This window comes from Ostrea edulis, chromosome 8 (assembly GCF_947568905.1).
Source record: "Ostrea edulis chromosome 8, xbOstEdul1.1, whole genome shotgun sequence".
NCBI lineage: Eukaryota > Metazoa > Mollusca > Bivalvia > Ostreida > Ostreidae > Ostrea > Ostrea edulis.
The window spans coordinates 16,101,925-16,174,013 of NC_079171.1; the positions used below are offsets into that span (position 1 = coordinate 16,101,925).

A 72,089-nucleotide genomic window follows, 5' to 3' on the forward strand; every position below is an offset into this window, starting at 1 on the left:
TTGTTTCAAACTGATTGTTTGGCCGTTCCTAGCACACTGATTTTGACTACAGATGGATGGAAACCATCGCAATCAGCTTGAGGTTATCGAGTCCCGTAACGACATTAACAGGGCTCTCTTTCTCTCTTTTTAATCCGAGCATTACCTATAAATTCTATGAAAAGTAATCTCAACTCATTTCGTGCCATAGAAAGTAGCATTATTATCTTAATAATAATGAAACAATTTCTAAGTCCCATAACTCTTTAACGACGAATTGGAAAATTGGAAGGGGAATTTAGTATCAATAGCACTGAAGAAGATGTTATTTAACTGTTTTAAACATAAACACTTTATAACAAGTTTGACCCCACCATGGGGTCAAAATCCCTACCCCGGAAACTATGCAATTTACAATTCTGGTAGGGGCCTTCCTGCTCTACATCACTATACATTTAGTATTTCTTACACGTGTGCGGTTCTTCTTCAGAAGGTTTTTGAAAATTGATCAATTTTGGACCGTTTAAGGCCCACCCCTTAGACCCAGGGGTGCAGGAATCCTGAAATTTACAATTGATGTCCCCATTGTCCCAAAGATGCTTCAAGCCAAATTTGAAAAAAAAATTGGACTGTTAGTTATCAAGAAGAAGTTTAGAATGTTCAATGTTAACGCACGTCGCACGACGACGGACGACAACCAATTGCAATGCAATTTTCCTCAAGAGCCACTGGGCTAGGAAAGAACAAATTTACACGAAAGGTTCCTGACATAGTACATATTCAAGTTTGTTAAAATCATGGTCCCCTGGGGTAGGAGTGGCCCACAATAGGGGATTAAAGTTTTACATACAAATATATAGAGAAAATATTTAAACATCTTCTCCTCAAGAATCATTGGGCCACAGAAGTTTAGATTTACATGAAAGGTTCCTAACATGGTGCAGATGCGAATTTGTAAAAATTCTGCCCCCCAGGGATTGGTTAGGGCAACAATAGGGATAAAAGTTTTACATTCGAATATATACGCAAAATCTTTAAATATGTGCTAAGGTGACTCAGGTGAGCGATGCGGCCCATGGGCCTCTTGTTAATGGTGTCTGGGTAAAACTATATTTCATACGCTTAACGCTATTTGTTACTTTCATGCAGTTCTTAATTTTCGCAAACGTTTTTAATCAATTGGATTAATGGTATATGAAAACGTAGCTTCTTTTTAATAATTTCCATGTTTCTTATGACAAATGATATACAAAAACTCTTTTGATGTGTTAATGTGCAGCACACAGCATTTTATTGCAAATATCTACAGTAAACAATATCTATAACAAAAGTAACTATTCCAAATTCTAAGTGAAAAATTCACTGTGTGAACTTTAAAATCATGAAGCAGAGTTTCAAAATGTCATGATCGAAATAGATTTAAGAAATATCTAACTAAGTGTAGACTGTCTATTTTCTTCTGAAGGTCCTTGATTTTCAGTCTATCCTGTGGAGTCTTAATCTCGCTCTCTACTACCCGCCATGCCTCGAGAAGCATCTCATTTGTGTACAGAGCCCCTATATCTTTACACAAATCGTCCACCATTTTACAAAAACTATTAACACGTTCTTGTTTGTTATAGTCTGCACAGTCGCGAAAAATTGCAAACACACGACCTTTGACCTCTTCAAGCAACTTTTTAAAGTCGGGATCTGTTGTTTTTGTTAATTTACTCAAATCATCATCACTTGTACATCGAGTGAAAACTAGTATCATGTGATCCATGACGTCATTACCAAAAACCTTCTTAACATCATCGATTATTTCTTTGTCTTCACGACTGAAGCGCTCGTCAGCATTTAACATCAAAACTATGCAGTGAAAACCTGGCGATATACGAAGAAAATGTTCACAGATGTGGTCGGCCATTTCCACAATTTCTTGATCGCTCGTTTTCTCGCCATCTCTAAAACCAGGGGTATCAATAACAAATATGTTTCTATTGCCTCTGTCCACACAACCTGCTTGAACATTTGTTGTCACAGGACTCCAAGAATCCTGGGACCTAAATCTGGCTGAGCCAAGAAGAATGTTACAGAAAGCGCTTTTACCGACGCCCATTTTCCCAACTACAATCATCCTGATTTCCTTCAGACTGCCGTCTTAAAATAAAACAATACCAAGGATTTAGATCAGATTCACTTTCACTTTGAACAAACATTTAACAAAGCCCAACTTATGTAATCTAAAAGCAAACAGAACATTATAGAGCACCTACCAACTTTAATTTTCATTTTCTGTGCCTTGTTCCATCCTGTCACAAATACATGATAACGAAATTGTATTATCTGTATCAAAACATTTACATTGAAGTTTCATACAATTTTTGGTAAAAATGCTAGACTACAAAATCACTTAATCAATGAAACATATATTTTGTTTGCAAAAGAACAAAGTGAAACTTTCAACATCATAGCTATAGAGATAGATGAAACGCATTTCTTCAAAATATAGTGTTTACAAAATTTATTAAACCGAGAGAATTCTTCATTTTTTTTTTTTTTTTTTTTTACAAAAAAAAAAAAAGGAATCTCAGAACAAAAACCGAAACAAACTAACCAGATCGGTTTCCCTGGAACTCCCTATCAGCAGGACTTAATGTACCCCCGGTGTTACCCATATTTCTGATCTGTGGGAGCGTAGTCTACAGAGTAACGGTGTAAAAACTGCGCAAAAGGTAATGGCACATATCCAAGATGTCTTTGTATATGTCAATAACCAATTCTATTGACAAACATTTAACAGCGGAATTTTAAATGCATTATTACGATATAGTTTGAAATGGCATTGCAGTATGCGTTTTGTAATTTATCTTATGAAATTCATCAATTGCCATATCCATATCCCAAAAAACATTGAAATTTATTCTTTGTTTCAACTGTATACCATTAGCATGTAATATGCCGACATTTATTATTAATCATTTGTTTTTGTGTCAGTGCCTTTTCAGTCGCTGAAATATTCCGTTTGCTGTTGTGAATGCAGGAAAGATCAATGGTGGACATGTAATTGAATACTTTTATTCGTCATAACAGGAGGCGTTTAAACATCGTTCAATAAAGATAGCACAATGAGATTAAAAAGATCTTTAAAGATTTATGGAAATTCCACATGAAAGGTATAGACGTATTTTAAAGAGAAAATTATCATGGTACAGACTCCTTATTTTTAGCACAATGATTAAATATTTCAGCATTCATATGTAGTCTAGTTGTACATTCGAGTTTGCACTATGTTGCACCTCGTCTGTTTTAGTTTCTACAGCTGTTAACGCTACATTATTTCCTTAAGCAAAGGCCCATGGACCTTAACGTTCATATGAATATGCAATTTTTGTAGCTTAAAGGACATATCTCATGTTTTCAAAGTATACAACATTACATACATTTCGCTTTCTTTATGCTTACAGTAATTAATTCTAGTAGTTCGTTCGCCGAAATTTTGCGATGATGAACCACAATACAGACTAAAATCTAAGCCCCGATTTCAAAAAGTCAAGTTAAATAGGTAGGTAATCACGTGGTACAGTGACGTCACATGCACCCTTCGGATTGTGAAAGTACTGCAAAATATGATTAAAAATTCAACTTTTAAGTGCCTAATTTATCTACCATGGGCAACATTTAAATCGATGTTGACAAGTTGTCCAAGTTTTATATGTGTTTGCCACCAGTGCACACATATAACGATGTAAATACTCAAATATAGCGAGTAAAGCGTGTATGAAATCGGCAATATTGTGAGTAAATAATGTTTATATGAGTTGCTGTCTACAAACTGTTTGGTGATGTTATTCCTTTATACATCTGTAATTGGCGCTGTTTTTCTAAAATAAACAGTGCAATCATTATTTATTTTTTGTATTAGACAAATTCTGATACGTTAAATTATTGACAACTAGGCCATCTGCCAAGCTATTGTCACGCGTGCATTTCGGAGGGAAAGAAAAAGACAAAACACACAAGTCAATAGAAAATTAAACAAACATTAGGTCTTTATGAAACTGAAAACAAACTTATCAAGTAAGACATCAAGCTGGTGAATTGATAACTCTTTAACATATTGGAAAGGTATTTTGATAGATATGTATGTGGTGTTCATGTCCTTCAAGAACTTGTTCTGCGTATGACCATTTTTTTAATGGAAACAGGCTTCTGCCAAACAAGTTGATGTTACAGGGATTTCAATAGTCTCACGATTTCTATGGTCGTTCTAACAACCTATTTTGCCAATACAAGCCGTCATTGGGTCAAATGTTGTACCGAGTATTAGGTCATTCTTTACACACTGGTTTTTATTGATTGATTATATATTGTTTTACGTTCCGCTCGAGAATTTGTCACTCACATGGATACATGACCATTGCTAGTGAAGGGCTGCGATATTAGGTCTATGTTCGGCTCTTACGGCCTTTGAACAGGGAGGGATTTCTTTTTCGTTTTAACTACAGATTTACCTGATGAAGATACAATGCTTACCTGTAGGATGATGCGGGAAGAGCTAATAGTATGTTTTATCGGTATTGTAACGAACGCTGCAATACCCTGGAACACTATTTGTACCGAGCACCATATCGTTTGTGCGATCGCAAATATCCGTAAAATGGGAAATTTCAAATCGTAAAGAGATTTATTTTTCTTTTCAAGGCACACGGCCTGGTTACGCCATTGACCCCGTGCTCGGATGTATCAAGACCTACATATCCATGTTACCACCAGTAACTCACAGCCAAATGACAGCTCAATGTGCAAGTGATGGCGGGGAACTCCTCCTCGTTAACTCAGCGGCGGAAAATACTGCACTTGTCAATCTAATGAGTGAGTTCTTTTCTACAGTGTAAATCAAATTAATTATAATTAACACACACACACACACAGAGAAAGAGAGAGAGAGAGAGATGTGGCATACCTATTAAGGATAGTATTTTCTTATTATTGATTTTATTCAGCAATTCATTTATATAGTTTTTACGATACAGTAACAAGCTTAATTTCATATTATTTGAATCATTTCGTCTTATGTAGGAATTTCTTTCTCTAATAATTACAGTTTTTGATCGATAATGTATTTTTTTATCTAATGGTTTAGTTTCTAATGTAATATGTCCCCTTGTCCTGTGACAATATATATATATATATAAGGTTAAATGTCAGTTGACTGCAAATAATACCCTTTTTGCACTTAATTTACAACAAAAACTCGTAAGGAATTTGATAGGTTAAAAGACTTAAACTGACTAATGAGTTGCAACTTTGGGGTGTTACAGATGAATTTCTGGAATTATTGACCAAAACACTAAATGTTTATATAAAATTGCGGGTAAATTGATACATGTATATACGTCTTTCATATCAATAAAATTATTAATCTAATTTCATTCGGACAGTGCATACTACCCATAATCCTCTGCGTCTCCACACACACAGTAACTACCAGGTACCACATAACACATACCAATTTGGGATAATGTACGTCAGCGATCGCAATGCAGTTTAATTACAGGGCGCAATATGTGAGCACTTATCATCATAGGCTTCATTTGGTAAAAGTATAGAGTTTTATAGATAAATTGGAGTGTATAGAAAAAATAAAGAGAATTTCAGTAAACCATTGGGAAATAAATGTTATATAAGAAAAGGTGGGATCAGGAGCCTAGGCAGAGTAAGCATCCCCTGTCGACAGAAGCATGTATATAGCTTGAATATCGCAATAACTAATGGTAATGCGACCGATCCCACAAAGAAACCGAGACACACCTTCCAGCGAAAATATCGGCGTTGTGTCCCACGGGAGGTAAAAGAAGTGTGATCGAACGTGGGTTTTGGACGATGACTGTAATGTAGAGCAGGGAGTCTTCTACCAAACATGTAAATTTCATGATCCCCGGGTTGAATGTTCTGACGTCAGGGTTGGTTCAAAACTTAGTTTTATATTGTATATGTGTAAAACATTTAATTAATTTAATGCTATTAATACTAAATTGTAACTAAACAGATATTTAGAAGAAGTAAGTCGACCTTTACCAAAATTGTACATTTCTGATCTCAGGGGGTAACGGTTTTGATTCCAGAGTGGGACTACAGTTAATGTGGTGTGGTTATTGCCCTTATTACTTGAAAGACTACTATATGTTTTTCGTCTACACGATAAAAACTAATTGCATGTTTAGGAAAAGCAGCATTATCAGTTAAAAGTACTAACTAATCATGAATTTTGCAACCTCGGGGTTCTGAGTCTAGGACAGGTACAAATTAGTCATATCGTGTTAATCTTACATATGTCATTTAATGTAAAACCTTTCATCAAAACCTTTCGATGGTATTTAAGTTTTAAGAACACATCTTGTTTTATACTATTGCTAAATATTGAATTTAGCTTAGATATGCAGAACAGGATTTAATGGCCCTTGGCACTAGTCACGTGATACTTTTAACTGATAATCAAGTGACCGATATAACGCCTGCGGGCCTCTTGTTACATCCTAGGTCAATTTCATGGAGAATTAAGGTCAGTGAGTATTGGTTATAAAGGTTCAATTTTTAGGTGAATTTCAGTGGTCATTTTCTGGCACAGGCTCTGTCTGCGCAAGTCGAGTTCTACAGTTCATAATCTGTATATTTTACATCATTGCTAAAGTGAAGTTCCGTCGCTCATTTTATTTTATTTCTATATTTTGTCGACATATACATACTTTCCACTTTCTGGAGTTGAACTTTGTTCAGGTCCTCAACAGCACACATTGTGTGAATATATTGTAAAGGTGTGAGCCCCTTCACATCGTCGCTTCACTTGAAATAACACATGTCCGAGGAAATGTTTTCCAAACAATCTCATCCTAGCTCAAAACCTACAATTTAAAATAAAGACAGATTATTTCAAATATGAGCATCATACAAAAAGATATGCGAGTTTTACAAAATGATCAAAAATATACTTTCATGTGGATTTTGTCTTTTATATTTGTAATTGAGCAATAGAAGCATTATAGGGATGAGTTGATTAAAGGCGGTGAAGGTTCTGACATTCCATAACATGCCTGGATTTGCATATAGTAAATGAATGAATATTATAGGGTTATTAAACTTATATTGGTGAATGTTGGCACGAGTTGGCTGTGAAAATGCACGAGCTTGCGAGTGCCAATATTCACCTATCTCAGTTCAATAACCCTTTTATTATAGTATTTAGTTGTTTAATCATATCCCTTTTCACTCAAAATACACCAAAATAGACGAGAATTCATCACAATTGACATCTAAGGTGTAAGTGTGCAAAATCAGCATGCATTTCTTAACTGTTCAATATTAAACCCGTCACTGATGCATGAAGCAACTGATTTTGTGAATAGGGATATCATAATTTAGGTGCAGTAAAACATTTTGTTTAAGGAAATGAAATGAATATTTGTTTTTAGTGCAATAAATCCTTAATTTATTCACAATTTCACACTCTACCATCCTGAATTAAGTAACACAAACCATAGTAGTTTTTTTCTTCAATTTTATCTAATATATCAAATAACAAGATAACAATAAAACAAATATAATTGGACAATTTTAATTAACAAGTTTAACATTTGATATGCAACACAAACAGAGAAATTATTTATAATGAAACATTAAGTGTCACAATTGTGACAGAGGTCACAGTTTATGGCCATGGATTATAACACAGAGATATCACAGTTTCACTTCTGAAATCCTTGTGCCATGTTGACATTGATATTGAATGTGCAATTGTGAACAACAGTCCCACTACCAAACAAATTCGAAAGTGTCCCTGTTCCGAGACAAGAACTGTGAGTAGATTGAGGGCATTGAGCATCATTCTCTGTAATTGTGGTAGAAACTGTATCCAAGGAATATTGTCCTGGACAGGTGTTCGGAGAGCATATGGCTTAGCTTCATCCTTTCCTGTCAGAATATCAGACATCATAATTTGTTCGTCGTCTGACAAGCCATCGTCATACGACTCCAATGTGTGTGTACTTTTGTGGCCTGTAATATGTTTGATTTTATCTCGTGCATCTCCGCCTTTCCTAAGTGTTTTAACACAAGTTTTCCGCACACTATGGTTTGTCTTGTGTTCTATGCCACATTCCTTAGCGGTCATTGACATAAGTTTTCCTAAGTAATTGTCCCCCATTGGTTTAGGATAAAACCAAATGTCAGCACCAGGAGGTATTCGGGATTCAGGAATGCATGCCAAGTAAAATGGACTGTTGGGCGAATTTACCTGCATCGGACGTTGCTTTATGAATGTTTTGTAGAGTTCAGCTGGATCTCGATCTGTTTCAGTTGCATATAGTTTTGATTTGACTTTGACTTTTCTCGTGTTTACTTTACCAGTATCACCCCTTGTTTTCGTCAAACGTTCATTAAATTCAAGGTACTCTCTACTAGTGACTGGGTCACTTCCAAGTTCAACATCACCAAAGCACAGTTGTCTGTGTTCATGTCGACCTCGTAGTCCAAAGAATTTGATAAAAAAGAACCATAATGAAAACTAAAGAACCATAATGAAAACTGAAGAACTCGAGGTGATTTGTCTCCCAGCTGCCCCTTCTCCCACATCATGTTTTTTCCTTTTTTGTCACAGCTCGTGAAACATTTGGCTTTTGTCCTTTTCCCTCTTTCTTTATAAAGACTTTCTTAGCGTTCAAAGTACGGTTAGCCAACAAAAAAATCCGATCCCTCACAGTATAATCCCGGTCATGGTCACGGAGATATCTATCTAAACTGCACTTAATGGACTATAAGGATCCTGGTTCGTATTCATCACCGTCCTTCTTTCGCGCATCGATGTAAAAAATTGATAATAAAACGTCCAATTCTTTTGGCGGATTATTTTCAATCAATCTGAATTTCCCTTGTCCGAATAGATACTCTGTGAAAATTTTTTATATCCCAAGGTGTTTTCTTTTTTCTGTTCATCTATAAACATGTGGATTCTGTCCACAGATGCAAAAGTGTCAGCTAACGGCAAATCACTATGAAATAAGTCGGCAAGTTCTTCTGGCATGATATAAAAAACCGCCTCTGTCAGATTCGGTCGGTCGTCTGCCATTTTGGCTTGGGTTTGTTTACGTCGTAAGGTGGCAGGGAACAGTTTCGTTGGTTTTGAAGCATGTGGAAAGGGGTATACACCAAAGTCAGATTATGACAAACTAATGAAAAATCATATTTCCCTTTTATGTCAATACTTGTATTTCATATTAGTATAATTAATAAATTATGACTCTAAATTACATGTAATCTATAAATACTGGTGCTGATGCACAAAACATGATCTGAGCAGGTGCCCCTTTTTTGCTTTGATTTTCTCTCATTTAGGCTAATCCGCACCACCCCACACCATCACAGTACCAAACATGGGGATTTAGACAATGTGCACAATCAAGAACCCTATCTGCCCTTCTCAAAAATCTACCTCTCATATGGGGTCATCCACTTTCCCTCACAGCTACAGACCTTTTGCTGGACCCTGCGTGTTTTCACCGGAATTTCAACTGACCATGTGTCTTAGTTTCGTATTTGCACCTATCTATATGCTAGGAATCGTGGTGACACCTACATGTATATCAACATTTGTATTAAGCACTCTGACAGCTACATTTGACATGCATCGTAAAATTATTGTATACATTTTTACACATGTAATATCACTTCAAATATAGGGTATTTCCATTTTTTGAAAAAGTTGACCGGGCCTATAGTACGAAACTGTCCCCTGCTACCTTACGGTAATGTCAATATTGAACGCTCATACTCGGAATGTTTCGGGCGCACACAATTTACGCAATGAAAAGTTAGCGTTCAATAAATTCTCAGGATATTGAACGCTAACATTCTCTAGATTTTACGCACATTTTATTATAGAGTTATAGAGTATTTATTAGCTATATAATAAATGAATTTATTGAACCAGAATATATGAACGTGAACTGCAAATTTATGGAAAATATATCAATATCATTATAGAACAGAGGAATTACTTTGATATACACAGTAATTTGTTTTCTTGAAAATTTGAGAAAGTTCAAGTCCATAGAATACATTCTGTATTTTGATGATCCATGGCTTTTTTTTAATGGTGTGTTGTGATTTGCAGCTTTTAATTACTGTAATAAATCATAAGATGAAGTGAAGCTGGGGTGTTATTTGTTTCCCAGATCTACACTAATTTCCTTAAAATATATACACTGTATGTATCCGCTTATGTTGATTTGGTATTTCTTAAACTTTGTAATTAATATTTTTCAGACTCTAACGGAGTGAGTTATTTCCTCATACAAGGGTCAAGGGTCACTGCTACAGACCCCTGGCTCACCAATTCTGGACAGCCCCCCCCCCCCCTTACATCGCCAGTATCCAAGGAACACCGAACTTAGCTGGTCAAACTAAACTTTTGGCATTGGACAGCGGGTTGTGGCAGACCTATTTTTCTACGAGTGTGCTTGAACATGCTGTTTGTGAAATATTGTAATCAAATTATGTAAAAGTTCTCTGTGACTCTACGTGTCTTTCTATTCATAGTTCGATTTGAAAGAAGAATTAGATAGGATGGTATTACACGGAAGAGTGATGTCTCTAAGCAATGTAATTTTAAAGACATTGTTATTGGTTTGACGTACCTTTAAATATGTATTTGAATGGGAAAAACGTCGTATACTATCCGTGTTCCAATTTTCAAACGTTTCCTTAGTTGGAGTTTTAGGAAGAATGTTCCAGAACTAACGTACATGGTAGAAAAGTAGTTGTGTATATTATTGTACATATGAAAAAGTAACAAGTGTCTGGCCCTAGGTTTGAAAGCAGCATTAATACTTCAATGACAGAGGTTGTTGCACTCATAAATTCATCTATGCCGCCATGTAGTAACATTGATTGGTTTCAACCTTGTAAATAATTAAGAACACTTATTTAATCTCGGATAGTTTGTTGACAATATACAATTATTAACACTATTTCACATTGATAACTCACACATTGACGGGCTCAAGTAGGGTCGACATAACATCGTTTACGCCAACTTGGGAGTACGTGCATATCAAACCGGATATTGTAAGTTTAATTCTAAATTACAAATAACACGAATGGATTGTAAAATCCCGTAACGTACAAAGGTGATCATAGGTCATATCAGTCACCTAGGATACTACATTTTCCCATGTTAAACATCAAATCCCAATGACACTCTCTTTTGTGACGCCACCTTGAATCTAAATGTAAAGCAATAAATCCCAACGACACTTTCTTGCTTTTCTCTCCCTTTTACATTAGTTGTCATGAAGTAGCCATTAGAACTGACAGGTGAAATGATTTAAGGGGATGAATATCCTGCTCACGGCACTAAATGTAACATGGGAAAATACCATGGACCAGACCGGGATTCGAACCCTGTTTAGTGCTCTAGCAACTGAGCTATCTGGATATCGCCGATCAAACCCGTCTGACCACTTGGTAGATAATAGCCACTTAATGATAACGTTGATATGACTAACAACAATTCTTGATAATATATCACATTTCAAAGTATATTTTGGGGTTCCATGTTAGAATAGGTCCTCGGTAACCCCTTGCTTGTCGTAAAAGGTGACTAAATTGGGCGATCCTTCGGATGAGACCACAGAATCCGAAGTCCCGTGTTACAGCAGGTGTGGCACGATAAAGATTCCTCCATGCTCAAAGGCCATAAGCGCCGAACAAAGGCCTAAATTTTACAGCCCTTCACGTGCAATTGTGACATCTCCATATGAGTAAAATATTCTCGAGAGGGACGTTGAACAATATTCAATCAATCAAAGTATATTTTGAAAATTAGAAAATAATTGTGGGATGAGAATAGCTTTGATTTTGCTGTTGAGGTGCAGTAGGAATGTTTGTATGTCCGAACCACATTTAAAAGTGAATCGGGAGAAATGCAAATGCTGAATCCAAATCACATGACTATTAAACCAGACACATGTGTAAATTGCTTCATTTAATCTAACCATGGATACAGAAGCACCTTTTTCTTCTGATATGTTCAGCATTTACTCGAAAGCATGATAAAAGGTGAAGATAGCGAACATTGTTGTACTTCCTATAAAGATTACAAGAGTAGCAAGCAGGGATCCCTGGGCACACCAGAGGCGGTTTCACACACCTAAGAGGATTAAGCATTTCCTGTCTACCGGTCACACAAACCCTATATCTTGATTGAAGTAATCCGTATCCGAAATAAGTATGTAAAGAACGGCCTAACGGTTGGTATGTAACACTTCTGTCAACATTTCACCAAATGAGAGGTTGTATTGGCAAACTATATAGTTATAACGATCATAGAATTTGCGAAACCTTGATTCTAAACGAGAATAACATCACCTTGTTTGTCTCGATTTAAAAAAAATTATCATACGCATAACAACCTCTTGTGTATCGACTTAGTTGAGAAATATAATGCCATATACTGGTGATAATGGAATATTTCTACATAAATGTGGCAGTTGGCGGTGGAAAAAAACTGTCTTTCTATCAATCAGCATACACAGGTTAGAACCCAGATCGTCTTCTGTACAACAAAGGAATGAAAACTGACACAATCATTCCAAAAACAAAGACTATAGCAGTACCCCAGCAAATAGTAAATGCCCTAATAGCTGTCTGCTGAACGCCTACAGGGGGTTCATAACGAGATACGTATGACTCATTGTAGTTTACTCTCTAGCATCTATTGTAAAAAATCTTACCACTGCAAAATGGTGAAATGAGTTGTTTATTGACAATTCAATGCATGTCATTGAAGATTGACTCTAATTAGTCAAATATTCCTTATCTATACAATGACATGCCTTTAAAACAACGACTTTCTGCCACACAAACGTTTAATTCATATTTTTAAATCTACAAATAAGAGATTGGTTGATTGCTTGAACTCGCCTGACAGTCAAGAGATTGGTTGATTGCTTGAACTCGCCTGGCAGTCAAGAGATTGGTTGATTGCTTGAACTCGCCTGGCAGTCAAGAGATTGGTTGATTGCTTGAACTCACCTGGCAGTCTGATGCTCCCGAGAGACAGTTTCAAACCGTAGACCTTTCAGATAGGTTGTAACAGTTCCTTCAAGAATCCGGTATCAAGACACGACAAAACAGACATTGAGGCTTAACGTCATATGTATTATATAATACAAAAATATGATTTAAAATTAAGGCTTATACATTTGTAGGAGACATTGACTTCACATCAGCAAAAACAATGAAAAAGAAGTTAGACATAAGATTAGAAACTGCAGCTACAGCAGTAACACCTAAAGTCAGTAAGTTTGTAGTATTTTGAACCGTCTGGTGATGAATTTTTGTCTCTCTTTAAATCAATGAATGGTAATAATTGAAAATCTGGTATACTAGAATTCTTACCTGAATACCCCGAAAATATAATCCGCAATCAAACTTTTTATTACAGTTGTGTTAACTGAATTGCGTGATGATAAAGCAATTGAAATGAATTACATGCGGATTTCAACATGAAAAGTTTTCAAGTTGTGGTCAATTTGTTGTTGAAATTAAATGTTCGTATATTTATTTTGTACAGAACAACAGTCCTCACTTCATTTTGCAGTTGATGACAGCAGTTTTTTCTTAGTCAGGGATAATATCGGTGATATAAAATTCGACAACAATCGCATGTATTGTCATCAAGCTCAGACTAAATTAGGAGCATATTAAATGGAAATTGCCTAATTTCGTGTTTTTACTGAAAAAGACCTTCACAAGGAACAAATAAGTTTTGATATGTCACTGTAACAGGACATTTGTGACAAGTTAAAACATATATTTATCACTCCTGTTTTCCCTGATCTCATAGGTAAATTATATTCACGTTTACTAATCTCAAATGCCAAAACAGTAGACAACAAGATCAAGTCCATTTATGCTACATGTGCTCAATGTGACAAAATCTGGTGCTTCAGTACTCTGGTGAAATGATTTATTGTGACAATTAACAATGCTCGATTCAGTGGTTTCGTTATTTGTGTCTTAGTATCAATTGTGTACCTAGGGGGGAATGGTACTACCCACACTGCAGAAAACTACCTCAGATTAAATCTAGACGAGTGGATATAGGTTAAGTTCAATTAAAGATGTCCATTTGTGCACATGTAGTGTTGTCCTATATTTAACCATCAGGCGTGGAGGAAGTTGGATTCTATTTCATTGTTTTTAGTTATCTATAGCTATAATTCTACCACCGTTGCCAAAGAGATTTAAGACTCGGGTATGTCTGTCCTGTTCTAAGAGTCTGGTTAGTCAAATTTCATATAATTTCTCTAAACATTTATTTGTTCTCCAAAAAAACGTTTTCTCTAGTCAATTCTAATTTTAGTATTGCATCAAACCCTTCACAAAAGTCAAGCTGTCATGGTAATATTAGTGAATAGGGATGCTTGGGTATGATTTAAAGTATACCCACAGGTATAGGTACCGTCAGTATGCCACAGATATTACGGAAGTTTTCTGTTGCTTCGTTTCTGTGGTATTTATGTATACAGCCAGCATTGGTAATATGAGTTCGATTTTGTTGAAGGGGATTTAAGTAGTCTTTTTCTTGCACAGGCTCTCTGGCGAAAGTCGAGTTTTACATTTTATAATCTATATCTTTCAAATCTTTGCTTGACTGAGGTTCGTCGCTCGTTTTGCTTTTTTAGATTTTGGCGGCGGATAAAAAAGTTCCCATTTTGGGGAGTTGAACTCTGTCATCGCACACTGTGTGCATGGATATATTGTAAAAGTATGAGCCTCTTTACATCCTCGTTTCACTTGAAATAACACATGTACCAGGAAACGTTATATTCAAACGCTAGAATTTAAAACAAAGAGAAAAAAATCCAGATATGAGCACCATATAATCATATATGAATGTTTTACAAAATGATAGAAAAACAATTTAGTCTTCTAAATTTGTAAACGAACATGCAATTTACGTGAATTTCACGAGAGCAGTAATTCACTTGAAATTCACATGACGCACATTTGCCTGCGTAACAATATAGACATATGGATGAGTTCATTGTTGATGAGAGAGGTTGAAGGTTAACATTCCTTAACACCCAGAGTCTCTGCATATAAATATTCATTGAACCCAAATTGAATGTGAATGTTTACTTCAATGAATGGACCAATATTATATTTTTTTTGAAGCAGCGGATTTCTTTGATATACACGGTGATTCTTTCTGTAAATTTGAAAACGTTGAAGTCTCAGCCATGAATTCTGTATTTTCTGGATCTATGGCTTTTTATGGTGGTTTGTAATGCAATTTACAGCATGAAATCACTGTAATGAATCAGAAAATGATGTGAAGCGTGGGCCTTATTTGTTTCCTAGATCTACACTAATTTCTTTTTAAAAACAATATCTATCCATATCCCTCAATTTTGGTGATATTTCTTAAATTTTGTAATGGATATTTTTCAGACTCTAACGAAATGGGTTATTTCCTCATACAAGGGTCACTATAAATGACCCCTGGCTCACGGATTCTGGACAGCCCCTCCCTTACATCGCCACACTGCAATCTTAGCAAGTTGAAAGAAGAATTACTGAGGAGGAGGTTTCACAGAAGCCTGATGTTTCTATACGATGTTACTTTAATTAGATTGTGTTTAACTTGACTAACCTTTAACGCTGCATTTGAATGGTGAGGGGAGTCGTAAACTACCCGAGTTCCAATTTTTCAAAATTAATTCTGATTTGAACTTTTCAATTGGATATTTAGAAGAATATCCCAGAACGACCATACATGTTAGAAAAGTAGTTGTACATATCATTGTGCATACACGAATGTAACAAGACTATGACCCTAGGTTTAAACCAGGTATTAACACTTCAATGACAATGGTGACCATATGTCATATCAGTCACCTGGAATTTCCCAATGTAAAACATTTAATCCCAATTACGCTTTCTTGTGTGACCCCATCTTGAACCTAAATGTAAAGCATTAGATTCCACTGACAATATCTCCTACCCAGGTAAATGTCACAGTTCAACAAACTTGACTTTATCCTAAACTTGTACAACGATGTTTTCAAAGTAATGTTATCAAAAGATATTTTCCTATATAAAAATTTGAACTCCCTACCTTATATGACCTTAAATTCAATTTTGTCTAGGTTAAATAAATTGAATACTCGATGTTTTGATAGCGTTCTTAAAATGAATGTAGAATGTAGAAAGACTAAAAAAAGCTTGATAAATGTTTCAACAAAGATAAGGTAGAAAGAAATATTGTCATAGTTTCAAATACATTGACATTTTTTTTAATTCTGCAAACAGTATTAAATTTCCCTTAAATGATTTTCCCCATTATGATTTCAAATTACCGATGTACACATGTTGGCATTGTAACTTGGGAGGACTATTGATAACTGACCACTGCTTGGTCAGTGCAAGTATTGGATGACCTATTGAATGGTGAATATGGACCTTGGCTAGTTAGAAAAACGATTCATATATCCATACGTTGACATGGTGAACAATAAATACAAACACTATCAAACATTTTGAACGACAAAATGCAGACATTGAATGGTCACATGATTAGTCAATAGATAAATAGACCTTATAAGCATGTATAGCATACATTGGGTAACATGAAGGAGGACGAGTGCAGGTCATAGAATTAATTCAATGCAAACATCAATGGACCTTATTCATGGAGAGTTTGGGTAACCTGAAGAACGACGAATCGCGCATTGGACGACCCTGCAAAAATCCAATCAAGGTTGATATTCCCAATTCCAAGACGTATCACCTGTTCCAGTAGTGTAGTCACGTGGTTAAAGAAATTCCAAACTCGCCTGGTAGTTTGATGCTCCCGTGAACGATCGCAAAAGACAGTGTCAAACCTGAGACGTCTCCGATAGCTACTTAAGGTTCCTTCAATAGTCTGATATGTAACAAGTCACTTGTCAAATAGGAAGTATATGATAAAACAAATATTGAAGTTGAGCGTCATATGTATTGCATGATGCGAATGATAATACATGATTTAAAAGTAAGTCACGTACCACACATGATACATTTAATACATTTTGTCTTCTTTTATGTGTTTCCACGCATGTCTTCAGCAGATACATTGAAAGTAACCCAGATGGACGACAATATTGGAGAGTAAAAAGGGAGAAGCAGGAATAGTTTTGTGACGTGTAACCGAGCGGATTTACCAAAAATATCAACAACAACAAATTAATACGCTAAAGTAAAACTATTTCCCACAATTTAAACTAAGCTAACTGCTCAAAAATGATTTCTTTTGATTCGTGGGATAAACCGAGATGATAGAACCGTTAAAGAGAAAAACATTAAACAATTAATTACAACTTAGAGACGGAGCAATGATTCTCAGCTAATAAAACTGTAAAAGGAAAACTTCTTGAATCAGATGTTGACTCACTTAACTAAGTATGTATCTTTTATTTAAAAGATTGTCCTTCTTATTAGTGACACAGGGAAGAAAAAGCTTGTTCGACCACGTCTAATCCCTGCCTTACCTAAAATGTTTACAACTCCACTTCTACCATCAAGGTGAGGAGCTACAGTGATTCCACTCTTTACATACTGCCTAGATTTATTTTGAGTGGATGATAACTTTCTTTGCTTTCATTGCATAAACGTTCTAACATTTTTAATCTGAATTTTCTCTGATCATCACAGTTTCATGATACATGATCAATAAGAAATTATTGTCACCGCAAGCTACTTTTTATACCTACAATACTTAAAATGTATTAAGGTACTTTCATCCTCATCCTCTTGTAACTTATCAATTTTAATTGTTGACAGTAAAAAAAACTTAACTCATTTCCACTCAATATAATTAATTAATTAATTACCTAATTAATAACCAAAGAAAATATGTATGTTGCCACCTCTTTTAATATGCCAGACATATAAAAACAATATTATGTGTTAACATTTAAAATAAAATAAAAACCACACACATTGTCGTTATACAGAATAATAAAAATCAATAAAAACTTGTTCAAACTACAGATTTAAAATGTCAAACATTAAAAAAAAAAGAAGAAATAAATCTTAATTCCTATATATGTATCAATCAATTGTGGATATTAGGGAAATCATTGTATGATATATATATATATATATATATATATATATATATATATATATATATATATATATATATATATATAACCAGAAGTGATAAAAGAATTATAAATAGGTTACATGAGGAATATGGTTTGGTTCAGCTGACAAAGCTGGTAACAACATTGTCCATTGATATAAATACCGTCAGTATATCACGGCTATACGTACCATCAGTTTACACACACACATAAGTACAGTCAGTATACCACACGTATACATTTATGTAAATACCGTCAATATACACACACGTATAAGTACTGTCAGTATACATACACGTATAAGTATTGTCAGTATAAACACAAGTATAAATACAGTCAGTATACCACACATATAAATACCATCAGTATACACATACGTATAAGTACCGTCAGTATACACATACGTATAAGTACCATCAGTATACACACACGTATAAGAACCGCCAGTATACACACACGTATAAGTACCGCCAGTATACACACACGTATAAGTACAGTCAGTATACCACACATATAAATACCATCAGTATACACACACATATAAATACCATCAGTATACACACACATATTAATACCATCAGTATACCACACATATAAATACCATCAGTATATCACCCATATAAATATCATCAGTATACCACACATATAAATACCATCAGTATACCACATGTATAAGTACCGTCAGTATACACACACGTATAAGTACCGTCAGTATACACACATATCAGTACTGTCAGTATACACACACGTATAAGTACCATCAGTATACACACACGTATAAGTACCGTCAGTATACACACACATATAAGTACCATCAGTATACACACACGTATAAGTACCGCCAGTATACACACACGTATAAGTACCGCCAGTATACACACACGTATAAGTACTGTCAGTATACACACACGCATAAGTACTGTCAGTATACACACACGTATAAGTACCATCAGTATACACACACATATAAGTACTGTCATTATACACATACATATAAATACCATCAGTATACACACACGTATAAGTACCGTCAGTATACACACACATATAAGTACCATCAGTATACACACGCGTATAAGTACCGCCAGTATACACACACGTATTAGTACCGTCAGTATACACACACGTATAAATACCGTCAGTATACACACATATCAGTACTGTCAGTATACACACACGTATAAGTACCATCAGTATACACACACGTATAAGTACCGTCAGTATACACACACATATAAGTACCATCAGTATACACACACGTATAAGTACCGCCAGTATACACACACGTATAAGTACCGCCAGTATACACACACGTATAAGTACTGTCAGTATACACACACGCATAAGTACTGTCAGTATACACACACGTATAAGTACCATCAGTATACACACACATATAAGTACTGTCATTATACACATACATATAAATACCATCAGTATACACACACGTATAAGTACCGTCAGTATACACACACATATAAGTACCATCAGTATACACACGCGTATAAGTACCGCCAGTATACACACACGTATTAGTACCGTCAGTATACACACACGTATAAGTACCGCCAGTATACACGCACGTATAAGTACTGTCAGTATACTACACGTATAAGTACTGTCAGTATACACACACGTATAAGTACTGTCAGCATACACACACGTATAAGTACTGTCAGTATACATACATGTATAAGTATCGTCAGTATACAGACACGTATAAGTACCGTCAGTATACACACATATAAGTACTGTCAGTATACACACATATATAAGTACTGTCAGTATACACACACGTATAAGTACAGTCAGTATAAACACACGTATAAGTACAGTCAGTATACACACGTATAAGTACCGTCAGTATACAGACACGTATAAGTAACGTCAGTATACACACACGTATAAGTAATGTCATTATACATACACGTATAAGTACTGTCAGTATACACATGTATAAGTATAGTCACTATACACACACGTATAAGTAGAGTCACTATACCACACGTATAAGTACTATCATTGTACACATACGTATAAGTACCATCTGTATACATGAATGTATAAGTACCGTCAGTATACACACATATAAGTATAGTCAGTATACCATATGTATAGTACTGTCAGTATACACACACGTATAAGTATCGTCAGTTAAACACGAATAGGTACTGTCTGTATACCTAGTGGAGAAGAGATGAGGATTTATACGGTCCAAGATTTATCATGTAGTGAACATGCATGGTTTTGAACAGAGTTTGATAAGTATGATTATGCGTATTAGTACAATTTAGGTCAAAGTACAAAAATTTACTACCCTTACTGATAGTGATATTAAAAAGTTAAAATGCTTCAAGTGGAAGTTTTGGTGTATCTCGCAGGTCAAGGTTCACTGCTTTCACAAACTTGTAAGTTGAATGATACGGGAGTTTTCATGCTACGATTCCAAATTACGATTTTTCTATAAAAAACAAAACAACAACAACCAATGCATTGGTTTGACCGATAAACCATCCCTGGAAGCGATAATACACTTAGCTGATTATTTCATCGTGTTATTTTTTATGACTGATGTTTATCCGCAAGGAAAAACAAGAGTGACGTCAACATTGTCGGTCTCTTCTGTTACAGAAAGTTAAGAAACTACTAACATACATATGGAATGACATAAGATATCGGGTCTTTTGGTTGTATGCAGGTATAAAAGCACATGCAGCCTCTAAATAAAGAAATAAACGGTACGCCAAAAACAGTGAAGATAGTCAACGTAGTAATATAGAACATGCCATTCTTTAAAATATGTAATGCATTTTTCACTACTTGTGTACTATTAATATACATTTTTAAAAACCACTAAATGCACCAAGAAATAATGCATTAAACAATGGATTGAATTATGAGTTCGATAGTAGAATTACTTCGTTGAAAGTAGAAAAAAATCTTAATTCCTTTTCCGTGCAAAAATTCTGACCAGGAGTTAGGTAACACGACTATGTTATAGGTTTTCCTTATTGATTTCGGAAAGTTGGTTAATGATAACGACACGGAACAGTTCGTGAGATGTCTCCACTCTAGTGGGATGATACACGCTGTATGGTCAGTATTCACAATATTTAGAGAAAATTTTAATTCTTGAGAAAAATCAAAGGGTTTCATGTTTATATTACTCATCGACAGCGAAATAATTAAGAACCATTTTATAATTAAGAATTATTTTATGATTAAGAATCATTTTATACTTTCCAGTGCGAACATTTTCGCTCTTAAAAAGAGATCTTCATCTTATTATAGATTTACTATATCCGCATGTTAGTATAAAATGAATAAGTCTTTTATAGATTTACTATATCCACATGTTAGTATAAAATGACTAAGTCTTTTTGTGATAATTGAATGATATAGATTTTATCAATTAGTCATCCATCATGTCATTTATCTACAGACGATGTAAATACATGTATAGCTATATCTATTAACTTATCTATTTATACATTTATTTACAGGTAATGTAAATATGACTACATCTATTAACTTATCTATTTATACATTTATTTACAGGTAATGTAAATATGGCTATATCTATTAACTTATCTATTTAAACATTTATTTACAAGTAATGTAAATATGGCTATATCTATTAACTTATCTATTTATACATGTATTTACAGGTAATGTAAATATGGTTATATCTATTAACTTATCTATTTATACATTTATTTACAGGTAATGTAAATATGGCTATATATATTAACTTATCTATTTATACATGTATTTACAGGTAATGTAAATATGGCTATATATATTAACTTATCTATCTATACATTTATTTACAGGTAATGTAAATATGGCTATATATATTAACTTATCTATTTATACATGTATTTACAGGTAATGTAAATATGGCTATATATATTAACTTATCTATCTATACATTTATTTACAGGTAATGTAAATATGGCTATATATATTAACTTATCTATCTATACATTTATTTACAGGTAATGTAAATATGGCTATATATATTAACTTATCTATCTATACATTTATTTACAGGTAATGTAAATATGGCTATATCTATTAACTTATCTATTTATACATGTATTTACAGGTAATGTAAATATGGCTATATCTATTAACTTATCTATTTATACATGTATTTACAGGTAATGTAAATATGGCTATATATATTAACTTATCTATTTATACATGTATTTACAGGTAATGTAAATATGGCTATATCTATTAACTTATCTATTTATACATGTATTTACAGGTAATGTAAATATGGCTATATCTATTAACTTATCTATTTATACATTTATTTACAGATGATGTAAATATGGCTATATCTATTAACTTATCTATTTATACATTTATTTACAGATGATGTAAATATGGCTATATCTATTAACTTATCTATTTATACATGTATTTACAGGTAATGTAAATATGGCTATATCTATTAACTTATCTATTTATACATTTATTTACAGATGATGTAAATATGGCTATATCTATTAACTTATCTATTTATACATTTATTTACAGATGATGTAAATATGGCTATATCTATTAACTTATCTATTTATACATGTATTTACAGGTAATGTAAATATGGCTATATCTATTAACTTATCTATTTATACATTTATTTACAGATGATGTAAATATGGCTATATCTATTAACTTATTTATTTATACATTTATTTACAGGTAATGTAAATATGGCTATATATATTAACTTATCTATTTATACATGTATTTACAGGTAATGTAAATATGGCTATATCTATTAACTTATCTATTTATACATGTATTTACAGGTAATGTAAATATGGCTATATCTATTAACTTATCTATTTATACATGTATTTACAGGTAATGTAAATATGGCTATATATATTAACTTATCTATCTATACATTTATTTACAGGTAATGTAAATATGGCTATATCTATTAACTTATCTATTTATACATTTATTTACAGATGATGTAAATATGGCTATATCTATTAACTTATCTATCTATACATTTATTTACAGGTAATGTAAATATGGCTATATATATTAACTTATCTATCTATACATTTATTTACAGGTATATTTTGTCTTTAATGTAGCTAGATATATACAATACATAAACATGATATGAAAAGCGCATGAAGAAAATGTTTTGGTCACATCCAATGTTTCATAAAATCAAATATATTTACAAGTTACAGCTGCTTAAAATCTAACAAAACAAGCTAGATTTTACAACTCCTAAAGATTCCCATAACAATTATCATTTATATCGGGAAATTTATGGACAAGATACATTCAAGAAATAACGTATTTCCATTATAATTACATTAGAATTAAGAGTTACAATATATACCTCGAATTGTTCTGAAAGTACATCCTCTAATGCGCTGGTACAAGGTATTTAAATGCGATTCTGCTGCACTTGTAATACGCTAAAAAGGGGACAAATACTCGCGTGAAAACCAGCAAATACATGTATTTTTGTCATTTATCCGTATTTTTCAGGGAACAGGGGGATATGACACCATTATTCAATAGAAACCTTTCGTAGGTCAGCTAACTAGCTAGGTGTTGATATATTTCAGATATTATCTTTAGATATTTAGAAATTTTCTTTACGATCAAGACGTCCATGTTTTCCTGTCACAACCTAATAAAGGTCATGGAAGTGACATCACTTCCAGGGAAATTCAATCAGTTAATATTGACTAGAAACAAATACCAAGTTTCATTTGACACAGCCTTTAACTTCGACTTACCGAACTCTAGAAAAAATAGAAGTCACTTTTATATTTCATTTGGTCTTTACATTCATCAGCGTAGTCTACTTCTTATCTGCTATTAGTACGGAGACCATCATTATAATCGTATCTGCTATTAGTACGGAGACCATCATTATAATCTTATCTGCTATTAGTACGGAAACCATCATTATAATCTTATCTGCTATTAGTACGGAGACCATCATTATAATCTTATCTGCTATTAGTACAGAAACCATCATTATAATCTTATCTGCTATTAGTACGGAGACCATCATTATAATCTTATCTGCTATTAGTACAGAAACCATCATTATAATCTTATCTGCTATTAGTACGGAGACCATCATTATAATCTTATCTGCTATTAGTACGGAAACCATCATTATAATCTTATCTGCTTTTAGTACGGAAACCATCATTATAATCTTCACAAACAGATCAACAGACAGACGGACAGAGAATAGTGGACAGACATTTATAATGAATAGCGCTATAGCATGTAAAAGCAATAGAAGCTATACACAATGTAACTGACGGTATTTTGTCCAATTATGCACCAAATAACATATATACCGGCGTACCTAATGCAATCCCCAACATCTGGAAAATAATTCAGCACTATAAACAAGGGAATATTCATTGAGAGCATACACACAATGAGCGTTTCGTATATATCGCCATTGCGTCCTATACACCGCCATAGGAATGATGATTGCTAAACATAATCGGTTGCTGAGACCGAAATCATACACAGATTGAGGCTGGCGTGAATAAATGCGCGTACACATTTCGTTTGTTCATTTAAGATATACACATGTCATGAATGACTTAAAGTATCATAAGTGTAAGAAGTAATTAAATCACACAACTGTTTCCCTCAAATGAAATCTTGATAATGAATTTGGTGCAAACTTTACAAATCTGAAACGTGCACAGTGCCTCTCTTGCATTTTCCGGAACTGGTGACCTCCGAGGTCAATGCACATCGATGATTACGATCTGGAATACCTGACAAGAGGACAATGATTCAGGAATCCAAATTTTCTGCTGATTTGACAGGTTTATTGCTTCAGATTCACTTTTACTCTATGAAGTTATATATATTCAATCGCTAATGTTATTATATTTACTCTTTTATTTTTTAATTTATTTACTGTCAGTTACAGTTTGCATTGCTGTAAGTCTGGCATCCACGTGAAATGCCAGGATGATTTTACTTTAGAAAAATTAACAATTTGTAACGCTCTTACTTTTCATCTAAATGTGTAATCCATCACGCAGTTGATAAAAAGTAGAATTAGATACTGTGTCATATGTTTATCCGGATGTAGTTTTCTTTGCATCGGCAGATTGGGTCTAGTCTATTCTACATATATATGTATATAGATCAGCTAAATGGTCACACGAAAAGGCAATGACTGCAAAATCGAACTAGCATGCAACACCGTCGACATCAGTTTAAACTGGTCCCCTGTCTGATCTATCATCGAAATATACCACACCGGTAAACTAGTTTTCAAACTCAGCTCAGGGTCACGTGTCATAAAGAGGCCTACGACCAGGAGTAAACTTAGTTTGATCGCAACTATTGAACTAAGTCCAGAAACGACACCTAACTGTTTCATTAAAAGGCCTAAATATACGGCGGTCTAAGTTCTTCCTCGGGCCAATTCCGTTTTTACCATAAATTTACTTTGTTTGATGTTTCTGCCATGATGTACACAATGAATGATACAACCGCAGACGATAGTGTTTTGACATCTCGGAAATGTATTTTTTTTACATTGATCATATTGAGAATCTCTAACACAACATACGCTTATGGTTCTTCGAAGCCCATTACTTTTTCACATTAAACTGTTTCTATACAGTGTTGATTTTGGCTATTCTAATCGGTCATTATGAGAGTTCATTATTTTTGGTACATGTTCATGTGTAGAAAGAACAAGGAGCTGTACCTAGATAAATATTTGCATTTCCAATGTTTATGCCTTTGAAAGCTCTACAAATTTTAATTATTATAGTAATTTCCTTGTAAATACGTTACAGTTGTAAACAATGCGCGTATGACTCTATTTCAATGGCTGAGAGATCCGACAGAACTGAACGTAGAATGTAAATATAAGAAATTAACTCTTATTTAGATATACATGTACATGAGGGTATGAGCAGCGACGTTTCACACCTGCATATTTAATGAAGCGATGTGAACTACGATGACTCGTTAACGAACTTCCTGAAGTATGCCGGCGTACAACATCACGTATTTTCAAAAAGGAAATTCATTTCTTGAAGATCATCAATATTAGATATCATTTAAAACATGCATAGTCCCTGTTTTAAAAACTAGATTAAGATTTCGCACCGACAAACTGGCTCTGAAATAGGATTTCCCTCACGGAAAATTCATTTCCGGTCAGTTGTTAGTGGAAGAAATTCCACTCTAGTTACAATTACACATATAGAGCTGATGGTATCCTTTGTCAATGTTACCCTATTTTCAAATTCCATTCTGCGTTTCCACTTTGGCTGATATAAGTACATATGTAAATTGAAAGTTCCTTTGAGCTATATAGATCACATTGTTTAATTGTCTATAGGTGTCATGATAGATGTGACCGGTCGACAGGGAATGCAATTTACAAATGTACCTTATATTTTTATCTATCAAATCCACGCTTCATCTATGATATACATTATATACCATCTTTCCTATAACAGCGTGTCACTTTCCTTTATGGAGCATGTATTTCACTCACTGATTGGCCGTGTTGTGTGGATAAAAGTGAGTATGGATGACCACGCTGTGCTAGTCTTTCAATGTGAGAAGAAACGTTGAACCTGTTTCATTGAAATCTGTGTTAACCCTCTTCCACACATCTGTGTTAACCCTCGCCCACACATCTGTGTTAACCCTCGCCCACACATCTGTGTTAACCCTCGCCCACACATCTGTGTTAACCCTCGCCCACACATCTGCACGCTCGATCAAGCGAAGTGACACGTTGTTATTGAAACCTTGTTTTGTTCTAACATTATATATACAGCGCTCCGTTTTTATGTATCATTTTTAACCTTGTGTATTTGCATTATGTAGGTTTCAGCAGCATGGGACCCATACGGTTGAAATATATTTTACTTATGTTCATTTTCTCCCATCATATTGACTTGACAATCTCTGCCACAACCAATGACAAGCTTCTGGTGGCTGCTGGGATTGTGACAGCTGCACTGATGTCATCATCCTGTAAGTTTCTACTTATCTCCCTTAAGATAAAATTGACTGTATGTTTATATTGTAACTAGCATTTGCTACATCTGAAATAACCACAACGTTTTACAATTTTATAATTCATTAGTGTAACTGCAGCGTAAACACAGTAGAAGGCTTTGTTGCCGATGTTTAGAAATGAAATTGGTTGCCTAGATACCTTGTCCTGGCTCACTGTAGCATTGGAACGACAAAGAACCCTGTTACAACTTTGAGTGCCATGCGTACATATGTACCTGTAGGTCGAAGTTCGTGGTACTTTAAATTACCTAAAGCGGAAGTCCCTGTGTGATTCAAAAAATCTCGAATGACCATTAAACAACAATGAAATAGTACATTGTATAGTATGGTATGGAATGGTGAAAATACATATGGTATAGCTTGGTATCATATTTTTATACAGTATTTGAAGGCATACAAGCAATACTAAGCTATACGGCGAATGGAATCGTGGACTTAATATACGATTTGTACCCTATATATGACATTGGATATGGATGGTATGATATGCGTTGTACATGTAATATAAAATATGAACTTGAACTGTACCTACATGTAAGAAATGCATATCTTGTTATTATTAGCTTGCATAAATATTTTTCAATCATTTTTATTTCCTAATCTACTACATTAATTGATATTCCAACTTTAATCAGCAGAGAAAGGTACACAAAATGATTAGGGGTGAAACAGTTCATCAGGTGACGAAATGTTTCCCGTTCACGTGACGAACTGTTTCCCGGTCACGTGAGAAACTATATCCCGACTAGCAGATTAGATAATAAAACAATTATTTCATGCTTAGTTAGGGAAACAGCCAAAACTATTGCCCCCCCCCCCCCCGGTAATGGCCAAGAATCGGCCTACGGCCTCTGACAACAGTTTCCGGGGTCTTCGCCACTACATCGGGTTTCAAGAATACGCATGAAATAATTGTATGATGTGTACATCCGATACACTTGCTATTTATTTGTAGACGGATATTATTCTTGGACACCCAGTGTAATAGCTCTTTTAACCGCAATCCTCCTCCTCACACTGATACCAACCCAATCCGACGCAGGTAATTAGGTTTGCTATATATACATAAAATATTTATGCCTCTCAAATGATTGGACACACACGAGTTGGATCTGCTTATGACCAGTTTTTAAATCGAGACAAGCTACTGACAAACAAGTTAATATTATAGGGTTACAATAGTTTTGTTTAAAGCAACATTTCTCAATTTCTTTGGTCGTTATAACGATCTAGTTTGCCAATACAATCTGCCATCAGGTCAAATGCTATCTGACTTATTTCATGCCAATATTGTTAGACCGTTCTTTACACACTGATATTTAGTTTTTGACTATGGATTACTCCGTTTACCTGATCAAGATATAGTGCTATCATGTATACGTAAGATGGGTTGGGTAGAACTAAGAGTATGTTCTATCGGTCTTGTAAGGAACGTGACAATGCCCAAATTTGCACCTAGTATTTATATTGAGCACCATATCGTTCGTGCGTGAAATACGTACTCAGAATAGGTTAAAAAAATCGTAAAATGGGAAATCTCAAAACGTAAAGAATTTTTCTTTTCTTTTTTAAGGGAGCACATGCACAGCGTCTGGTTACGCCATTGATCTGGTATGTCCAGGGGTTCGTGTTTGTTCAACTCTCTATTTTGCAATGCTTATAGGAGTTATGAGATTGATCACTGTTCGTTATCTTCATCTTCCAGCCTTCGGCTGAGGTGAGCTAAAAACCTGTCATTTGATGAATATCAAAAAATATAAACAAAAACAGACAAACCTGAGTTAAACAGACGGCATAGCTCTTAGTGTTAACGAACTTTTCAATAAAATAAAATGTCAAACTTGTACATGTAAATTAAGGTATTAATGAACGTGTTGGGGCATTGCAAATTACATAATTTGAATTTAATGTTTTACTAAACCATCGGAGGCCATATGTCATAGCTAAAATTGGGATGTCCATTAGTGAAAATAAATCAATATCATATTTTACAAAAATAGCGAAATTACTAATCTTCGCCTCTCATATATACAGTTTGTTTTGAAATGTTTGAAAAAAAAGTCCCAGGATTGCATTCTGTATTTTGATGATCTATGGTGTAAAACTTATACGGTACCGATTTTGATGCACCAGATGCGCATTTCGACAAATAATGTCTCTTTAGTGATGCTCAACCGAAATGTTTGAAATCCGAAATAACAATGAAGTTTTAAAGCTATTATAGCCAAAAACAGCGTGCCAAAAAAAAAAAAAAAAGAAAAGTAGAGTCAAATTCGTTTAATGATAAGAGCTATGCATGAGGGAGATAATCCTTAATTTTGAAATGAATTTCTAAATTTTATAACAGCAATTAAATATGCATCCGTATTTTCAAGCTAGTAACGAAGTACTTAGCTACTGGGCTGTAGAGACCCTCGGGGACTAACAGTCCACCAGCAGAGGCCTCGACCCAGGGGTCATAATGTAAAACTTATGCAGTACCAATTTTGATGCACCAGATGCGCATTTCGACAGATAACGTCTCTTCAGTGATGCAATTTACAGCATGATATTACAGATATGAATCATAAGATGAAGTGAAGAGCGAACCTTATTTGTTTCCTAGATCTACCAGCACACTGATTCTGACTACCAACAACTCCGTTTACCTAATCAAGATATAGTGCTCACGATTGGTGTACCCGGTCGACAGGGGATGCTATCTCTTCTTAGGCAACTGATCCCACCTTTGGTATATCCAGGGGTCCGTATTTGCCCAACTCTCTATTTTGAATTGCTTATGGGAATTATGAGATTGGTCATTGTTCGTAATCTTCACCTTTCATCTAAACACATTTCCATAAAGAGAAATTTATATTTACACTGTTGAATTGGCCATCTCTCTTAAATTTTGTACTTAACATTTTTCAGACGCTAACGGAGTGGTCGGTGCCGTCATACAAGGGTCAAGGGTCACTTCTTCAGACCCCTGGCTCACGGATTCTGGACAGCCTCTCCCATACATCACCAGCATCCAAGGCATAGCGAACGTTGCAGGTCAAACTAAACTTTTGGCATTGAATACCGGGTTGTGGCAGCCTTTTAATCCCGCAGGCACTTCGTTTCAAAATGCTGTTTGTGAAATATAGTAATCAAATTATGTAATTACCACTCTATGAATATTCGATTTATACGGAACACATGATCGCATTTTAGCAAAAACAAAATTTGATAAAATTTCAAACACTATGTGTACCTTGTCTTTCTATCCATAGTATGTTATACTGGATAATACACGGGAAGCATTTTGTGTCTATAGTATGTTATATTGGATAATACACGGGAAGCATTATGTATATATAGTATGTTATACTGGATAATACACGGGAAGCATGATGTCTCTATAGTATGTTATACATTATGTCTCTATAGTATGTTATATTGGATAATACACGGGAAGCATTATGTATATATAGTATGTTATACATTATGTCTCTATAGTATGTTATACTGGATAATACACGGGAAGCATTATGTCTCTATAGTATGTTATACTGGATAATACACGGGAAGCATGATGTCTCTATAGTATGTTATACATGATGTCTCTATAGTATGTTATATTGGATAATACACGGGAAGCATGATGTCTCTATAGTATGTTATACATTATGTCTCTATAGTATGTTATACTGGATAATACACGGAAGCATTATGTCTCTGTAGTATGTTATACTGGATAATACACGGGAAGCATGATGTCTCTATAGTATGTTACACTGGATAATACACGGGATCATTATGCCTCTATAGTATGTTATACTGGATAATACACGGGAAGCATTATGTCTCTATAGTATATGATACTGGATAATACACGGGAAGCATTATGTCTCTATAGTATGTTATACATTATGTCTCTATAGTATGTTATACTGGATAATACACGGGAAGAATTATGTCTCTATAGTATGTTATACATGATGTATCTATAGTATGTTATACTGTATAATACACGGGAAGCATTATGTCTCTATAGTATGTTATACTGGATAATACACGGGGAGCATTATGTCTCTATAATATGTTATACATTACGTCTCTATAGTATGTTATACTGGATAATACACGGGAAGCATTATGTCTCTATAGTATGTTATACATTATGTCTCTATAGTATGTTATACATTATGTCTCTATAGTATGTTATACTGGATAATACACGGGAAGCATTATGTCTCTATAGTATTTTATACTGGATAATACACGGGAAGCATGATGTCTCAATAGTATGTTATACATTACGTCTCTATAGTATGTTATACTGGATAATACACGGGGAGCATTATGTCTCTATAGTATGTTATACATTACGTCTCTATAGTATGTTATACTGGATAATACACGGGAAGCATGATGTCTCTATAGTATGTTATACATTATGTCTCTGTAGTATGTTATACTGGATAATACACGGGATCATTATGTCTCTATAGTATGTTATACTGGATAATACACGGGGAGCATTATGTCTCTATAGTATGTTATACATTACGTCTCTATAGTATGTTATACTGGATAATACACGGAAGCATTATGTCTCTATAATATGTTATACTGGATAATACACGGGAAGCATGATGTCTCTATAGTATGTTACACTGGATAATACACGGGATCATTATGCCTCTATAGTATGTTATACTGGATAATACACGGGAAGCATTATGTCTCTATAGTATATGATACTGGATAATACACGGGAAGCATTATGTCTCTATAGTATGTTATACATTATGTCTCTATAGTATGTTATACTGGATAATACACAGGAAGCATGATGTCTCTATAGTATGTTATACATTATGTCTCTATAGTATGTTATACTGTATAATACACGGGAAGCATTATGTCTCTATAGTATGTTATACTGGATAATACACGGGAAGCATTATGTCTCTATAGTATGTTATACATTACGTCTCTATAGTATGTTATACTGTATAATACACGGGAAGCATTATGTCTCTATAGTATGTTATACTGATAATACACGGGAAGCATGATGTCTCTATAGTATGTTATACATTACGTCTCTATAGTATGTTATACTGTATAATACACGGGAAGCATTATGTCTCTATAGTATGTTATACTGATAATACACGGGAAGCATGATGTCTCTATAGTATGTTATACATTATGTCTCTATAGTATGTTATATTGGAGAATACACGTAAGCTTGGTATATTGGGATGGATTTGACTACCTTTTGGATGTAAAACAAGTTGCACACTATCAGTGTCCCGATATAAGTTTTTTTTAAATTCAACTTTCATATCATAGCCTTACCCTGGGTTCAGGAGTCATGGCATGAACTGACTAGAGAAATTAAGGCGACCTTATCTGGTGCGCTGCAATTTCCCCCTTTCTATTATGTTTCGTGGTATGGACTAGCACCCAGAACTGACAGACGAAAATGGCTGCCAGGGGATAAACGTCTTGGTAATGGCACCAAATATAACAGAGAACGCGATGAAACAAAACGGGATTCAACGAACCCGATCCCCCTGAATCTTTAGTCAGATGCTCTACCACCTGAGCTACCTGGCCAATGGTGATCGAACCCGTCTGACCATCATATAACAAACGTCATTTATTGTTGCATGTCAACGGAGAAGGGTAGATAATCGCGAACTAAGTTAAAGCTATATGACACAACACATGTTTTTAAATGTTTTCATTTTTCAGCAAAATTAATTCTTTTTATGCCTAAAACTATTTTAAATGTGTTTTAATGAAATTTTTTGCGTAGCTTTCTAGTTTGACAGCAATGAAATTCAAATCTTTCGCTATTTTCCACGCCATTATGTGTGACGTCATATGCGCCCTCGGGTTCGATAACATCTATAATTAGCCATTTCATAAACAGATTAGATTTAATTGACAAAAAACCAACTATCAAAGTCGCGGCTTGTAAATAATATTGCATTAAGGTGTCTTGTGCCGTTTAAGGGTGTACCAGTAGTCAGTAGAAAGGATTTAGACTGTGTATTATTTCGAAGGAAGATATGAGAAAAAAGACGTGGATAATGTTTTGTTGGAGCAAGAATTTCACCTTTTAAAAAACACCCAGTCACCTTTGTCCATGTACATTTTCGAAAACCGCTTGGACAGAGACCCAGATAAACTGCGAGAAAATGGATATATCGAAACTAAGTACTGCTAGGCCTACAGCATATACATGTTTCTGTTCTGTTCTTCAAATTCAATACACACTTGGATCAACTGACCTTCACCTTGTAACAACATATACATTGTAACTTGTGCTCCCAGTTTCTACTAACTGGTAGATTGACAAAAAATTTAAAGATACAAAATAGGCCTAATTGAACTTTTAATTATAAATAATAAAATACACATGTATTGTATTTCCGAACTTTAAATTGGATTATAAAATCATGCCTCATTGAAATCGTAACATCTTGAGTGCGTCAGTATAGGCCTATAACGCCGTGATCCCACTTCCTCGCGACGTGCAGATCACAATTCAAAAATAATAAGATTACTTTATTGAAATAAAATATTGTGATATCCACTTTAAATTTGATGTATAAAATACTAAATGCAATCCAAATTATCAAAAATACAGACATACAGTGAAATTATGTTTTGTGTACGCAGTTTCGTTTGTGACGCGGTCAATATTTTCCACAAGAAACGTTACGTTGATGCATTGTGACGGCATCAGTTTCAGAGGATACTGATACGGAATCAGAAAACCACAGTGTAGTGATCCGGAAAACCGGATCACATGCTGTGAAATCCACAGTATCAAAGAACGATACATTGATGGGTATATAATAAAATTACATATCAAAGTACTTGCAAAGTTAAATGTCATCAAGTCTGGTTTCCCCAATCACAAAACTAATGATAAATAAAAAGCATTGAAACAAACCAAAATCAAACGGATATCTATCAGATTGATCACTGGTCCTTATCATCATTTTTTCCACCTAACTAATTGTAGCACCAGGTAATGATGTTCTAGTTGTAATATTTCATTGTAATATTTTTATTGTAATGTTGTAATTGTAATATTTTCATTGTTGTAATATTTTTATTGTTGTAGTATTTTCATTGTTGTATTATTTTTATTGTTGTAATATTTCTATTGTTATAATATCTTATTGTTGTAATATTTCTATTGTTATAATATCTTATTGTTGTAATATTTCTATTGTTATAATATCTTATTGTTGTAATATTTCTATTGTTATAATATCTTATTGTTGTAATATTTTCATAGTTGTATTATCTTTATTGTTGTAACATTTCATTGTTGTAATATGTTTATTGTTGTAATATTTTCATTGTTGTAATATTTTTTTGTTGTAATATTTTTAGTGCCCATGTATCAATATTTCTTTTGAATTGAATTTTCAGCATTTACTCCAGAGCTTCATGAGAAGGCGAAAATAATGAACAGTAATCAATATCATACTTACTATCAAGAATTTAAAATTAAGGGTATAGGGCTTACACAGATTCCTAAACACAGCAGAGGTGGTACAGTGTATTAGGTGCTTTGGAGGAGTAAGCATCCCCTGTAGACAGGTCATGCCCGCTGTGAACCATGTATTTTGATCAGGTAAACGGAGTATTCCTCAAAAGCCTGTACTTTCTCATAATAGCATCGTCGTTTAAGTAATCTTGCGGGTCGTCAATGTTCCTAAATATCTCGCTTCATGGCTGTCGTCATGTTTATACAAACTTACAATGGCTTTAAGACCAACGTTATGTTGTCCTAAAGTCAGAATGAACTTATCGTGGGGCCTAAATTTAGGAAATTGACATAGGACGGATACGTGTCCTAAGACATCCTTAGTACACGTCTTAGTCCTTAGATAGCTTCGTAAACACAATACACACAGACTATCGATATGGGGATTGCGTAAATTGATGAGTCGTCAATACAAATATTTTTAACTCACCACTTTACTTTTAATGCAAGCACCGCCTGACCTATTGAATAGTAGATATGGACCTTGGATGGTCAGAAAAACTGTTCATATATCCATACGTTGACGTAGTGGTGTACAATAAATACAAACACTGTAAAACATTATGAACGATTAAAGGCATAGAGTCTAAGATATTGGTGAAATTTTGCATGTTCCAAAAAGGTGGCAAAATTTAAGTGCTGTTCCACGTAAGAATCATGCAAAGGGTGGCACATCGACCGTCAGGGATTGAATCGATACTTATATATACTTTAGCACTATACATAAGAACCCTATATGTGTACTAATTTTTTCATCTCATGCATACCTGCAGAGATATGTTACTAAAAATAGATTACCCCCACAATCAACACAAAATAACTAAAAATAGGCAATAAATTGTATAATCAATATCGAGAGGAAAATACCAATATATTTTGGTCAATAAAAATATACTATGGCAAATAAAGTCCCCTTTTCCTTTATGCATTGCCATAGTGACAATATCTCACTTGTCTCCATGACAACGGTTGATTTTATTTGATGAATATGGTTTTCTTGAAAAAAAAAAACATCCAATTTTTAAAATTACTTTTCTTAAAACAGCGAACACTTATAATCGTATGAGATTTATAAAAGATAAAAGGGGATTTTGTTTAATCACTTTTCATTTTCAAAAGTGTGGAAAATTCATTTTTTTTTCCAGAAATGCCTCCTTTAAAATGGTGAAAAATTCCGGGAAAATGAAAAAAACGAAATATATTGAAATCATTGAAATATAATAATTGTGCATTAACTTATCATCTTTAATTATTTTATCTAATGAGTATATCAATGTATTTTCATTTTTGTTTCTTAAACTATCGAAATATAATATATCATCCTACCGAATAGTTAAAACAAGATTTCTAAGAAATTTAGGTCGGGATCGAAATTCCCATTATACCTAACCCATTTGTTTCCACTATGAGTTGTACAGACGAATTTCAATTTGGAATTGGGAGTTGTTTTTAAGCTTACCTTTGTAAGTTTTAGTGAAGAGGTCATGTTACTGTTACATGTGAAGATGTGCGGTTTATCAACACTAACGATCGGTTAAAATTCATATGAAGCACCATGTAAACAAGGTAGGGCCTATATCTCTTTACCACGGGGGCTCAGTTTCAGCATTCAGGTATTCTTTAATCTCTTTAGAGAAGTAGATCACAGTGCATGGGCTTGTCATATGTAGAAGTTAGAATTAATTATCCCCGGAAAAAGAATGTTCCCACCCCCGAAGATTTTTTTCTATACAGCCTATGTGAATTGAGAGGCAGTTGATAAACTTCACTAAAGAGATTAAGTATTACATTAAGGGTTGGGGATTTTTTTTAACGCCATTTTCACAGGGGAACATAGATTTACCCAAAAACACACAAGAATACCCCAAAACACCCAAAAATATCATAGAACAGCACAGTAAACAACCAATATCGTTCATATATTAAAGAAAAATTGAATTTTTGAGTAAAAATTTTAACCAATAAATAATTTAACCAATAGCATTTGGTGTAAAACAAACAATATGAATATTTCGTTAAATGATCAAAACAGTAAATTATTTGATGCCGGCGATTGCACAATCATGAGTCTTCTTTACTTTCGAATTATGTTTATTTTACGATCTACTCATATCTGCTTTGCAATGGTCTCCAGTAATTAAAGTTTAATTGCTTTCCTTTGATGTAATAATTTAGCCTATCGATCATTGATTAAATATGAATTTTCATTTTTTTTTTTTTTTTTTGAAATATCAGTTAAAATTTATTTTTTTTTTTCTTCTTTTTTTTTTTTTTTAGATTTTATTTTAATATAAAATATACATTTATATGTCATGTGACTCCGATGAGCAGGGAAAATTAACCGAGTTATCGATCTTGAAATAACTCTTATTTATATTGATACCATTTCAAATAATATACGGCGAAATTGTTCAGTTTTCTGCGTAAATAACAGTTTTAACCAATATTTTGGCAACCACTACATATGGGCAAAAAAAATCTGAAAAATTGATAGTTTCTTACACAAGAGAGAGAGAGAGAGAGAGAGAGAGAGAGAGAGAGAGAGAGAGAGAGAGAGAGAGAGTAAATAATAATAATAATAATAATATTTTGATGAGGTAAACAGGTATTTTTTTTTTTAAACTTCACTGTAGTGTGAGTTATCTTTCCTTTTTATCTTGGGTTACCTTTCCTTCCTAGTGCATATATTTATATAAAATTAGCTAATGAGTTTTTATATTAATTAGATTAAATCAAATTACTTACTATTAAGTTTATGCTATATTTTTAAACATTTGCACAGAAATGAATATGCATTCATTAATTATTTGATGAAAAAATTAATTTAATTTCGTTAAAACCTTCGGAAAGTTACAATTTTATATCACAAACCTTAATTCAATGTGTTAAATGGCTTTTAGCGAAGTGCAAGCGTGTGGCGCACAATTGTTTAACATGTATATCACATTCATAAACTCCATCTAAATCAAATTGAAGTCTACTTATAGTTCAACTACAGGAGTCAGAAATTTTTCTGAAAAGGTTTACAATGTAAACAACAATCTCTGAGATTTCGCTAAGCTCAGTGATTGTTGTTTACATTGCAGATTTTTACATATAAAACTGGCGACTCGTGTGATCTCGATGTATTTAGATCCGCTGTTATACTGTACATGTACTCATTTGTTTCTATTTCTTGGGGCACTGCATTGATCAGTGTATGTATGTCAGGTGTGCGTGTTTCAATGTGTTCATAATATAAATATCAAGATTGCTTCATACATTCCATCCGTCTTTAAAAAAAAAACAATGATATGATTTCCATTCTAATATATTTTTATATCAATTTACCGAAATAACCCAATACGTCCCGCAATGAGATGTCCCTCGGTGTCGCGTCGGCTGCTGCTTTGACGTTCGTCTGGTGTCCAGTGCTAAGTTTTAGCGACTTCAGATGGTGTTTAAGATCAATTCTATGTAAAAATCAAAGAAATCAGATAGGGTCTGGCCACTCAATGTCACAGATTTCTTTGATTTTCACAGTATTAACTTTACTTGCACCATCTTACATAATTTCAACCCCACCACCGAATTTCTACCATCCATTGCCATGGAAACCGACAGCAGTCTATGAGGGCTAATTGAACTGCAAAATTCAGCCCGTTTTGTCCATGTTTTGTCCTCATGGTATATAAAAAATTGAAAAAGACAACTAATTTTCTCCATAAATCTCGATTCCCCATAAAATTCCCTCCTTATTTATGATATATATATCCACCTATGGTAAAGAGTGTGTTACTGACCGTTGTACCAATGTATTATAATTTGGCACTTTGCCAAAAAGTGATTTTTTGTTGGATTTCATTGATGAATTTAGATAATTTGGAAAATACATACAGCATAATCAACTGCCATCAAAGGATGTCCATATCAAAGACTCTTAATATACATAAAAAGATTAATAGTGAAACGTAGTGCAATTGATCTGTAGTAGCATGAAAACTGTAGATTTGGGCATTTTGCCAAAACGGGATTTTTTGTTGGATTTCGTTGATGAATTTAGATAATTTGGAAAATACATACAGCATAACCAACTGTCATCAAAGGATCTCCATATCAAAGACTCTTAATATATATAAAAAGATTAATGGTGAAACGTAGTGCAATAGATCTATTGTAGTACGAAAACTGTAGATTTGGGCATTTTGCCAAAACGGGATTTTTTGTTGGATTTTGTTGATGAATTTTGATAATTTGGAAAATACATACAGCATAATCAACTGTCATCAAAGGATGTCAATATCAAAGACTCTTAATGTATATAAACAGATTAATGGTGAAACGTAGTGCAATAGATGTATTGTAGTACGAAATCTGTAGATTTGGGCATTTTGCCAAAACGGGATTTTTTGTTGGATTTCGTTGATGAATTTAGATAATTTGGAAAATACATACAGCATAATCAACTGCCATCAAAGGATGTCCATATCAAAGACTCTTAATGTATATAAAAATATTAATGGTGAAACGTAGTGCAATAGATGTATTGTAGTACGAAATCTGTAGATTTGGGCATTTTGCCAAAACGGGATTTTTTGTTGGATTTCGTTGATGAATTTAGATAATGTGGAAAATACATACAGCATAATCAACTGTCATCAAAGGATGTCCATATCAAAGACTCCTAATTTATATAAACAGATTAATGGTGAAATGTAGTACAATTGATCTATTGTAGTACGAAAACTGTAGATTTGGGCATTTTGCCAAAAATTCATACTAATGACAAATAATACAACCTACACTATTTTCAGTCAAATTGAACAATATGAGCAATTGATATTTCAAAAATAAACATGGAGAAATTTAACATATTAATAAAAATTAGTTAGAGTGATTAAAAAAACCCATGTAAACATAAACTGTAATCCAGTAGGACCCCCTCCCCCCCCCCTCCCCAAACACCAAGTAGATTTTGCAATCATTTCCATAAACGAGCTATATTACATGTACTATATTGTCATGTAAACTATTATCAATAACTATAAAAAGTCTTCTCAAGATATTGGGTAGATACCAATAAATTGTTCATTGTACTGCCTTGTATTTGTTGACCTTTGACCTGGAAATCATTAGGGTAATCTACTATTCATAACCAACCAACATATGAAATATCATAATTGAACAACAGGCCCAAGATATTGGGGGGACACCATTGCAGAGAGTACTAGCTACATTGCACCTAGTCATTTTTAATTGATTGATTTATTGATATTTTCCGCCACACTCAACAATTTTTCAGTTTTCTGGTGGTGCCCAGTGTTTATTGGTGAAAGTGAGAACCCAGATAAAATGTACCTGGGAAGAGACCACCGACCTTCCGAAAGTAAATTGGGAAACTTTCTCACTTAATACCAGCGCGAGCGGGATTCGAACCCGCGCCGACTGAGGCCGTGTCATTTTGAACGCTATGCTCCAACCACTCGGCCACGGAGGCCCCTGCCATTTTTAATCCTTTGACCTGAAAATCAATGGGGGTCATATACTACCAGTGACCAACCCCTGTATGAAATATCACTATCAATCAAAGGGTTCTGAAGAAACTGGTCAGACATCAATTGTACAGAGTATTGTATTGCACCTGGTGACCTTTGGACCAGAAAATCAATAGGTGTCATTTTCTACTGCAGAAACTGCATGGAACTTTAAAATTTATTGAAGTTTGTTCAGTGTTACTGTAATTTATGTTGACATACCAGTAATTAGTAAATTTATAATATTAACAAAGAACAACTCATTTTTGCAAAGTTGTTTATTCAACAAACATTTATCACAATGTTATCCAAACAACACAATCATCTTTTTTAAAAAATCATTATAATAGTGATTTTCCTTCAACTGTTCAGTAATGAATCCTTATTCAGTAGGCTCACATAAGACACTTGCAGGTTAATTTTGCAATGTTTTAGTAACATTAGTCTTCTGACACCAAAACTTGATCTTAACTAAGTCATGGTGTTTCCTTAGAAGAATAGTTTACTGAATCAGGATGGACTTGTGTCGTGAGGTGTGTTCATTGACTGTAAAACTCGCAGTTTTTTTCCATTCTCAAGAGCTCTTCTTTGTCTTCTATATCACATAAGAGTCATGGAATGCATCTTCTGCTCTTCAAGTTCTAAAAAATGTGTTGAACAAATATTGAAAAGTTCATCTTATTTTTCACATTTTCATACAGTACACACCTAATTCAATTTGATTAAACTAAATTTACATGTACAAGATCATTCATGATGCTAGAATAGTAATTTTACCACTTAATTAATTACTTAGTTGATAGACTATCATGCCCACCCACCCGCCCCTCAAAAATCATCTGTGAAATAACATAGATTTATATATCTGGCATTAAATTATGCACTTCTGTTGACAAAAACTTGTTTGTCATCAATACATTTCTCAGAAAATAAAAATTAAAAAATAAAATCTTCCCACAGTCTGCCCCATACTTTTTGGTGACCCAGGATGATAATCTTACTAATTAAGTTGAATTGGCCTAAAGGATGTTATGTTTTGATACAGTTTGTATACATGTGTTTATGCTGTATTGAAGAGCTATTAATAGTGTTAATACTCATAAATTAACAAGATGTCCACAAACCTTATTGGTTACCTGAGTATTAATCAAATTTAAAAAAATTCAGAGTATCACTATAGCTCTAAGGGCTACAAAATCCATGTTATACACTATATGACTCTTTTGGACCCGCATTCACAACCCTGTAAATATTAACTATAGTCCTCAATTTCTTTAGATCAGAATCATGATGTCCTTAGGATATCAGCAATTCTTCATGATTAATTTCTATCAATATTTTCGACAACCAAACACAACAAAACATGCAATAAGATATGCCTAAAACACATGTACAACCAATGCATACATGTACATTATCAATTTATCGTTTCACAATGAACAACACTACTTGTTGCTAAATGTACACCAGATGACAATAAACAAAGCATGTTAATTATCTTGAATTGGCATCTCTAGTGTAAAATTTTTGTTAAAATTTACTTGTTAAGAATTTTCAGGCATTATTATGAAGTCCCCCCCTCCTTATCACATGTATGCTTTCATTGTGCTCTTAATTCTAGGTGTCTGTTGTTTTAAAAACAGACTACTACTGAAATCCTCAGTATTAATTACATAATTTGGACACAAATAAATGTCAAATACACTTATAACCCCCCCCCCCTTCCCCAACTCTACAATTTAACGAAGTGTATATCTGAAAAAGTTTTCTCCATAAAATTGAAGAAATCAAACCCTGGTTCTAAAACAAAATTCTCGATTTTGGTATAGAGCATTTTTAAAAGTACTGTCAATCCAGAGTCCTTAGATTTACAATCTATGTTAATTCCCCTTGTCCCAAAGATGCTTAAAAGAAATTTGAAAAGAATTGGAAGGGTGGTTATCAAGAAAAAATATTAATGTTCAATTAACGTCTTATGATGACTGACGCGCACAAATAGCAACATGTAGGTCACTTGAGTGATTCTCAACATTGACCTAATTAGAATTAATCATTTTTACAAATGATACTGAGCTCATACACATGTGTACATATATATGTGCGTCATTGACAACAAAACAACTAGTCTTTTTGAGTATGCTAATTAAGTGAAGTAATAAATTTTTTTAGGAAGTTGTGATGAAAACGTTTCAAGTCATCATGTCGCATAAAAAATGGATGGTCTCCTGTGATTATTCTAGAGAATTCAGTTTCCATGCATGCTCTATAACCAAGAAACCAAACCCAATGTACCACATTCCCCACATCTATTAATTTGTTTTAGGATTTATAATACTGGGATTCAAATTTGAATTTCAAATTATGTATTCAATGTGTATGTATTAATGCTGAATATTTACCTCTTCAAGGTCAGCAACTTGGTCAACTCCATCTTTAGGTGATTTGCACAGTATGATGCTCATACAGCTGAAACACAGAAAAGCACACATTAATTACATAAAATAGTGGTCATGTACTTTGGCCAAAATATGTGATTATTGGATGAAAAAGTAAGAATTCAAAAGTATTTGAATATTTACAATTTACATTTAATATTTTTTGATTTACTTCAGTTGACAGGACCTACATGTATTAAAATTTGAGGGCCCAGATACAGGACCCAATTCAAAATCATCACTTTTTCATCATTTAATTTTTCCAAATCAAGTGTCCTAAAGTTCATAATTACAGAGATGAGAAAACTTTAAATCCTAATAGTATTTGTGTGATTTCTTCTGTAGATTAGAACCATCACATATTAGTGGGGGTTACCACAGGTAAACAAACTTGAAAGTAGCCTGGCTCACCAATATATATGATTTTAACAATTTTTATCTGGAATGCACACAGGCATTCACATGTTTGTTTTTATTGTAAACTTGACAAGTCAGAGAGAGAGAGAGAGAGAGAGAGAGAGAGAGAGAGAGAGAGAGAGAGGTCATCACTTAGGATTACATAAATTAAGCCTAGTCCTTTTGAAAATTTCCACATGAAACATGATTTTATAAGTATTCCCCAATTTTTACAGATCCTGAACTCTGTAAATGTGATAGGAAACTCCCTGAGTGAATATTAGGTTGGGGACATACTTAACTAGTATTCTATATTGTACACCCATGCAGTAAATGACAGGACTACTTACAATGTTCAGTCTACATGTATACCACTATAGCTGACTAGCCTGGCTGCAGTATAAAATAAATTGGGGTTCTCATATGTTTACTAAAAGCCAAATTTCCTGATACATTTTATTCAACCTTTACTTTAGAATTTGGATCCTAAATCAAATAGAATACTTACGTCAATACAAGTTCCAACACGGCAACAGGCAGGGCTTTTTCATATTTTCTATGAATATGTCTGTCAGCCTTCTGATTCCCTGGTCATTTTTTTTAGTCGGATGTGATGCAATAAAGCGTTAAATTCCACAACATTTACTTTTTCTACGAATACGTAGACGATTGGATGCTAGAGTCCGGTGACTATGGCAAAGATCAAACGGATTTGTATTCCATGAAATAAACCGGAATCCTTTAGCACAATTGAAGATAAAGATCGTGGTAGTGAATTAAGTGAACAAAGAGCAAAAAGAACGGAAGAACAAATTGAATAAAAACTCAATTTCCACCTCCTGCCATACTGAAAACAAATGAAGGCTGTTCATATCTCCAATACAAGAGAGTGTTACAAAGGGCAATAACTCTTTCTGGTGTATTTTGGTTTGTGCACCAGAGGAAACTACTGGTTAATGTGTTTACCTTTGGTTTCTCCACAAATGTGTTTCTGTACTTTTTTAAAGTAAGATTCAATACATTTTACTAGCATGTGAGTTTACACCAAATGACTGGGCAAATATATTTTATCCCTCTCTAAAAATTACATATATCAAACCCTTATACATCATAAAAATAATTATTTCTATTGTTTTCAAGGATTAAATAAATACAAAAAAATTTCTAAAAGCTAGAACCTAGCTCAAAATAATTTTTACAATTGTTGTTTTTATAAACAATAGCGTTTGATTTTTGATTATTCAAAATATAACATACATGTACATATCTTGTCCAGCTGTTGTTAGAGGATCGGTTTCCATGGCAACCGTTGCTAAGTCAAACCTTTGCATGTCCTTTTTGCTTTATATCTATCATAATATTGTTACACACAAAGTTTCATAAAAATCTGTGACATACCGTGGCCACTGAATTTTGATAGTTACATAGAATCAGTCTTAATATCTCTGGTACACTCCCCAAGTAAAGTCAATCCCTTTTCTTTGGGTTATGCACCATATGGCGCGCATAAACTGCCAGCGTAGTGACCGACACTACACATCTCCATTGCAAGGCTCTATTTAATTTTCGGATTGCCGTAATTTTCACGCACCAGCGTTCTTAGTTACGGTGTGCCATCTAGCGGTGTTTATGAAACTTCCACGAACGATAACTAAAACTCACGATTATTCAGCATTTATTTTATTATTTATAAAATAGGAATGAAAATTTTCCACACTTTTGAGAATTTAAAATGGTGATTGAAGATTTTATCTTGAGATATGTGTAAATGGCTCTTTAGTTCAGTGTTGCTGTTGTGAGAATTTCTGTTTGATATTCCCGACATTTTGTATGAATTAGTACACGGTAACAACTTTTCGATTTTTTAAATAAAAATTATACTGGGTGACAAAAAATGAAAATAAACAGATTGTCATATATTATGCACCCAACTATTTTTTTTCTAAAAGTTTGGCCCAATTTCGTAACATTGGATGTGCCGCGGAAATTCAAATTTGCATTATTCTTACGTGGAATAACACTTAAGATAACAGCGAGCGCAGCAAGCCAGCGTGGAGCGCTGGCTTGTACTGCGAGCTCAAATGACTAGAGTGCGGGAAATAATCCGAGCTAAATCTCAACCTCTAACAAGAATTTTTTTGACGCCAATCCCAAAAGTCCCTCGTACAAAATGGCGGATGGTTCGATTCGTAAAATAATAATAAAAAAAATCTTTGAATTATTACAAACCTTTCTTATTTGAAAGGAAAGGATGACAATCATATTCTTCCCCCTTTCTTTTTCTTTTTAGAATATTGTCTAATGAAATGTAAACAGTCACGTCACAACTACCAGGCTACGTCACAACACGCTCGTTGCATTTCCCGCTAAACTGGTTCCTACATTGGCGAGAAGAGCAAGACAGTAATCCTACGTATTGACAGTGAACCAGATCAGTTTTCCTTGTTTTCAATATAAATTTTTTGAAAATGTATTCAGATATGCTGCGCTCGCCCCAACGGTCACACCGTAATCATATTAGCGAGCCAGCGCGAATCGATGGCTCGTACTGCGAGCTCTAATGACTAGAGCGCGGGAAATAATCCGAGCTAAATCCAAACCTCTAACAAGAAATTTTTTTTGACGCCAATCCCAGAAGTCCCTTGTCAAAATTGGCTGAGATCTCGCAATGTCACACCTTGGAATATGATTGCGAACTTACGTGGATTTTCATCCTAATCTTGTGGTCTCCTAGCTCCAAAATTCAGTGCACCATTAGGCAAAATGTTTAACGAAGTGCAATGTTTATGAAAGGCAGGCTAAGATGATGTATGATGTCATGTCTACGTTTCAACGTACGTCATAATAAGACGGACAGTGGCGGATCTAAACACGTAAAAGTCATACTACCGGGACAATATTGAATATACGTAAACATTAGGCATACGTAATATGGCATCGAATATAAATTGTTTATAATCTATTGAACACCACAAATCTGATTAAAATACTAAATTCTCAATAGGAATTCATTATTTTAACATGAAAAAAGGGAGACTAACTTTTAAAAATTGTTGGAATATGTGAGATCACAGATACTGAATTAGTGCTATCAAAAAAATATACAAAAAATCGATGAAAACATTTTTTTTTTTAAATCTTTGGGCTTTTTTTTTTCGCGACTCAAAATAGTAAGTGATTGAGTCCATTTCCTTTTTAAAACATGTCTGGTAATGCAAACCACGATGACCTCTCGGTCGATTCTGACAGCCTAACCATTAGGCCACCAACGCCACTATCATTGTGTTGCAACTAGGATTATATACAATATTATAAAAATTGTTTTAACTTTCTCTTTTGGAACATACCATTGCTCATTGCTACAAGGGGATTATCATATGAATTTCATTTTTTTTTTAAATTAGATAGGAGCGCATGGTACTTACCTAGTGGTGTGTTTGTGTGTGTGTGGGGGGGGGGGGGGGGTGTCTGCGCATGTACATGCTCAATAGTTGAATTTATCGATTTATCTAAAATTATCATTATATTGAAATGCGTTTTGTGTTCCAAGGCAGTGCTGTTTCCACAGTTTTCAAACTTGAAAGGTTTAATGTTTGGGCATTTTTTTCATAAATTAGTAACTTGAAAAGGTTGAGAGTAGAAAAAAGGAGAGTACAGGCAGTCGACTGCTGAGAGCATACAGTTCAGAACAAGTCGTGCATCAAAGGTTAAGCAAGTCACAGTGAAGGCAGCAGAAATAAAATGTATATACACTGTATAACATAAAAATATTTAAAATACGTTAAAGCATACATGTTTTAATGATTTTTAATATAAACCCATGGGAGAAAACTAAAACGGCCTAGCTGTTTCAGCTACCTAATTTCATTCATGTTATGATAATTAGGCAGATAGATATTGTTTAAATTGAACCTGATCAAAGGCGGAACATTACAAAATATGTACATACATGAAGCTGCGCTCACTCAAACGGTAGCACCGTCAACATATTAACCAGAAAATCACACAAGTTCTTCAGTGAAGGGTTCATCAAATAACAATAATCCACCATAGGAATTTTCAAAATTTTGTTTACTGCTTGATTTATTTCACCTAGAATTTAACATTGAAGTATATGGGGAAAGCATGTTTTATTACAATATTTTAAAACGAAATTATATTTCCATACAAATCTCTTGGTAGAAAGTTACATACACTTTCTCTTAATGAAAATATGAAATAAAATTAATTATTGACCCCACACATTTTTAGAAAATTAGATTTTTTTTATTTTTACAAAGGGCAGACAACTCTTCCAAAAAGTCTTAAGTGTAAAAAGATCAACTTCTAATCATTTACCAGTCATGTGAATTTCATCTGCTTCACTTTCATCATTATTTAACAATAAACATTTATGCTGATCTAAATCCTTCAAAATTGTTCATTATCTTTTCATTATACATGGAATACCTTAATATATTGTCCTCTAGACAAAATTTTTATACAGGGCTAAAACGTCAAAATGACTTCAATTTCAAAGCGCTGCAGCTATAGATAACTCATAATATATTCTACAAATTTGTTTTTGGAGTTCTTCTTGCAAAATATTGTGATGTCATTTTTGAGATGAAAGATAGACCCTATGCCTTTTAATGCAGGCATTGAATGGCCATATAATTAATCAGTGGATCATTAGACCTTATAAGCATGTATAATAAGTATTGGGTAACATGGAGGAGAACAATTGATTGATCAATGCAAACATCAATGGACCTTATTCAGGTATGCGTGCAAGAAGAACGACAAATCATTGGACGACCTTGCAAAAATCCAATGAAGGTAATTGTACAACAGTGTGAGTTTTTATAAAGACGTATATTCTGTCACAGTAGTCACGTGGTTAAGGAAGTTCCGAACTTGCCTGGCAGTCTGATGTCCCCGGGAAAGATCCCAGAAGACAGTGTCAAACCTACGACGTTTCTGATAGGTAGTTAAGGTTTCAGTATATAACAAGTCACTTGTGTTTCGGATAATAATTCACAAAACGTATCGCAGTATAGACGTCGGCAAGAATAATCACTGCTACAGCCAGTGTCAAACTACGGATGATGACGTCACTGTGAGAAAGATTCTCAACTAGGAAGTATATGATAAGACCAACAAATATTGAGGCTAATCGTCATATGTATTACATCATGCAAATTATAATAAATGGTATAAATGTAAGGTCTACACTTTCCATGATAATAGTAAATTTAATATTTTACAATAATTTGAAGATAAGAGCAATTTTCTTCTATACGGACAGAATCGTGTTGTCGATATGTTTGTCTAAAGAGAAAACTGAAATGTAAATCATCATGATATAAGTAACGATTGTTCCTACACAAGCGTTGCGCTATGCACAGCTTTGTGACACTTCAGATCTCAATATGAATAACGTACGAGTGTGACGTAAAACAATATACATATGTACAAACATTTAACAAATTTATATAGAGGTATATATAAAAAACAAATTTATATACAAGTATATATAAAAAACAAATTTATATACAGGTATATATAAAAAACAACAATATACAAACATTAAACAAATTTATATACAGGTATATATAAAAAAAAACCAAAAAGCAGGTGGTTTTTTTTTTTTTTTTTTTTTTTTACATATCTTTTAATGAAAGTAATAATTTTCATAGATTCAAAAGAAAAATAATCCCGTGTATTCTATGAATTTTGAATGATCTGAAATATAGAACCGCTCTGTTTTTTGAATTGACACTAATTTAAAATATTAAATATTTAACAAAACTGAATATCGATTAGCTGTACAAATTGCAAGAAACAAATATTTATGAAATAAGCTTTCCTATTCTTACAAAGACAAAAGACTTTACACCATTTTGGGAGTGTTGCGTGACCATTGCACGGAAAACGGAACAGAACGGAAAACACTGTACGATATCCGCATTATATTAAATCAAAAGGCTTATTATGAACAAGGGAAGCAGAAATTACAGAGAGAGCGGGAACACATCGCTAGATTCCAACGTTTCATGTACTTCTAGATTAATGATACACTAAAGCATAAACTTATGTATTTAGATTATGAAATATATTAGGTAAGCGCCTATTAGCACCACCCCCTCTTTTCTCGGCTTTATCATTTTTATCTCCCTTTTCATTGATTGTGGCAGTATGTTGTTTCACAAATTTACAAAAACACTGAAAATAGCTTCAATTTTGTCTAGTATTTTAAAACTTTCATTATTTTTTTTCTTCTGACTGCTACAGTAAAAAAAAAAAACGAATTCAGAATTTAATAAGAGATTTTCATCCCCCTAAACACAACATTGAAAAGGATGAAAATAATCTTCTCAAAAATTTCCCCCAAACACAGCCTTTTTAAAACGAACTTACTTTTAATCGAACTAGATAATTTTAAGAACGAATTTAGAAGGCTACTTAATTAATAAGAGATTTTCATCCCCCTAAACACAACATTGAAAAAGATGAAAATAATCTTCTCAAAAATTTCCCCCAAGTACAGCCTTTTTAAAACGAACTTATTTTTAATCGAACTAGATAATTTTAAGACATTGAGTTCATTCAACTTGAATTTTAGTTTAGTTCTACACTTGTAATATGTTCTAAAATTGATATATATGAATTTTAAAGCAAACGAGTCCGTTGTGTATGCAAGGTTTATCTCATTTGAGATAGAAAGTTCGTACATGCGGATATGTTTTAATTCTTCAGAGTTATTTCTTGAAGACAGCAAAGATCAGGTGACAGAGTCTTTTCCAAAATGTGGGCTGCCTTTTGAAACGCGTTCATTTGAAGAGTATCCCAACAGATGCATAATTCTTAACGTAAGACAAACTGAATCATGATTCTTGACGCAAGGCAGACTGAATCATGATGTGGGGGCAAACTGATTCCCTTAAAGGTTTAGAAAAAAGCAGTTTCTTCTCGATCTATTTAGAAATATGATTATTCAATTGTTGATGATAAACATCCTATATTTGTGAGTCACAGTCAGTTGTTTGTCATTGTGAAATACGACTAGATATCATCTTATATGTGCTATATATTCCCCATTTGACAAGAAATGGAAGCTCTCTATATTTACATATTAGTAAAGGAGAAGGTACGCTTAGCATATGAATTTGGCCTAGTAAAATCAAGAAAAATAAAGTAGATGATATACTTTTACCTATCGAAGTCATTTGGGGGCAACACCCTCTTCAAATATAGAAACAAAATGGCGCCAAAACGTCACATAGTAGAATAATACGTTCCCGAATTTACATGGATCGCTATTTCTTAGCCAAAACTTCAAAATTTTACTTACATTTGTCAATATTATGATATGAGCACATTCAAGGCGATGGATGGTATGTGCGTGTGATAAACGAAATACTTCAATTAATAATAAAAATGGTCTTTCATCAATCGCCTTCCCTGTGCTCATGGTGAAATTATAAAATCTGACAATTCCAGAAAAAATTACGCATTACACACATTTGATACTAAGATTATATAACAGCCAAGTTGTTTTACGTCACAATGCACTGTGCTTTAGGCACTATTTACATTTTCAGCTGAGAGTGCTAAAAAGTAAGCTGAAATGTATTTTCCAAAAAAAAAAAAGTGTACACACTATATTCATTGCAACAAAAAATCTTGTAACATTAAAAGTTTTTTTTTTTTTACAATAGAATACACGTAATTACTTCACATTTAACCATCTTTAGTCTAACTTTTCAAACAAGGATTTCGATGGCTATGGTCATGATTGATTGAAATACACGTTAGTTTTAGATAGTTTATGATATTTCTATAATGCTATTGAAAATAATTTTTGTATATGTGTATCAACAAATTCATAAAATTTATCCGAAGGATTTTAATTAACAAGGTATATTAAACTATTTTTTCTGTATAAGAATTGAGAAAACGTCATCAGACACGGGTTGCACTCGCAAAACATGACAACTTTTCTACTTCATATCACAATTCAAATACACGTTAATTGTAAATAGTTTTTTGAATATGATATTTGTATGATGTTATTGGAAAGGATTTTGTGTGTGTGTGTTAATAACGTTTTAAAAATTATCCAAAGCAAATTAATTAACAAGGTATATTGAACTATTTTTTTTCTGAATAAGAATTGAGAAAACGTCATCAGACACAGGTTAAAGACGCAACGTTAAATCTTGCACTCGCAAAACATGCCAACTTTGCTGCTTCATATCACAAAAAATATACGTAATACATGGATATAATTACTATATATAGAAAGTACACACCCTATATAGTATTAGGGCATAAAATTACCAACTTCTGAAAATAGGCCAAAATTGATCCTTTAACCTGGGCTATGGGTTTTAAGGAGACCTGTCCCTAGCATTTTAAACTTTGCCGATCGGATTTGTATGATTAATTTAGAATTCAAGTGATTTCACGGGTGCTTAATGCATGAAAACGTAGAAATTCTGGGTTATGCTGCAAGTAAGTTTAAAAAGATCTGCTTTTTCATGTATGAATTATGATTTAGAGATGTATAGTACGCGCTAACTGCTGAATGTATGCACTTTGTATTTCCATTTAGTATTGTGGCACAGACATAGGGGATTTAGATTCATCACTCATATCACATGAAATAAATATACAATAATAATACAATTTAAAATGATATTTCGATATGGATGCTCTCTTCCATTGAATTACTTATATCAATGAGGTAGCGTGCAATACTGTAGTTGATACTCATTAGGTCTGTTCAATCCAATAATTGTAAATAAAGCATTGTTTAAAGTAAGTTCAATTGTGAGAGCAAAAGTTTAATACACCGCGTAAAATAATTGAATATATTTATCTTCATTGAGATCAATTAATGTCCATCGATGATAATTAATGCATGCATAAAGATAATATTTATGTCACATTATATCAAGTTACGAAAATTTTAATTCATGTATTTTTTAAATTTTCTGTTCCGTTTCGTTTTCCGTTCCGTGTTTTAGCATCACCCCAGTTTGTGGTATATGATATACCACATTTTGTCAAAATATTTTAGCATTGGTACCAAATCTTACAATATTCTTTGGGGCCCTATTTCTCCATATCTGATATATCATTTAATGGGATTTAATAGTGCAGAAACAAAGAACTGGAAGAAGCCCATAATTTCTAGCTTTTGTTGCACGTTTTGTATCTTCATTCGATCAGACGAACTTTTGACTTCATCCTTCACAATGCTCCAGGCTTTCAAAAGCATATCTGTTGAATAGACCCTCTTGCGCGTCATACACAGCTCATCAACCATCTGAAAAAAGTTGGATGCGAGCTGATCACGATCGCCCGTTTCATTTTCAACCCCAAATACTCGATATTCTACCTCTTCTAAGATTTTCTTAATAGGACCAGTAGCAGTCTTTAATTTCTCCTTCAACGCAATTTGATTGGGGCATCTCGTAAAGACAAGAATCATGTGACCCATAACTTCCTTTCCTAATACTCTTTTGACGTCTTCCAGCAACTGAATGTCATCTCGAGTGACACGAGACTCAAAACTTAAAACGAAGGCTATGCAGTGGAATCCTGGTGCTACTCTTAGAAACAGATCCCCCACACCCTCTATGAACTCCACTATCTCTTTACGACGTTCTTTATTTCCGAAGCCAGGAGTGTCGATGAGTAGAAGATCACGGTCAAATCTCTCTGTAATTTCCATATGAGCAGCTTTTGTAATGGAATGAAATGCCCTCTCTGGCACAAAAAGTCCCTCTCCAGCCAGTGTGTTGCAAAATGCACTTTTTCCGACACCCATTTTGCCAACAACTATCATTCTGATCTCCTGAAGATGCTTCAACAACTGTGTATCTGTAATAACGGTGGTGATATCTTTTAGTCCGTTTTAAACAAGAATAGTGCTGTTATCATCATATATGCAGTGTTAAGGTTATGTCCCGTATCAATTTTCGCACAGTATTTGATTTAGAGGTTATAGATTGGATTTCCTTTTGAATGGTGATATATTTCTACCATCGCTAGTCAGATAAGTATGTCGACTTGTCAGATGATTATGTTCACTTGTTAATTAAAAAACAGGTAAAAATCGTACAAATGTTTCATACCGAAAATATGTCATCCACTTAACAGCTTACTGATCTGACAAGTCGACATAATGATGTGACAGGTCGACATAATGATGTGACAAGTCGACATAATGATGTGACAATCTGACATAATGATGTGACAATCTGACATAATGATGTCACAATCTGACATAATGATGTCACAATCTGACATAAAGACCCGATAAACTAATAAACTAGAATCCGCACTACCTAATGATACACATATTGATATCATTTAGCAAGGCTCGTCTGGTCTTTTTAATGTAAATCATCTTTGATCTTATTAAACATGAAAATTGAATCTAAGGACTTCCTACATGTGTAACGAAAGTCTTATGCTACTGTGACTGGTTGACTATATATATATACATATATATATATATATATATATATATATATATATATATATATATAACGGAGTAATAATGAAAGCCAAAAAGGATTAGATAGCTAGTTTGTGTAAAGTTTTCAGAGGTATAAATGGCTATTATCGCACCTGCTGCTTTCCAATTATGGGTATGCGTTTGATATTCCCAGTATTGTTATTGTTACGTCTCGCACAGCAATCTTTGGTAATCCACTGGTGTATTATTAATTATGTTATTTGTTAATAATACCTACAATTTTAGGACAACACCTACAAATGACTCACTTCAGTGAAGTCGATATAGGGAGGAGTATTTCAAATTGAAAAATAAATAACTTTTTTTTCTATATTTTTATCTTGAATGTATAAAAAATTATTCTGAACACAAACTAAATCATTCCATTTTAAATCTATGTTACGGATATTCTGTCCTAAATTACAAAACTAGTACCCGATCACAATACCTTACATATTAATGAAATATGTTCAATCCACACTCCCTGTATGACTCCTGATACTCACTGATATGTGTAACAAAACTGTCGATACTGATAGTGTCTTCATCACTTGAGTCTACAACAGAAAGGTAAAACAATTACATGTACCGGCAGTGTGACGTTATGAAGGAAAAATCAATTAAAAGTATTGTAAGTACAACTGACCAAAAAACTTTCTGTAATAATTGAAGATACATTAAAAGTATGTATGCTCGATTCTCAAATTCATTCTTAATAAAGATATCAATACTACGGTATTCCTATAAATAAAGTAAATCCAAAGACTCTACAAAACATACAAACATACATGGACTAAAACTATGGTCCTAGAAATATATCAAGTGAAATCAGGAACGAGCGAAATGCTAACCATTAGCATAAAAGGTGAAGATAACGAGCAGTGATCATTTTCCTAACTCCTATAAGCAACACAAAATAGAGAGTTGGGCAAACACGAATCCCTGGACAAACCAGAGGTGGGATCCGGTGCCTAGGAGGAGTAAGCATCCGTTGTATGTACAAAATATACTTAAATAGTTCAGGAGATATTTTTAAAGATTTTTTAGACTTTTTACCTGACCCCGATTATTAGTTTACTGTCAGTCGAGGCTTGAAAACGGAAGCCGTGCTGAGAACACATGAATTGAATCTACGTGGAAGAAAAGAGTGCATAAATCGCGCTGATCATTTTGTACACATATTTGAAAAATATAAGATCAATGTTTTGAAGAAGAAAAAAACCTTTTGTTTTTACTTTTATTAGCCCTTATTACGTTTATTGTGTACAAATATAAGATGAAATGCAGGATGAAAAACAAATCAGAAAGAAATCTCCGACTAAAGTTAAAATGTGAGCTTGTTACACAAAACGTTGTCCCTAAAAACATTGGTTAAATTAAAAATTACATTTATTATATGATAGGAGACTCTTTGTACAATATATGTAGATATTGATCTCTTTTTATATGATATATCTATAAATAAATTGATATTGATATGTATAATTATGGAAACAAATTTTTGATATGCAACATGAAATAAATTTTTGACATGCATTATGAAATGAAATTCATGATTTTTCTGATGTATGAAATCAATTACGATTATTGCGATGTATGTATGCATTATGAAATGAATTTTTGTAATTTTTCTGATACATGGTTACTTTTGCAATGATTTTTATGATGCATGATATGCATTATAAAATACATTACGATTCTTATGATGTATGCATAATGAAATGAAACTTTCTGATGTATGATATGCATTGTGATTTTTATGATGCATCCATGTATTATGAAATGAACATTTTGATAAAAGAAAAAAATAAAATAAAATAAGAGGTACTGTGAGCAATGCTCACTAAGAATACCCCCCCCCCCTCCCGCTTACCCCAATCTCCCAAAAGGGTGTTGTTAATTGCTACTTCGATGTCCAGTGCGCGTGACCTTTGACCTTTTAACCCCAAAATAGATAGGGAACATCTTCATCCCACGAGTAGTCTGTATGTATGAGATGGTGATTGTAGGTGGAAAGGATAACGCTTTAGAGCCCGGAAACCATATTGCTACTTCGATGTCCAGTGCGCTTGACCTTTGACCCCAAAATCGATAGGGAACATTCTCATCCATTCGGTAGTCCATATATATGATATGGTGACGGTAGGTGGAAAGGATAATGCTTTAGAGCCCGGAAACCATTGCGTCTACAGACGGACGGACGGACAGACGGACAACCCGATTACAGAATACCCCCCCCCCCTACAACTTGTTGCGGGGGTATAATGATTGAAAACTTATATCACTCTTTCGATGATGAAATCATACTTCATACTAGGTATTTTAACGCGCCATTAGATTGGTGTAATGAGCCACTTTAGATATGTAATTTTATTGAATGACATTTTTTGTTTTAATTGCCAAGACCATTGATGACGTAAGGGGGAGTTGCAGCGCATATCATATGTTAACTTTTAAGATGACAATTCTGTGTAGTATAAATTTTCAATGAAGGCTAATCTTCCTAAGGAGATATTTTACCGATATTGACAAGAGACACGATCTGTGTTCTGGATTTCAGCCAAAAGGATTAAAGATTTAATAGCGTGCCAGCGTCTATTCTCTTGCGACATTAAAAAACAAAATGAAAAAAGAGCACATCAAAACCTATATGCGTAATTTTACCTGTCTCACAACAACAGCTTTTTCTACCACATTTTTCACAGGACCTTACGGAACGTTGATGCACCGTATCGCAATACAGACACTTCCATTCTGTTCAAAAGAACTAGAATTACGGTCATCCAAAACATCGGTTACTAACAAAAGAACTAGAATTACAGTCATCCAAACCATACTAACAAGTATTTGATAATCATGCTCATTTTGAATATTCAATCATGTTTTCATTATCATTAATAAATCGATATAAATTGCATGAAATAAAGGTATTACCTGATTGGGATGGAGAGCTTTCCCATTCCAGTAATTCATCTGTTACAATTTGGTTCCCCATCACGTCTGCTTATTCGCTGGTTTGGAATTTCAAATCCGTACTAAGACAACGTTAAGTTCTTTGGAAAGACGCCAGGGCTTATTCTGTTTACACAAATCATGGCTGTACGGCATTTCAATTGGTTCAGTGTATCACAAAAGATCACAATTACCCCACTTACCTAGTTGACTGTTCAACACCTTTTGAAAAGCAGTTTTTCACCATATTCGAGGATTTCCCACTCGTAAAAGACATCACAAACTTTTGTGTGAAGTACCAATAGTTTTGACTACCTTTAAATGCATTTCGTTTAAGCTCGTAACATTCATACCCGAAAGAGGTTTTGACTATATAGGAAATTAAATCATCCCTTTAGAGGTCTGAATGTTAATTGTGTGCGAATTATTCTATTATTAACGAGTTGTGGATGATATATTTTGACAAGCATTATCAGCACAACTCTGAAAGAGCTCAACAGAATTTTATTAAACCTTGTAGTTAATAAGGACATACTGTGTAGATGTGTACATTTTCAGAACAGTACTCATTCGGTGTTTGTTTTTTCTGGGAGCTACGCCCCTTTGAATTTGAGGTTTGGTTAAAATTAGATGTACTACTCAAATAATTTGTTGGGCGAACTCTGAACAGAAATTTATGAAACTTTGTATTTGAAATGGACATGTTGTGTAGATGTAGATATTCACCGGAAATTCTTATTTAATAGTTTTATAAGTTATGCACCTTTTGAACTTGAAGTTTGGTCAAACTATACTACTTTGGTGCACATTGTTTGAAACCGGTTTCAAGCCACATGTAATTAAAACAACTTTACATAGTTCACATTTCTAGTTACATACGTGGAAATAGTACAGTACACCACAGAGGCATTATATGATTCATGTGTACTATTGTCAACCTAAGTGGGGTATGTGGGTTTGCTCACTTTTTCTTTCATATTTGGTTTGTTTGTTTTCCGTCCCCTTGAGAATGAGACGTCACCAGCTATAATGTAAAACTTATACGGTACCAATTTTGATGTACCAGATGCGCATTTCGACAAATAATGTCTCTTCAGTGATGCTCAACCGAAATGTTTAAAATCCGAAATAACTATGAAGTTTTAGAGCTAAATATAGATAACGCATCGGAAATTTAGACCTACATGTATGCATAGCCGATTCTTAAACGTGCCAACATCTGTTACGACACGGGGCATCCATTTTCAAGGATATATCCGAAAGAACCGTGACTCTACTGCTAAATGCCGAGAATATGACGAAGACGCAATCACTCTATATATTCTACGTCTTAAGTTTGACAATGGCACAAGGGGGACTTGGACGCTATGTTACTATGAAAAACGTTTACTTTTCAACGTTACTAAGAAAAACGTTTACTTTTCAACGCTACTATGAAACTGAAACATTCTAGACAAACTGATCGTTGATTATTATGTGATATTTTTGGATTTTATTCTTTTAAATTATATATATATATATATATAGAGAGAGAGAGAGAGAGAGAGAGAGAGAGAGAGAGAGAGAGAGAGAGAGAGAGAGAGAGAGAGATTTTCATGGTATATACCTTCAATATCCAAAGGTATATTTTGTCCCGGTAGGATGATGTATAACGTTGGTGTGTAGGTGTAATATATGTCATGTCACATCTAACCTTTAACTATAGACTCAGTTGGAAAGTGTCATGACTTGCATTTCATAGAGCATAGCTGTCGCGCTCTTTTGTTGTCAGTTAAATATCTACCTTCATTTTTATACGTTCATACAACAGCCACCTATGAGATAACTTTGAAAACATATTTGTACCTAAAATGTCGGTTAGGAAACCAGTTCAGCCTGTTGCTAACGGGGTCTTATGTCAATTCATTCTTACAGTCATCGTCATTTTCGTGGAAGCAAACCCGACTCGACATTACGGAAAGCGGACCAAAGAGAACCCCAGGTGTCAGTATAATGTCAATCTCTCCTTTCTATGACGTTTGCGATCATGGTGAATGGTACATTCAGAACTGTTAGTAACTAGAAGACGGACAAGTCAGAAAGGGCCCCGCAATGAATAGATCAAGCAGGTGCTCTATCACTGAACTGGGTATCTGGTCGGGGAGTTGAATCGACATGGTTGGTGTACTGTGCATCCTTAATCTTTTTATGGACTAGAAGATACTACGTGTCCTAGAGAGTGCTGTCATCTAATTAATGTGAAAAATTTAAGTTCTATTACTTCTTAGTACCAAACCGATAAATTGGGAAATCGAAAGGTATTTTTCTTCCTATTCTAAGAGTCCTCCACATCTACTTCGTACTTAGATATTTTATTGAAAATATTAATGGTAAACTAACAACTGAACTTAACGAAAACGGGATGATATCAGCTTCTCCTTCGTCAACTTATCATATTTATGTAGTAATATTTCATTATCACCTACATATGGTGTTTATATTTCTCAACTGATTTGATACACGTTTCACTTGTTCTAAGTATGGTCAGTTTTTAATTTGGGGTAGACTACTGACAAACAAGTTGATGTTGCAAACGTTTCAACAGTCTCGTTTAAAATCAACATTTCGCAAATTCTAGGTTCGTTATAACAATCCAATTTGCCAATACAACCTATTATTGGGTCAGATGTTGTCCAACTTGTTTCAAACCGATTGTTTGGCCGTTCTTAGCACACTGATTTTGACTACAGATGGATGGAAACCATCGCAATCAGCTTGAGGTTATCGAGTCCCGTAACGACATTTACAGGACTCTCTTTCTCTCTTTTTAATCCGAACATTACCTATAAATTCTATGAAAAGTAATCTCAACTCATTTCGTGCCATAGAAAGTAGCATTATTATCTTAATTTCTAAGTCCCATAACTCTTTAACGACGAATTGGAAAATTGGAAGGGGAATTCAGTATCAATAGCACTGAAGAAGATGTTAATTAACTGTTTTAAACATAAACACTTTATAACAAGTTTGACCCCACCATGGGTTCAAAATCCCTACCTCGGAAATTATGCAATTTACAATTCTGGTAGGGGCCTTCCTGCTCTACATCACTATACATTTAGTATTTCTTACACTTGTGCGGTTCTTCTTCAGAAGATTTTTGACAATTGATCAATTTTGGACCGTTTAAAGCCCACCCCTTAGACCCAGGGGTGCAGGAATCCTGAAATTTGCAATTTATGTCCCCATTGTCCCAAAGATGCTTCAAGCCAAATTTGAAAAAAAAATTGGACTGTTAGTTATCAAGAAGTTTAGAATGTTCAATGTTAACGCACGTCGCACGACGACGGACGACAACCAATTGCAATGCAATTTTCCTCAAGAGCCACTGGGCTAGGAAAGAACAAATTTACATGAAAGGTTCCTGACATAGTACATATTCAAGTTTGTTAAAATCATGGTCCCCTGGGATAGGAGTGGGCCACAATAGGGGATTAAAGTTTCACATACAAATATATAGAGAAAATATTTAAACATCTTCTCCTCAAGAATCATTGGGCCACAGAAGTTTAGATTTACATGAAAAGTTCCTAACATGGTGCAGATGCGAATTTGTAAAAATTATGCCCCCCAGGGATAGGTTAGGGCAACAATAGGGATCAAAGTTTTACATTCGAATATATACGGAAAATCTTTAAATATGTGCTAAGGTGACTCAGTTGAGCGATGCGGCCCATGGGCCTCTTGTTAATGGTGTCTGAGTAAAACTATATTTCATACGCTTAACGCTATTTGTTACTTTCATGCAGTTCTTAATTTTCGCAAACGTTTTTAATCAATTGGATTAATGGTATATGAAAACGTAGCTTCTCTTTAATAATTTCCATGTTTCTTATGACAAATGATATACAAAAACTCTTTTGATGTGTTAATGTGCAGCACACAGCATTTTATTGCAAATATCTACAGTAAAAAAATATCTACAACAAAAGTAACTATTCCAAATTCTATGTGAAATATTTACTGTGTGAACTTTAAAATCATGAAGCAGAGTTTCAAAATGTCATGATCGAAATAGATTTAAGAAATATCTAACTAAGTGTAGACTGTCTATTTTCTTCTGAAGGTCCTTGATTTTCAGTCTATCCTGTGGGGTCTTAATCTCGCTCTCTACTACCCGCCATGCCTCGAGAAGCATCTCATTTGTGTACAGAGCCCCTATATCTTTACACAAATCGTCCACCATTTTACAAAAACTATTAACACGTTCTTGTTTTTCATAGTCTGCACAGTCGCGAAAAATTGCAAACACACGACCTTTGACCTCTTCAAGCAACTTTTTAAAGTCGGGATCTGTTGTTTTTGTTAATTTACTCAAATCATCATCACTTGTGCATCGAGTGAAAACTAGTATCATGTGATCCATGACGTCATTACCAAAAACCTTCTTAACATCATCGATTATTTCTTTGTCTTCACGACTGAAGCGCTCGTCAGCATTTAACATCAAAACTATGCAGTGAAAACCTGGCGATATACGAAGAAAATGTTCACAGATGTGGCCGGCCATTTCCACAATTTCTTGATCGCTCGTTTTCTCGCCATCTCTAAAACCAGGGGTATCAATAACAAATATGTTTCTATTGCCTCTGTCCACACAACCTGCTTGAACATTTGTTGTCACAGGACTCCAAGAATCCTGGGACCTAAATCTGGCTGAGCCAAGAAGAATGTTACAGAAAGCGCTTTTACCGACGCCCATTTTTCCAACTACAATCATCCTGATTTCCTTCAGACTGCCGTCTTAAAATAAAACAATACCAATGATTTAGATCAGATTCACTTTCACTTTGAACAAACATTCAACAAAGCCCAACTTATGTAATCTAAAAGCAAACAGAACATTATAGAGCACCTACCAACTTTAATTTTCATTTTCTGTGCCTTGTTCCATCCTGTCACAAAAACATGATAACGAAATTGTATTATCTGTATCAAAACATTTACATTGAAGTTTCATACATTTTTGGTAAAAATGCTAGACTACAAAATCACTTAATCAATGAAACACATATTTTGTTTGCAAAAGAACAAAGTGAAACTTTCAACATCATCACTATAGAGATAGATGAAACGCATTTCTTCAAAATATAGTGTTTACAAAATTTATGAAACCGAGAATTTTTTTTTTTTTTTTTACAAAAAAAAAAAAAAGAATCTCAGAACAAAAACCGAAATAAACTAACCAGATCGGTTTCCCTGGAACTCCCTATCAGCAGGACTTAATTTACCTCCGGTGTTACCCATATTTCTGATCTGTGGGAGCGTAGTCTACAGAGTAACGGTGTAAAAACTGCGCAAAAGGTAATGGCACATATCCAAGATGTCTTTGTATATGTCAATAACCAATTCTATTGACAAACATTTAACATCGGAATTTTAAATGCATTATTACGATATAGTTTGAAATGGCATTGCAGTATGCGTTTTGTAATTTATCTTATGAAATTCATCAAATGCGATATCCATATCCTAAAAGACATTGAAATTTATTCTTTGTTTCAACTGCATACCATTAGCATGTAATATGCCGACATTTATTATTAATCATTTGTTTTTGTGTCAGTGCCTTTTCAGTCGCTGAAATATTCCGTTTGCTATTGTGAATGCAGGAAACATCAATGGTGGACATGTAATTGAATACTTTTATTCGTCATAACAGGAGGCGTTTAACATCGTTCAATAAAGAAAGCACAATGAGATTAAAACGATCTTTAAAGATTTATGGAAATTCCACATGAAAGGTATAGACGTATTTTAAAGAGAAAATTATTATGGTACAGACTCCTTATTTTTAGCACAATGATTAAATATTTCAGCATTCATGTGTAGTCTAGTTGTACATTCGAGTTTACACTATGTTGCACCTCGTCTGTTTTGGTTTCTACAGTTGTTAACGCTACATTATTTCCTTAAGCAAAGGCCCATGGACCTTAACGTTCATATGAATATGCAATTTTTGTAGCTTAAAGGAAATATCTCATGTTTTCAAAGTATACAACATTACATACATTTCGTTTTCTTTATGCTTACAGTAATTAATTCTAGTAGTTCGTTCGCCGAAATTTTGCGATGATGAACCACAATACCGACTAAAATCTAAGCCCCGATTTCAAAAAGTCAAGTTAAATAGGTAGGTAATCACGTGGTACAGTGACGTTACATGCGCCCTTCGGATTGTGAAAGTACTGCAAGATATTATTAAAAATTCAACTTTTAGGTGCCTAATTTATCTACCATGGGCAACATTTAAATCGATGTTGACAAGTTGTCCGAGTTTTATATGTGTTGGCTACCAGTGCACACGTATAACGACGTAAATACTCAAATATAGCGAGTAAAGCGTGTATGAAATCGCCAATATTGTGAGTAAATAATGTTTATATGAGTTGCTGTCTGCAAACTGTTTGGTGATGTTATTCCTTTATACATCTGTAATTGGCGCTGTTTTTCTAAAATAAACAGTGCAATCATTATTTATTTTTTGGATTAGACAAATTATGATACGTTAAATTGTTGACAACTAGGTCATCTGCCAAGCTATTGTCACGCGTGCATTTCGGAGGGAAAGAAAAAGACAACACACACAAGTGAATAGAAAATATTCAAATTTAAAATGGAAATCATGTTATTTTATTTTGATAAAGCAATCTTATTACTATGTTTGAATTGTGATCTGCACGTCTTAAGGAAGTACGAAGTGGGAGCACGGCGATATAGCCTACTGACGCACTCAAGATGCTACGAGTTCAATAAGGAAATAAATTTATAATTCAATTTAAAGTTAGGAAATAAAATATTCTATTATTTGTATAATTAAAATTTCAATTATTTTGTATATTTATTTATTTATTTATTGTAAATTTACCAGTTGGAAGAAGTTTAATTTGTATCGTCTATATATATATATATATATATATATATATATATGTGTGTGTGTGTGTGTGTGTGTGTGTGTGTGTGTGTGTGTGTGTGTGTGTGTTGTTACAAGGTGAAGGTCAGTTGATCCGAGTGTGTATTGATTTTGAAGAGCAAAACAGAATGTATGCTATAGGCCTGCCAGTGCTTATAGCTTCGATATATACATTTTCTCGCAGTTTATCAGGGTCTCTGTCTAAGCAGTTTTTGAAAAGGTGCCTGGGTGTGATTTTTTTAAAGATAAAGTTCTTGCTCCAACAAAAAAATTATCCACGTCTTTTCTTTCATACCTTCCTTCGAAAAATTGAAAAATACTCAGTCTAAATCCTTTCTACCGACAACTAGTACACCCGAGTACGGCACAAAACATCTTAATGCATTGTTATTTACAAGCCGTTAACGTGATATTTTTTTTGTCGATTAAATCTAATCTGTTGATTACATGGCTAATAGATGTTTTCAAACCCGAGGGCGCATATGATGTCACACATAATGGCACGTAACTAGCGAAAGAAAATATGCATATCACAAGATTTTAATTTCATCGCTTTCAAACTCGAAAACCACGCAAAATATTTCATTTAAAACACATTTAAAGTAGTTTTATGCATAAAAAGAGTTAATTTTGCTGAAAAAATGGGGGGGAAAATTAGAAACATGCGTTGTGTCCTTTAAGAATCATTGTATTACTTTTTTAAGAAAAGTGAAGAAAACGAACAGTGGTCAATCTCATAATTCTTGCATCCCATCTTGCTTTCTACAAAAACCAAAACACTATTGTTATATTAGCAGGTCCTTCTGTTTAAGAGTTAGCATATATTGATAGGTACTGGTTATGTAGAGTCAATTCCTATGTATTAGAGAGAGTATATATAGATATTGTTAGTTTATTGTAGGAATACCATTGCTTGATGTCTAGAAGATTTTCTACAATATAATGTATTTTCAATGTATAGCCAACTCAAACCAAGCCTTGAGCCTGGACCCAGTTTTTGTAGAGGGTTCAGTGCTCGCTATAAACATACCAAGGTTTGTCTCCTTCATGCCCAGAAGTAAAGAAGACTAAAATATGGTGTATTTTTAAAGTATGTTCTGAGGCATGATCCCTAATCTAGAGATCATGATTTTCACAGATTGAGTATACAGATCATAGTTCATTATAATTATACCAACAGTTCGACATTTTGATGTCCAAGATATGTTCTAAGATATAATGTAATTCGTTTTAGGTTATGACGAACTTCAGCCTAGGATTCATTCTCAGTAGAGTTCACAGTTCATTATAATCATGTTAATAGCTTCATGTCCAGGAGTAATGAATATTTTTAAAGATGACATTAATTTTGGTGATTTTGGTCACATATCTCAAGCACTAAGGAGGAAAGTCACAACTACAGTTCCCTTTCTCTCACATATTAACGGTTTATATAAAAATCGGTTCAGCCATTCCAGAAAAGCAGAAAATGTTCAATTAGAGGTTTGTATTTTTTATGGTAAAAACAGCCACCTCAGTTAGATTATATCGCCAAAGACAGTGACGCCACAACTATAGTTCTATCTTGGGCGATCGTTTGATCATGGGAGTTTGTTTGTTTTTTTTTTGCTGATGTTGAATATTCTTTGAAGCTCTAATTCTCTTTCTTAATCAGCGAACGACTCTTGTCTCATTCGTTGTGCTCGCATAAACCACAACCAGACTATTTATACTAATTAATCTACAGGTGTTGACAAGCTGTCTGCAAAAGTTTGAAAAGCAGGTCGCAAATCAGTTGTTCCTCTTTTAACTTCTCTAGTAAATACAACGCTAACAACGGGTATTTTTCCTGACCAACTAAAGGAGGAAAAGGTTACACCCCCTTAGAAAACAATTACAAACCTGTCAGTGTTTTAAGAAATGTGTAAAACAAAATTGAGAAAACAATTTGTGAACAATTATGAGCGTATTTTGACAGTATTTTACAAGTTTTTAGGTGCATTTACAAAATGTCACGGATGCCAAATTATTTTAATTAGCAATTTGGAAGGTTGGAGAGAAGGTCTAGACAAAAATAACTACTCAGCAGTTAATCAAATATACTTGTTATAGGCCCTCGATTGCTTGCCTTATAACATTCTCCTAAATTATCCCAAAATCTGTTAATCTTTTATCCATTTGCCTTACAAACAGAAAACAAGTCAAGATAGGTCAGGTTTTTAACAGTTGGAAAAACATTAGCAACATAGTACCCAAAAGGAGTGCACGCTGACCTATTCTATTCAACATTTGTAATGATATCTTCTATACTGTTGAACATGGAACCTTATAAAATTGTACCGATGACAATTCACTATCTATGACTAGCCCTGTTCTGGTTTTATGATTTAATGTCTGGTTAAGAATAGCAACGCACTTATAAAATGGCTTCATTTTAACTGTATGCAAGCAAATCCTGACAAGTTTCAATCAATGCGTGTTGGAAGAAAAATTCATGACAAACAACCAGGTTTTTTTTAGCCAAGGTGTCAATGTATACCTTGGAGACACATTTGAATTACTTCGTATTGATATTGCCTTTCTTTTAACATTTGGTATATACATTTCAAATATATATAGAAAGGCAGTACAACAGTTCAATATTACGAAAAGAATAGGCAAACATCTCAATAAGCGTAACCGGTTATCCGTTGATTTATCTTGTCAAAATTAAATTTTTATCCACTGTTTTCTGGCAATTTTGTACGGAGTCAGACACTAGTAAGATAAAAAAAAAAATGAAAAAAAGAAAAAAAAACTTTTAGATTTGTATATTATGAGGATTTATTTAGAGAAAGCGAACACATCATCCTTACATGTATTGATTGATTAGTTGATTGATGGTTTCCGCCACAATCAAGAATTCTTCAGTTATATGGTGGCGCCCATTTTTTATTGGTGGAAGAGAGAACCCAGATACCTGGGAAGTTACCACTGACCTTCCGAAAATAAACTGGGAAACTCTCTCACTTACCAGCGGGAGCGGGATTCGAACCCGCGCCTACAGAGGTGAGAGGCGGTGTGATTTTGAGCGCGATGCTCTAACCACTCGGCAACGGAGGCCCCTCCATACATTTAAAAAGATTCCTATCTATGGCTTAAGAAGCTTTAAAAATGAAAAATGACATTGTTCTACCATGCTTTAGTCAAGATCTACGAGAATAAATATAATTTTGTTATACCAATATTGTACAGACTTCATCCGTCAAAACATCACAGTACAGTAAGAAATCTTATAGCTATGCTCCAGCAGTACTATGAAATAGCTTCCCACAGAATTTTAGGGACACAAGTAATTTTAATCATTATAAATCCTTGATATGAAAGGTGAACATAACGAACAGTAACCAACCTCATAACCCCTATAAGCAATACAAAATAGAGAACTGGACAAGCACGGAACCCTGGATACATCAGGGGTGGTATCAGGTGCCTAGGAGGAGTAAGCATCCCCTGTCGACCGGTTACACTCACCATGCGCTTTATATATTGATCAGGTAAACGGAGTCATCCGTACTCACAATTAGTGTAACAATCGGTAGGAAACACGTCAGACAGCATTTGACCCAATGATAGGTTTTATTGGCATACCAGATTGTTCTAACGACCATAGAATTTGCGAAATGATGACTTAACGAGATTGTCAAAAACCCCTATACTTCTTTGTCAGTAGTTTGCCTCGATTTAAACACTTATTATACCTAGAACAAGCTCTTGCGTATTGAATGAGTTGAGTAATGCAAACACCATAATTATGCAGGTGACAATGGAATATTGCAACATAGGTAGGGGAAGTTGGTGAAGCTAATATCAACCAGTTTATCATAAAGTTGTTAGTTTGCCGTTAATATGTATTTTCAATAAAATATCTAAGTATGAAGCAGAAGTGAACGACTCCGTTGTGTTTTATTTATTTCGAGCTCATAGGGATATACAGAATCGACAAATGAATTAACATTAGCATTGTCAACAGACAAACCGTCGTCGATATATCTAAATCTCAAAATTGAAGGCCATAGAAAGATATTTGTTTTCATCTCATGTACAAGTTTTTAATAGGATTCTGCTTCATATGAATATGAAAACAGGTCAACTAACAAAGGAGCACAAGTCGTGCCCATCGGCATTCCAACACACTGTTCGAAGACCTGATCACAAATAGCACGAAGATATTGTTAATGAGGAACTCTAGCATGCAAGGTGAAGATAACGAGCAGTGATCAATCTCATAACTCCTATAAGCAATACAAAATTGACAGTTGGGCAAACACGGACCCCTGGACACACCAGAGGTGGGATCAGGTGCCCAGGAAGAGTAAGCATTCCCTCTTGACTGGTCACACCCGCCGTGAGCCCTATTTCCTGATCAGGTAAACGGGGTTATCCGCAGTTAAAATTAGTGTGCCAAGAACGGCTTAACAATCGGTATGAAACACGTCAGACGGCATTTGACCCAATGATAGGTTGTATTGACGAACTAGATCGTTATAACGACCATATAATTTGCGAAATGCTTACTTCAATCGAGACTCTTGAAACCCCTGTACCATCAACCTGTTTGTCAGTTGTTTATCTCGATTTAAAACTGACTATACGTATATATTTTATTTCAACTTCAGTGTACTTGTGCGTGGTATTAGAGTGGTGTTTAACAAAGTAATTTTTGGATGACTGATCACTAGATAGGAATATTTCCGTTTCCCATTTTTGGTGAAGAAGTAACTGTATATGATGTCAAAAAGTCTAGTCTTTAATCAATCGCGAGGAATGGTAGTGTAAAGTATTGAACAGTCATACGTTTTGATGTTGTTGATTTGAGAAAAAGTTTTTCGTTCTAAAACTCAATAAAAGTTCTTTAGAATGTTTTAGAATCCGCATGTGATTTATATCACTTCTGGCATATGTAGTGGCACAGTATGTTTTAAGTTTCTCCTTAAGATAGAGTCTTGGTAGAACATTTACTGGATCCAGCAATGTATCTTTGTTTGTAAGGGTTTTTATGAAGTTTAGGAATTCAGTATAGGTACGGTAACTTATATTCATCCGACCCATTGACTGGGATATCAAATGTGTCTAAAACTGATTAGGTATAGCTGCTGCTAGTCATGGAATTACAGATACGTGTTGTTGTTGTTTTTTTAAAACTCTGTGGATGGAAGTATGAAAAGGCCAAATATGGCTATCTTCAAGAAAATGTATTTTAAAAAATGGGGAAAAATAGGAATTCAATACATCTATGTAATTTCTTGCATCTTTTTTTCTGTACGACCTTTGTTTCTTGTTGAAGCGTGAGCATACACGAACTGCATTAACTTAACACGTGGGTTGGTATGATAGTAAATAATTTGTGTTCGTTTAAGTAAAACATAACGCAAATTATACATATATATCTGTTTAATTACTCTGTATTCTATGATTTTAAAACAAAATTTAGAATGAATATGATAGTGAAATACATATGATTTTAAACAAGGTCCTATTGGACTTTTACGAGAAGGGCTTACTTTCACAATCAACGGCTGACTTAGACATTTAAAGCTGCGTATGGTATGGAAGCACAATAATGTAATATCGACGTGTTAGCATTTATACAGGGAACTTCTACTGCCTCGCTCTTGGGCTATCTTTTTTTCTTTTTGGTGATTTCTTTTGATCACGCAAAAGCAAAGGCGAGCGTGTTCAAACCACTGCACGTTACAAAATCGTGACAGGGTAGTGACTGATGTTTGGTGGGAGACTTGCTTCAGATAGAGTATCTCTGGGACTTTGTATCCATGTACGGACGAGGTTTCGTCCGGGGACGACGGTGGTTTTCGTCATGAACGGTGGATGCATTTGCCGAAGAGGTGCCAAACAATCAGAGAAGATCCATGCTTAACTTCGGAACGAAGCTTTTCTGAGCGTAGGAAGTGTAGCGAACAGTTTGTAAGGAATTTCTACTGCTTTGCTAGAGAGCTACATGTAGCGTTTCTAGGTCCATGGTAGTATTTCTCTAAGCAACGGTGAGCGTGTTCAGATCACTGTACGTTACAACATTATTAGTAATTATTAAAGCCTGTTAGGTTTTAAACCACCTGAACTTTCATTTATCTGACAATTATCAAACAATAAAAACAATCATTTCATTTTTGCATGCATACATACATTGTAGGTGTAAAATCCCAACTCGCACAGATAAATTGATTCGCATCCAAACTTTACAAAAAGTCATCACATGATAAATCGAATGAACATGTAAGTTTATTATGCAAGAGCATTACGTTTTCTTTTATCATAAAAAAAAAGCATGAAGTCGTTATACAGGTTTATTTAATCAAACACACACAGATACAACACAGTGCATGCTAAGCGTACCGACAATTCGGAATTACATATACATCTGCACTAAATGCAGATCTATAGCTCTCTTGTAAAATATTTCGTCATACCAGAGAGCTACAGATCCACCCCTTATAAGAATCTTCGATTTACGGCACACATGCTACTGTATCTTTCATCATAATATCAAAATATTCCTAGCATATTTCTCAAGTATATTTTTGTTCAAACATTTATCAGATCCCCGTGTGAACTGAAAACTCGCAACTTCAAATGATTTCGTTTTTAGATATAGCCATGTTACGTAGCAGTCAATTCAAACACCGTTGAATTTTATATCTATTTATTCTATCCAATATGAAGTACGTATTCGGTCTTCATTTATAATAAACACGAATATTGGAAGTAAATATTGAAAACTAATCCTAGTACGTTATGAAAGCCATCACTCTGTCCACGTCCCCGATTAATCTTTTCAATACTGCCATATAAAAATAGAACTTAGCGGGGATGGAACTGGAATTATTTTTTTTTTAATTTCTAACTAACAGCAAAGCATTAAAGAAGATCTATACTATCAATAACATTCAAAAATGGTTTACACATAAACATTATATATCCCAAGTTTGGCCCCACCTTGGAATCAGTACGTCTACGCCGGAGATCATAAAATTTACAATTTCGGTAGAGGCCTAGATCTATGCATTTAGTTTTTTTTCTTACAGATGAAAGGTGAAGATAACGAACAGTGATCAATATCATATCTCCTATAAGCAATACAAAACAGATAGTTGGGCAAACCCGAACACCTGGATACACCATAGGTGAGAGGGGGTGCCTAGGTGGAGTAAGCATCCCCTGTCGACCGGTCACACCTGCCGTGAGCCCTGTGAGGTTATAAGGATGATGCTTTAACTTTGATGAATTTTTACTTCAACCTTAAGGCTCCGGGGGTGCAGGATTGATTGAATATTGTTTAACAATATCGAGAATATTTCACTTATATGGAGACGTCACCACTGCCGGTGAAGGGCTGTAAAATTTCGGCCTATGCTCGGCGCTTATGGCCTTTCAGTAGGAGGGATCTTTATCATGCCACATCTGCTCTGACACGGGACCTCGGTTTTGCGGTCTTATCCGAAGGACTGCTCTATTTAGTCGCCTTTTACGACAAGCAAGGGATACTGAGGACATATTCTAACCCGGATCTACACGGGAGCGGGGATGCAGGAGAAATATATGGCGATATTAGGTCATATAGACTTTATTGTTCCAGAAACAGTACGAGTATGGAAATGAACCGGGATATCTCGGTACTCTTTGGACAACTAACATTTCTGTACAATGCATACATGTAGGTTCATCACTTATCCATGTATGTACAGATGTGTCACGAAAAGGTTTCCGTATTTTATGCCTGTGTCAAAGTCAGCTGTTGACTGTAAAATCAGCCCTTCTTGCAAAAGTCCTCTAGAACGGCTCTAATTGCTTTTCTTTCAGTGTAAAACGGACATTCCATATTGTTATAAGTACTTCTGGTGTACACTAAAAATAACACTCTGGTAGAGAGATCAAATTATATACTAACAATCTCACACTGGTGAGGAAACCAATTCAAAATCATAAAGGAACTGCACTATGATGCACATTTACTTTTTCCTTAATACATATTAAAACATTGCTGTCATGTCATTCATATGTTCTTGCAGTCTGAAAAGTTACCTGTGACAGACTGATATTAGTGAGTAGTTCGATATTAAGTGAAATACCAGACTGTCTCAGTGCTGGTATCCTTCAAAACTGGACTGTTACTTGAACAAAAGAAATGCAAATGTAATTATTTGACAAGCAGGAAGGTTTTATCATATATATTTACACACATTTACTTTGAAACAGATTATTGTGCATGATAAAGTCTTTTCCAATTAAACAGAATTTGCATTAGAAATATAGTCTTTTATAAATATTGCATTTATGATTGTAATTAGAAATTAATGTTAACGGTAACACTTTTTTATGCAGCCTTTACACATACATTTCTCACAGTAGATATTTCCATCGAAGTAGAAACAGTATCACATGAACAAGAAGAAACAGCATCACATGAAGCTACTGGAACAACCTTATCCCGTTTTAGCCACTTCTTTCATTCTCGCATCCAATACTTACCTCAGTTTCATTAATTCGTTGTCATCGAGAAAGCTTACAAATTTGCCATT

At 34.1% G+C, this 72,089-nt stretch overlaps 4 protein-coding genes across 5 annotated transcripts; 1 reads left to right on the top strand and 3 right to left on the bottom strand.

Annotated features, from left to right (window-relative positions):
• Positions 1 to 1,237: 1,237 nt before the first annotated feature.
• LOC125661503 (GTPase IMAP family member 7-like) lies at positions 1,238 to 2,719 on the bottom strand. Its single transcript, XM_056147024.1, has 3 exons — positions 2,579 to 2,719; positions 2,238 to 2,273; positions 1,238 to 2,121 (listed from the first exon to the last, which is right to left on the bottom strand). The coding sequence occupies exons 1-3, from the start codon at positions 2,637 to 2,639 to the stop codon at positions 1,382 to 1,384; spliced, it is 837 nt and encodes a 278-aa protein (XP_056002999.1). The 5' UTR covers positions 2,640 to 2,719; the 3' UTR covers positions 1,238 to 1,381.
• Positions 2,720 to 21,191: 18,472 nt separating this feature from the next.
• On the top strand, positions 21,192 to 30,517 carry LOC125661507 (uncharacterized). Of its 2 annotated transcripts, XM_056147025.1 has the most exons (6): positions 21,192 to 21,245; positions 27,036 to 27,185; positions 28,186 to 28,272; positions 28,804 to 28,841; positions 29,836 to 29,973; positions 30,141 to 30,274. In XM_056147025.1, the coding sequence occupies exons 2-6, from the start codon at positions 27,047 to 27,049 to the stop codon at positions 30,252 to 30,254; spliced, it is 516 nt and encodes a 171-aa protein (XP_056003000.1). In that variant the 5' UTR covers positions 21,192 to 21,245; positions 27,036 to 27,046; the 3' UTR covers positions 30,255 to 30,274. The 2 variants fall into 2 exon arrangements, with proteins under 2 accessions (XP_056003000.1, XP_056003001.1); XM_056147026.1 differs by lacking the exons at positions 28,804 to 28,841; positions 29,836 to 29,973 and having other exon boundaries at positions 30,141 to 30,517.
• A 17,748-nt stretch (positions 30,518 to 48,265) lies between these two features.
• LOC125661498 (GTPase IMAP family member 7-like) lies at positions 48,266 to 56,672 on the bottom strand. Its single transcript, XM_048893511.2, has 4 exons — positions 56,565 to 56,672; positions 56,295 to 56,384; positions 54,137 to 54,187; positions 48,266 to 52,990 (listed from the first exon to the last, which is right to left on the bottom strand). Exons 1-4 carry the CDS (start codon positions 56,623 to 56,625, stop codon positions 52,242 to 52,244), a joined length of 951 nt encoding a protein of 316 aa, XP_048749468.2. The 5' UTR covers positions 56,626 to 56,672; the 3' UTR covers positions 48,266 to 52,241.
• A 3,807-nt stretch (positions 56,673 to 60,479) lies between these two features.
• Positions 60,480 to 61,947, bottom strand: LOC125661502 (GTPase IMAP family member 7-like). Its single transcript, XM_048893526.2, has 3 exons — positions 61,808 to 61,947; positions 61,481 to 61,516; positions 60,480 to 61,364 (listed from the first exon to the last, which is right to left on the bottom strand). Exons 1-3 carry the CDS (start codon positions 61,866 to 61,868, stop codon positions 60,625 to 60,627), a joined length of 837 nt encoding a protein of 278 aa, XP_048749483.2. The 5' UTR covers positions 61,869 to 61,947; the 3' UTR covers positions 60,480 to 60,624.
• Between the last annotated feature and the right edge of the window lie 10,142 nt (positions 61,948 to 72,089).

Bases quoted from the DNA above. Each gene is read 5' to 3' on its own strand.
- LOC125661503 (XM_056147024.1), bottom strand. From the start codon at position 2,639: ATGGGTAACACCGGGGGTACATTAAGTCCTGCTGATAGGGAGTTCCAG. The intron at 2,274-2,578 runs GTTAGTTTGTTT...TATTTGTGACAG, and splicing joins GTTCCAGGGAAACCGATCTG to GATGGAACAAGGCACAGAAA. The intron at 2,122-2,237 runs GTAGGTGCTCTA...TTTTATTTTAAG, and splicing joins GAAAATGAAAATTAAAGTTG to ACGGCAGTCTGAAGGAAATC.
- LOC125661507 (XM_056147025.1), top strand. From the start codon at position 27,047: ATGGGACCCATACGGTTGAAATATATTTTACTTATGTTCATTTTCTCC. The intron at 28,273-28,803 runs GTAATTAGGTTT...TTCTTTTTTAAG, and splicing joins ACCAACCCAATCCGACGCAG to GGAGCACATGCACAGCGTCT. The intron at 28,842-29,835 runs GTATGTCCAGGG...TTTGTTTCCTAG, and splicing joins CTGGTTACGCCATTGATCTG to ATCTACCAGCACACTGATTC.
- LOC125661498 (XM_048893511.2), bottom strand. From the start codon at position 56,625: ATGGGGAACCAAATTGTAACAGATGAATTACTGGAATGGGAAAGCTCT. The intron at 56,385-56,564 runs GTAATACCTTTA...TCTTTTGAACAG, and splicing joins AAGCTCTCCATCCCAATCAG to AATGGAAGTGTCTGTATTGC. The intron at 52,991-54,136 runs GTGAGTATCAGG...CCGTTATTACAG, and splicing joins CAGTTTTGTTACACATATCA to ATACACAGTTGTTGAAGCAT.
- LOC125661502 (XM_048893526.2), bottom strand. From the start codon at position 61,868: ATGGGTAACACCGGAGGTAAATTAAGTCCTGCTGATAGGGAGTTCCAG. The intron at 61,517-61,807 runs GTTAGTTTATTT...TTTTTGTGACAG, and splicing joins GTTCCAGGGAAACCGATCTG to GATGGAACAAGGCACAGAAA. The intron at 61,365-61,480 runs GTAGGTGCTCTA...TTTTATTTTAAG, and splicing joins GAAAATGAAAATTAAAGTTG to ACGGCAGTCTGAAGGAAATC.